We start from the raw sequence: 61,688 nt of genomic DNA, 5'->3' as shown, positions 1-61,688 counted from the left end.
AAGGTCATGCAGTTTTCTTTTCTTGTTGTCCTCGTCTTTTGCGCTATTTTCCTAGTAGTTGGGCTGTTCTTCAATAGGCACACACCTGCTAATCACTGACCTCACCACTGCAACCCGATCTGCATTACTCCAGACCACGCTTCCATTCCTGTCGTCTCCAGAGCGACTGTAATAAAACAGCGGTTCTCTGTTTGCATTGCATCTCGTGCCCACGTGCATTTCTTCCTCCGAGCCAGAACTACCGTATCGGCTCCCGGTTGTTCTCCCTTTTCCTGCGGCTCTCCTGTGTCTCGTCGGTTCGTTCGCCTTCCCCATTCTGACCCGGGGGCCAGCAACTACTGTTTCAGTGTGCTGCAGTTTCAGTTAAGATTTCTCCGGCACAAAATCCCAGCACAGTGGCCGCCACCACGATGCGGATTTCGGAAACCGGATGGTTGCGCACGGGGAAAAAAAACTAACACAGACTAACATAGTACATGACTCTCGCAGGCTTTCCCATCAGTAATGAGCGAAACCGTGCGGAACGTACGACAGTAACGCTACACACGGGTCATTTGCCCTTCCGTGTTTACCCACGAAACGGACGAAGCTGAGTGCAACACATCCATAACATAATTCCCACAGGTTGCGCGCAAAAGCACCGGTATTTTATCGAAGCTACATTCCTCGGTTCGTTCTTGCTATTCAAGGTTCACGAGGATTACATGGATAACCTGCCTATGTTGAGTGCATAACTTACGCTTTTAACGACTCGGGCGGCTTCGCTGGAGCGCAAGCGTAAACGAAAAATGTGAAGTGAGCGAAAACCGGGCGCGCATCGCCGGAGGAATCGTACTCCATCGTTCGTGCAGTGCCGACACTTGGCGGTGCAGTACTCTCTGCATGCGCTCAACCGGTGGCAGCGATGCTCTTCGAGCGGACGACTCTGCATGCAGGGCGTGGAAGCACAACGTTCAATATTGCTCACAATTTCCCGTCGCAGCAATCAAAATGAAATCACTATCCTCGTAGAGAAAAAGTCCAGTACTTGCCTTCAAACTTGCTGGGCACCTATCAGCATCATCACCAGCGCGACTATGCAGCCGCAGTGCCTCAGTTGTAATGGCGCTCGACTGCTGACCCGAAAGACGCTGGTTCGATCCTGGCCACGGTGGTCGAATTTCGATGGAGGCGGAATTCTAGATGTGAGACAGCTACTGCGTCATTTCCTTTCCCCAAAAACAAATTTTCCAAATTCTAGAGGCCCGTGTACTGTGAGATGTCAGCGCACGTTAAAGAACCCCAGGTATTCGAAATTTCCGGAGCCCTTCACTACGGTGCCCCTCATAGCCTGAGTCACATTAAAACGTTAACCCCCATAAACCAACCTGAATATATGTACGCCCACTGGAGGAGAGAGGCCTCTCCCGTGTCTCTCCAATTAACCCTGTCCTTTGCAAGCTGCGCCCACCGTATGCCCGCAAACTTCTTAATCTCGTCCGCCCACCAATCTTTCTGCCGCCCCCTCCTACGCTTTCCTTCTCTTGGAATCGACTCCGTTATTTTTTAAAGACCATTCCGCTTCATTACCCATTCATACCAACCAGGCCTAGTGTAGTCGGCTAATAGAAGGCAGTCCGAAATCCGGTTAACGCTTTCGCTGGCTATTAAAGTTAAGAGATGGATGATAAGATTACATTTCCTCCGGTATATAGACTCCCCACCAGCTATATCACTGCCGATATCGCAAGCTTTGAAATGACGGTTCTGTCTCGTCCAGGGACGTCTACTATTCACGCCGATATTTTCTTGTTCTACGCGCAAATAATTCCGCTCGCCGAGTGGTCCGTGTGCTTAAAGAACTCGGCTTTATCGAAATTCAGACTGCACCCGCCATTTTTGTGATGCGTTGCAGTGAAGCACTCTAGACCTGTGCCAATTGAGCTAACTGCGAACGGCATCCCTCTTCGCATTATTGCATTCGTACTAAATGTTTTTCGGCCAAGTCCCCCCTCCCACTGCTGTTACAGCCACGTGGAAAGAGTCTGGCTGAACTGATGCAAACGAGAGCGTAATATGCCGGCCACAGAAATCAGATTGCAGTTATTCGGTAAAATATACTCGATAAAAATTCCATAAAGGGCTCACTTTCTGTGTATTTGGAGCACATTGTTAATTCTGTAGCGGAGTGCGCCGAGGTCTTGGGTAATCAGTGGAATCATATGATCCGAGAAGTGGTCGAGGTTTTGTGCAGAAAGTCTCCACGAGACTGAGCTGTCATTGATGCAAGCGCGCGACACGGGCAGGGACATGGCTTGTTTTACGACCTCGTTTTTGTAGCGATAGGAACATTACGGTGGCATTTCGAGCCTTCAGCGTCACGTGGGTGCTCACGTGGTTCGGAGCAGCTGCTGGCGGCGCCGCGCGTGGCTGATCACGTGGTTCGTTACGTGTTGGTCACGTGACCAAGTTCCACTCGGCCAGCTGTAGCTATCGCGTCCCTCCAGGTTTAACCAGAGCTAAACCACCGCCATTTTTTTTTTATTTCCCCAGCTTTCGTCAACGCGCGCGTATACTCATGTTGCTTTTTTTTTTACGCTTCGCATGTTGCCTTCATTGCACTTCAACGGCAAGTCAGTTTTCTCAGATTAGTTTTCTACGACGAAGCCTAACAGATGCACGCAGAAGACGGCTTATGTTGAAAACGGGTTATTTGCGCCGCTATGAAAACACTCTCGAAAAGAGGTTCTGTTGTGAAAACGTTGGCTAGCGGACTGAGGCTTCCGCTCAACCCTTGTTTATTTTGTGTGTATTGCCAGATGTGGTCTTAGAATCTGTCGTTAAACGCATTTCTGTCGTCTCTATTTTCCTCTGCTGTTCAGGGTAACAAAGTCACATTGGTAACAATGCGTGAACATTTTCTCGTTATAATAGTAAGAAATTCGCAGTAAGCGTTGACTTCACTTCTGTTACGATCCGCGGGGATTACAAGTAACAATTTCTCAATTCATTTGTAATACGCTAACTCTTGCCATGAAAAGACAAATATTTTTTTCGTTTTCTTTTCCGAATTTGTACTCTAACCTGTGGCATTTATGTTCTAGGCATTTACACGTCTAGATCCAGTATAGCATTGTCTACTTAACTCTGCCAATTTTGTGCAGTATGTTTTATAGATCTTCCGTTTTTACTAACTGTAGGAGGTCCCAATTCCAAACTACGGGAACCCTAATTGAATAATCTTGTAAATTTTAAATGCGTTCTGAAATAAACGTTCTGGAGAAAGCATATGGAACCTGTTGCGGTGGCTCAGTGGTTAGGGCGCTCGACTACTGATCCGGAGTTCCCGGGCTCGAACCCGACCGCGGCGGCTGCGTTTTTATGGAGGAAAAACGCTAAGGCGCCCGTGTGCTTTGCATTGTCAGTGCACGTTGAATATCCCCAGGTGCTCGAAATTATTCCGGAGCCCTCCACTACGGCACCTCTACCTTCCTTTCTTTTCTCACTGCCTCCTTTATCCCTTCCCTCACGGCGCGGATCCGGTGTCCAACGATATATGAGACAGACACTGCGCGATTTCCTCCCCTCCCCCCCCCCCCAAAAAAAAAAACAATATGGAAAAGGAAAGGTTCTGTTTCATGGCTCGGCTATTGATTTTCACTCTATCGGGCTTCGGTATCGGCGGAGTGCGGTTTCTTTGGCACTAGCGCCTTGTATGAAAGCTCGGAAACCTTGCATCCTGGTGGCACCTTTTTTCGATGCTTCCCAACGCCGCGACCCGCTGCGGTGGCTCAGTAGCTTTGGCGTTCAGCTGCTGACCAAAACTGTCGGGATTGCATCCAGTTCAGTGAAAAATAAAACACGTGCACGCAAAACAGGAAACGTCCACAGGATTTCACTTGTTTTGAGTTTCTCCATATTTTTTTTTTGGTCTTCCCTCAAATCTTGTAACATCCCAGTTGGACACTTTGTGTACTATCACTCTCAACTGCTAAATATGCTGCCAATGCTGTCTGTCCGCTTAATTTTTTTTAACGTGGCCTAAATGCATCAGTTCATTTTTTGTTGTGATTTGTGCCCAACTGCATGCTACCATAAATTTCAAATCTGGCTTCGAACCAAGACGCGAAATATTTTCCTTTTGTTTCTGCCCATTTTTTATTTTGAGCACTCTTAGTTGTCTCCGCACGCTTCTTGGCTTGTGCTGTGCCCCCTTCGACCAGTGGCAACAAAGGACAGGTTCGCGTTTGTGCGTATATGTGTGACTTCTGGCTGATTACAGAAGTGGCAGTTCTCAAACCTTAGCACAAACGCCCCTCTAGTGCTTGGTAATTCTTTGAAAGCTGTCCGCGCACCATTCACCTTTCACGAGCATCGGTCGCCACCGCACGTTCGATCGTCGGCTGACAAATTATCTTACGCCCAGAATAAAGCGTTGCGGTGGCATAGTCACTATGGCGCTGTTCTGCTGAAAAATGAGTATACACATGTGTTTCTCGGCCAGGGTGACCGAATTTCCATGGAGGTGAAACGTGAAGAAGTTCGTCTCATGCTGGCATTCTCGTGCAAGTTTCAGGAAACAAGACGAAAGAAAGGAATCCGAAGTCCTGCGCTCCACGGTGAGTCGCATGTCCCAGGCTTAGCTTTAGCCCGTTAAAAATCTATGTAAGCAAAGTGCACAAGGACAAACCAAAGTGAAGAAAAGATGAAGCGAAATTTTCAACACCGCAACATTGGAGTGCACCCAGCACGGCCCCATTACAACGTTTCGAGACGTGATCTGAAGGAAAATGGAATGTTTTTTTTTTTCCTCTGCCGTGCTTGTTTCGTATAGGCGCCGCCTCGGTTTCCATATAAGCGCGGCAGAGCGCTGATAGCGTACGGAGCGAACGAAGCAACAGCAAACACTGTGCGGAAGGCAGCCTTACCAGGGTTTCTTGACAAGAGTTCGCTAAAGCCAGTTATGTATATTTGTATATATGTATATATGTATATAGTTTTTTTTTAAAGCTCCATGCGTCGACAGTAGCTTTCAGAAACATTACCGCGCACTAGAGGGGCGTTTGTGCTAAGGTTTGAGAACTACCACTCTTGTAATCAGCCAGAAGTCATTGATCATTCCTTCGCCTTGGGTCGTAATGCCGTTACCTGCTAGGAAACCTTCAAGCCGACTCTAAGAAAGCACACCGAGATCACGCCATCCAGCGTCCGATTTATGGCTTCACAGAAAAACGCTAGAGCAACTTGCAACCTTTTGGTGTTCAAATACTGTTCAGCCTCTGGAAGAGCCGCGGGATAGGCTGCCATGCGTAGTTACCATGTCCGACAGTCTCTTTTCCAACAGCGCAGTGCAACTGTCCATGTCATTCCTGGCTCTACGCGTGTGCGCGCCTTCCTAAGTTTCGATGCGCATGCTATAGGGGCGACGTGAAAATGTTCATGGAGGGATCGCAATAATGCGACCTGATTATGCAAGGCATAAGCGGTTCCAGGTGTAAAATTAAGTATCCGTCCAATGAAAGAAAGAAAAGGTGCGGTGGAAAATTTTTGAAGATGGCATCTTGAACTTTGATGTGAGAGTGCTCCGTCTTTCACACGTTGCGTGTTGCACTCTGGGCAACCTATTAGATAGGCCCTGCTTGATGAAAGCCGCCCCGCGGCTACCATGGGAATATTGGACCTCTATTGTACTAGTGCCTTGGTCAGAAGTAAAAGTGAAATTATACCAGAGTTCGAAAAAATATTGCCCGTCTCTGTTTACCGCCACCATCGACATCCCTGACACCGAGGAGGTAGGCCGCTTCGTGTACCTGTTGAGCCCTTTCCAGGGGATAAGTACACGGCAATAAGTGGGTATTTAACTTAGCAGAACTGGAAGGTGCCATTGATCAAGTGCGGCCTTCAAAGACACCTGGACCTGACGGACTTTCAGGTAAAATTTACGGGGCATTGAAGTCTATCTCATATCTTGTTCAACGTAGCGTTCTCACCAGTAGCCTTATTATTGAAATTCTCTGAGTCTTCCACAAGAATTCACCTGAAGGGAAAAGAAGTGCTCCTTATGACATACATGACGGGAGCCAACAGCCGCCGAAACCAAGAAGCATAGGGGATGTTTTTGTATTCCAATTTTTTCGTTAATTGAAGATTAATAGTGTAAATATTCAATCACTTAAAGATAATTGATAAGAAAGCAGAAGGAAAACAACCACATGCCGCCCGTGTGATCCGAACCCACGTCCTCCGAATTTCGCGTCCGGTGCTCTACCAAGTTCCAAATGAGCTACGGCGACGGCTGTATAATCTTCTGCTTTCGGGGCTGTTTGTGTGTAGAGTAACCGAACCTTCAGAGTAGCTCAGTTGGTAGCTCAGTTGGTAAAGCACCGGACGCGAAATTCGGATGTCGTAGGTTCGGATTCCACCGGCGGCATGTGTTTGTTTTTTCTTCTACTTTTATCAATTATTGACCAATTATCGATTGAATGTTTACACTATTAATCTGCAATTATTTATGCGACAAATAAAAGAAAACATCCTCCATGCTTTGATTTTCGGCGGCTGTTGGCTCCCGTCATGCATGTCATAACGAGCACCTCTTTTCCCTTCAGTTGTATGCTTAATTGTTCATCGAGGGCCTCGAATCTGGCAGTCTTGAAGCCGTAGGTAGCATAAGAGGGTTCTCGCACAGCTTCCGCCCTCACCGTTTGAACCCCTTCCTACGTGGCAGTAGCGCTGGTATAGGACGTACTACGTCCGCTGCTATGGACGAGGATGGAGCTGATGAACGCTCTCAAGGTTCGGTTACACTACATATAAATCCCCTCGAAAGCAGAAGATTGAACAGCTGTCGCCGTAGCTCAGTTGGCAAAGCACCGGGCGCGAAAGTCGGATGTCGTGGGTTCGTATCCCACAGGCGGCATGGTTGTTTTTTCTTCTAGTTTTTAGCAATTATCGATTAATTAGTGATTGAGTATTTACACTATGAATCTCTAATTTTTTACGACACAAATAAAAAAAAACATCCCCACGCTCCTTGTTTTCGCCGGCTGTTAGCTCCCGTCATGCACAACTCGGAATTCATGTTATTCATTTCAAAAATCGACGATAAAGGTTGTTTTATAGGCGGCTAAGGCCATCATGCGCCAAACGCAGAGGATGATAAAAGAAAATTGGGAATTATAGCGGGCTACAGACAGATTGCGCTATGTAATGTAGACCGCATGATTTTCGGAGAAGTGCTGTCGATTCGGCTACATTTTACAATACCAACTACTACTGTACCTCAGTCGTTGTGCGGTTTGAGAGGCCGTTCATCACTAACATACATGGTGCCCATAGTGCGGTTCAGCGGCAACCCTCGCTGACACCTGGAAAGGCTTCAAATTGACCCCGAGAAAGCATGTGAAGCTGGCATCAGACCAAGCGCAGCCAATGAGTAATTATTAGTCCCTTATTACAAATTTACTCCACCTTTGAGGATTCCCCAAAAACATTTGACCAACACTGTCTCCACTTCGAGTTGCTGATCAATCCGCTCTCGCCCGGTTAGCTGAATTGGTAGAGCGACTTCTCCGGTGAAGCGGTGGGACGTCCCCGGTTCGAACCCCGGACCAGGTCGAATTTTTCTTTAATTGCGAAGTTTCTGAGAAAGCTCTATAACTTTCCTTTGTAGCCGTATGGCTGCGCTTGGGTGGATGCCAATGAGTAATTACTCTCTTATTATTAATAACTGCTGTACGTGATTGATTGTAAACAGTTATTGTTAAGAACCAGTGTCCACCCTTTTACTATGAAAAATCGCTATTATTTGTTGCTTACTTGGAACGGCTGTTTACAAGCAATCTGCAAAGTGGCGACATTCCTGGTTTTTCTGTCTTGGGTAGTGTACTTAATTAGCACCTCATGCAGTTGTTCTCGCGTTTTGCTGTGGAGCCAGATCCAGCACCAATAAAGCTGTTCATTTGGCAGAACAATTTGGTTGGGTTGTTCGTGCTCTGTTCCAAGAGTTGTGGTCTATGGTGTGAATTAAAGGGGGTCTACGCCAGCTGATTACGCTGGTGTTGTATGGTGTTCGTGTGTGCCGCCAAGCTATACCTTGGCGCCCCATTAAACGCGTACAAGCTTAGCGCATACTGCTGAAAGTACCGCATATTGACCCCTTAGCTCTATAGGTTCAGACTCTTGTCCTCCCACAGGGTGTATAAATATTTGGAAAGATACCACCTGTGTTATGTTTTCGGAAACCAAAATTCATTATATTGAGAAAATTATTCGTGGTGGCAGACTTTGCAGCTACTGCTTTCACAGATTATTTGCGACTTTTGTGTAAGGCTCGTCATTTGAGCCTGTAAGAGCGTGATTATCTTTTCAGGCATTTCAGCGCTGGGGAGCTTGGTTAAGAGCCCATCTTTATGTGCGACAGAATGTTTGTGCGTTTCATGTTTTTCAGACACACCTCGCACCCGATAGTCCATGTGTTCACGGAGCTCAATCTAGTTGTCGCTTGTGAGACCCTGACTGCGTCTTCTATGTTCTGGCACCTTCCTCGTTTATGGGGGCTTGTGCTTGAGGTGCATTTTTTCTGTTTCTTTTCTGGCGGTGCATTTCTTTTCACGAAATTTTCGTTTTCAGTGTTACGAACATGGCTGCACGAAAATTTCATTTTGATGCTTTGCACGTCGGCTTCGGAAAAGGGGTATTCTTGTGCGCCTGCAAAGTGTCGCCTCTGTTATCTTCCGCTAAACAAAAAAAAAGCCCTGTCTTTAGCAGTTTTATAGATGCTATTTTGTCCTGGGATGCTTTCCAGGAGACTTTCAAGAAGTGCATTAATTTCAATTCCGTGCGACACAGCATACACCGCGTGCTGCGCTGCTTTGGCAGACTTCTTGTTATGACCTCCCTTATTGGACTGCACAACCTATAAAAAGCTCTTACTAAGGGCCACAACTATGAGTATGCTGCTTTATAGAAGTCGTAACTTAACCAAACGATTGTTTACGTTAGCGAAATGTATGACGAAATTGCCTGGAAACCGAGCTGGTACTTGCCTATCACTTGCTTAACCTTGCCTTTACATTAGTTTGCTGTTAGCAGCGTGTTTTGCGTGGCAGACTGGTTTGTTGGCGCTTCCTGGCTACAATGTAACTTACTTCCTGTGAACAAAATATATCTTCGCTGTAATAAATACCGCGCTGGTAAAAAAAGAGCGTACGTTGGATCAGTGGGTTAGCAATGCGAGTTGGACGTGGGATATGTGAGTTCGGAGCCTCTCACTGCTGTTAACTTTCTGAATTTCGTTGTCTTACACTCAAACCTAGCAGCTTCCTACTTGCCTACAGTGTCCTCTGGGTTTGTGGTACTCTTGAGGTCAGAATATAAGATTTCGACCCCACATCGCCATTCAGCGAGCGGTGAGGCGATCGAGTTGGCTGTACTGGTCCTATTTGACGAATATAGACGTAGCCGGAAACCGCGGGCCTGCGCCTTTGAATAGACGGAATCCCGTGTCTGCGACCGCCGCTGGCTCTTCCTGCCGTGCAACGGCGTAACATGTTCCGCGTGAATTCTCAGGTGCGCTACGTTTTGTATGGGGCGCCACACTTCAATTTTTTCTCGTATTATCTCGCATTCAGTGCTGAAATGTGTAGCGGTGAACGCGTCAAACGGAAGAGGTGGGTCAGAAAAAAAAAAAAAGAGCGACGATTCAGCGTGCTTAGGTCAAATGCGAATTAAGGCACGAGCACTTCGGTTTCCACTTCGGTTTCGGCTTCAGTCCCAAGCCCGGTTCCCAAGGCCAAGTAGGCTTCACACGAAGATCTGCGAAACCACTGAGTGGGGGCTTAGTGCTGGCGTAATAAAACTGGGGGGGGAGGGGGGGGGGGGCACTTAAGCTCCACCTTAAGGGTAACACGCGATAGCGTTAATAGATTAATGTCCACATTTGTGGAATTGGTCATTCTCTACATTCATAGACCGCTGGTAGTCCTGCATCTCTCTCATGGTGCAGTGGTGCAGCGGTTAAGCGATGCAACACTGCCCCACGATGGCAGGTGCTGCCACCAGTGGAAGTTGTGAGACCCAGGTTGCTTTTCCCGAGCAAGTTCTCGCGGTAAATCCCTAATTAAACTTACGGTGGGCAGTTAGCTCACAATCCGGTCGACAGACTGTGATGACGTGACAAGGTCGCGTGACCTAGGTGGCCCACTAGGTCAAGATTTGCCAGACAGACAGTTGCGAAATCGGTGAGTGGGGGGTGTTGGTGCTGGCGCAATAAAAAAGTGCATAGTCTAACGCATCTGAGCACACGCAGTCGAACGAGGCACCCAAGCACGAACCAGCCACGAAGCTTCAATGACTATGTGCCTTCCTTCTTTGCTTCTCCTCGCTCTCGTTTAGAGTGTGTTCAAGCTGGTTTCTCAAGGCAATGTTAGCGAACTGCACTATTGAAAGCAATGCAGCCGCACTTGGGCTCGAAAGCTGTTAACTTTGTCCATCCTCTGGGTGAAAATTAACCACATTTTCGATATGCAACACGGGACGCATTCGCCTTTTCTGTCCAATGGTACACATATATGCAGCACAAAAGGCCTGAAAATCACCCCTCAGCTCAACGCGCAACCTTAACGGAACTACCACTGCTGCATAGCTACCAAAGGCACGAAGCACGCGCAAGGTTTGAGGCTAAGCATGACAGTGATCAAGCTCTGCCGGTGATTTGCACCACCGATTATTTATAGAATTCTGAGCGTGCTGCGTGGCGCCACGTTAAGAAAGCCTTTTTTTTTTTCAGCCGAATATCCAGGAGCCGCACGTGAGCTGTCGTACAGCCTAGTGGACGGCTGCGGATCAAATTCGACACCCCGGTGTTCTTTAGCGTGCTCTGACATTGCGGTGTACACAAGCGTTTCTGCATTTGGCCTCCATCTAAATGCGGCCGCCACGGCTGATACTCGATCCCACGACCGTTGCTCGGCATCCGAACGCCCAACCACTGAGCCACCGCGGCAATGTTTTTTTTTTGTTTCTTCTTTTTTTATGGCAGGTCACCTTCAAAAGAGAAAAATGTAAAACGCTAACTTCTAGACTAAAATGTGCCTCCAAAATAAAGTCACTTTTCGTCGGTATGTAGATGAGCATAGTATGTAATCTCGCAGCGTCACGAGGGAGCTGCGGGGGGGGGTGCGGTCCGCAACGGGTGCAAAGCTCAACGGGGTGCAGCTCCAACAGAGGAGGAGGGGGATAGGGGGAGGAGATGGGGGAGGGAGGAGCGGGCACTCTGGCCTTGCCGAAGGGCTTTACTGAGCTCGGAGTGAACTCAAGGCTTAAATTCCGAAAATCGACGCAGCGTTCTGTGGCTAACGACGGAGAAGGCCCTTTCCGTCAAAATAACTTGGCTGCAGAGACAAAGGTTGCAGTGTTTCGCATTGGAATTCTTCACCTTCGTAACTCATGGGGATTTTATTCTCTCGCACAACCTTTCCACTAGAGCTGCAAATATTTCTGCGGATGTCCCTCTCTTTGGCATCATTAGAGGAGGGGGGAAGGGGATGGTGTACTTTGGAAAATATGAATACCTACTTGACATTGAAATGCATCAGCGTTGAAAAAACAATCTGCACCGTTGCAGCCTGCGCTGTTATTGTGAATTATACGGCCTAACGTCCCGAAGCTACACAAGGGCTACCCAGGGCACTAACATCGCACACCGCACGCGTTTTTGTACGTACTTCGCCTTCATCGAAATGCGGCCGCCGCGCCCGAGATCGAACCTGCGACCTTGAGATCAGCAGCCGAGCGCCAAAGCCAGTGAGCCACCGTGGCGGGGTGCTTTCACATTTAGAAAAGAAATTTTTTGGCGACAGACCAGCGTAACTGAATGCGTTCACCAAGTTCCTCCACAATTTGTACCTACGTTCGTTTCTGATCAGGTTAATACGAGCCGTGTTCAGTTAAATTTTCTACCTGAATATGAACTCAAAATTTTCGGAGATAATTGTAGCTGACTGCTTATCAATGTAATCCTCTTGACATCAACCCATTAATTACACTTTGCCATTGAGGTTGCCATCACAACCGAAGGAGACTTTTCATCGCCGCAGGATGCCTGTTACCAATCCCTTGACGGCAATATCATCAGGAAATCGTTGCCCGCTGCGAACTTTCTTCTGGTTATGAAAGAGATGATCCCTGGGACCCATGTCTGAACTGCAGGGCGAATGATAAACCTCCATGTAGTGCTTTCCTAAATATCAACTTGTGATTTCCGAGACATGCGATTTGGCGCATTGTCGTGAAGCAGAAGCACAGTTGCCCCCCGGCGTTTCGCTTTAATTTGTCGCGTAATCCCTCCATTTATCCTTTCTACAGTCATCGTCTTGTGTGACAAATTTTAGTAACAAAACGCCTTCTGTATCCTATAGCTATCGGTTGCTCTAATCTTTCCAGCTGACATTTTGCGCTTTTATTGCGTAGACGCATGTTTGCACACTGGATCGTTGACATGGGCACATCTTTAATCACTCCTAACATTTCGACAATAGAAGCTTCCTGGATTTTTTCTAAACACGTCTAAATTCCCATGGCTATATATTGCTGGCAGCGTGCTTTCTGCTCAGATGTCAGCATTCGTGGCATCCATCAGAAACAATCTTTCGAAATCATCAAAACAGCATGAACGGTATATTGCAAACCGTGCCTGAAAAGCTAATAAATACCGACAATCTTCCAAAATTATGATCTCCACATTACGACATATTTCGTGTGAAGACGTTTTGACAAGTCTCCCTGAGCGGGGGTCATCTCACTGATGCCCTACAGATTTTGAACCGCGCTTGACCCTAAACCCCTATTCAGATCGGCTTAACGGGAAGCTGAAGCACTTTTCGAAAAAAAAAATGAATTCCCTACGGCATTTTATAGTTTTCAGTCCACTGAAAAAGAATAGAGAGTTATAGCATATCGTTACCGTGTTTACGTTACCATTTACCGTGTTATCGGACGTCGGATTTTCCGGTTAGCGCGGCGTACGCCAGAAGACGTTTTAGCGTACCGTCTCTCCCGTAACAAGTTACCGTAGGGCTAAACCGAGTGATGATGGCAAATGCCCAGCTTTTAAAGATAAAAAAAACGGATGCATAGCAATCATTTCTATGAAGTGAAATGCTACACTTTAATAATCTTTTTCTCTGCATATAAAGGCGTACCGACTACACTTCAGCTAACAGCCGGCTCAGCGGCTTTTCAAATGTGCCCGTGAAGCTAGACACCTTTGCCTGCCCTGACACCTTCACTACGTAGACCTCAGTAAGCTTGCATACACAGCGCACCTTGCGTTGCGAGCGCTGCAAAAAAAAGCATAACTACGACACCTGTTTGCCGTGCCGCATCGTCGCTTCTTTGTGTGTTTGGATGTGAACACTGTGGCGCCATCTAGTGGCAGTAAGTTAAAGCGTGCCAACTCCGGGCCGGAGAAACTTTATTTTCTGCAATTACTGATGAATATACCAAGAGAATTACCAGTCTTTTTTTTCGTGAAAAAAAATCATGAAAATATAGAAAAATGTTAAATCGGGCACGAAACTGAAGAGCTGCAGCGTAGTCGTTGCTATTTGGCTATGAACACGACATATAGTCAGGCTTAACTGCTCAAAAATCGGCAAATAATCTCATAAGCATGACCTCGTTGTTACTCAAACCTCAACGTGCGAGTGAGAGTTTGCAAATTAAAAGCGAATGCCTTCATGTATAGCGAGAAATGGCGCCGAAGAACGCGGCGGTGCTGTACTTGGTCCGAAGCGGCAGTGCAGGGCGCCGCCATGTTTGTTTACAAGCGAACGCTAACTCTCCGCAGCGCTAAAAGGGATTCAGTAAAGTGTTTGCGGACCGGTAAGTGGCGGCGCATGCGCAGACGTGGCTTGCAGGGCCCGGTAAACGGTAACGTAAACACGGTAACGATATGGTATAACTCTCTAATACCTCATTCAAAAAGAGTGGAAATAAACGCAAAAAGCTGTTTTTTTAGAAGAAAACGCGCCCCATCGCCTCAGGGCGCCGAGCGAACGCTGCTGTTGCCCGCGATTATTGGCCGGGTCCGTCGTGACGTCATCCACGGGGATCTCAGGATAAAATCGAGACCCTCCTCACCCAGCTGATGGGTGCGGTTAATCAGCTACAAGCCCAAATGCAAATACAATAGAACGCCTTGTCCGAAAGGATAACAAGATTGGAAGACGCAATGCCTAAACATCATGGGTATACGCGTTCAAAAGAAACATTCAACAGTGTGGCAATAGAACTGCCGCGGCTTCCAACGCAAACGAGCGCTCGTGCAACAGCACCTAAAGCAGAGTAATGAAAAACCTCTAGCCCTCCGAGAAACGGGAAAGGGCATGATTAAAGTGACGGGATATCAGGGATTTCACAGTGACCGTGGAGAAAAATCTCGAGTTACTACACTAATTAAAAGAAACATTGCGGCAATCGAACACGAAATAAATTGCCGCGATATCGAGGCCGTTTTAGTCAGAATACTCACCGGTCGCAAAGAAGAACCCAGTATTTTCCTCCTAAATTTATACAGCACCCCCCAGCAGAAAAAGGTCCGTTTTGACGCACTCTTCCGCAAAGCCATAAAGGCAGCAGGGACTAGCCCCCTGGTGGTAGTTGGAGATTTTAATGCAGCCCACCAAGAACGGGGCCACCGCGGACAAGATCCAAAGGGAAGGCGATTATGGGAGGACCATACAGGAACTAAGGGAATTTTCCAAATCCAGTCTGGTTGTTCCTCACGCGAATAGAAGATAGATGCCTGGGAGGCCTTGCTGCGAAGCGAGTCCCCCTCCTAACAGCAACAAGTCATCCGCCTGCCGACGGAAGCCTTGAAGAATACCTGTAGACAGTTTTAGTTTCACGTACGTAGAAGCTTCACGTACGTAGAGCTCTTACGGGTGACCAGTGCGCATGCGCAGAACGCAAAGGGTCTGCGTGAGTCTCACGGACGTACGTGAGATTCGGATCCTTACGTTGCGGTCTTTGCGTTGCTTGCGTACGTCGCGTTGACAAGCATGGCGGCGCCCTGCCCTCCCGCTTCACAGCGATAACAGCTTCGTCGCTAATACCTCGACACGATATGATGTTCTAAACTATCGTGTTCGCCTTCAATTTACCCATTCTTACCCTCGCAAAAAGCTTCAAGCGGGAAATGGCTTTTGTTTTTCAGATGTAAAGGCGATTTCCCAGCTGTTAAGCCTAACGAAGCAGCGCTCCGACGCAGTTCGACTGGCTTGGCTTTGACTCGTCTGTACGTACGTAAACTGCCTTGTAACTTCGCCTGTCTTTAGTCTCGGCCCCCGCCCCTTCAATCTGCGTGACAGCGGCCGGGAGTAGGGGACCTCCTACATCGGTGGAAAATAAATTCTTCTTCCGCACTCTAAGAAAAAAGGGTGTGAGAAAGGGGTAAAAAGGTCTTTTACCCCCTTTAGAGGGCCCTAGGAATAACTTTGCACCCGTTAAAAGCACGCTACTGATCACTTACCCCCTTTTAGGAAACTTACACCCTACTTACGCTCTCTAATAGTGTTGATAACTACGCGTCCTTTCTTGCCCCCAAAACAGCGGGGTGATTATACTTTGCTCGCATGCCGCGATGGGGCGCTCGTGGAGAATTTTGTGTGAAGTGCCTCGACGCGCGTGCCGACTTCATAGAGGAGCGGGAAAGAATTTCTGTAAAGGTCGATTTCTCTTCTGTGGCAAATACACCAAGTAAAAAGATTAAGCTTAGCAGTCTACGCTCAAAACGGAATTCAAATGCTTACATCTTTTTTCCATATAGACTGTTTCTAGTACCACTAAAAACATTCCATGCTTTAATTTGACATGATGCGGCGATCAGCTCCAACGCTCACGTTCTATGCGCATTTAATCTGTGTCCGTTTCAAGCAGTGCATATTTCCTCCTCGCGCTCAGCTGCACGTAATGGCAAGATCGGCGGGCCCTGATTTAGTGTCATGATTACACTTGCACCATAAGCCCACGCTCGTCTGTAGGACATTCGTGGTTTACATAATACTTCATTTTATGTTACGAGTAATAATGCAAATGCAATTTGCCCTTGACAGCCTTGCCGTTAACAGGGCTGGGGGTGAGCCCAAGGTAATCTTTTACAAAGGAGCAGAAAGAAATAGGGAAATGCTGAGTGGCGCATAGGCAGGTGAACCTACTGATTTGTGGGAAGGAGTCTTGGGTCCTCTGACGCTTTCTCCTCCTCCCTGACAATTTAATTTTTTGTTTATTTCTCCATTACATTTGAAAATTAATTTGAATGCTATATGCCAAGAGAAAAACAGAAAGCAGAAAACGTGCTTGTCATAAATAATTATGGTGTAATCAATAAAAGAGGGCTCAAACTTTGTTATAGCTCACATTTCTCATGGCACACTCGCAAATTCCTGTAGCAAGGTCTGGGCAGGAAAGGGAAGAAAGAAGGCGCCTTTGGCCACGTGTCACTGCAGCAGTTAGTCCAAAAAGTTTTTTGTCGCGAGTCCACTTCTCCAGATTTTTAATCCGCTTTGTGCTGCTTCATTCTTTCGGCGAAGCTCCTCGTCTCGCCGATGTACGACGCGGAGCGCTATTGTGCTCCTGCGCAAAAAGCTCTTACTTGAATCATGATTCTGACGCGGGGCAATGAAAACACTCCCTAGCAATACTTGTCCCCTCTTACATCCAGGGTCTACGTTCAGTGACCCGGCGGATGACTAACTGAAGGCGGGATAGAGCAGCGGATGCGCAGCTCGGAAGCCACGCTAACCCCTCGCCGTGCTGTCCTTGCTGTCTATGCACAGCGCTGACTTCCTGCTCACAGGAGTACACTCAAGGGTTTGAAGTGATCCCGCATTAGAAGCTTTTCGACTGATTTGCTAATGCGAGCGCAAGTGAGCGTGAATCCTAGACACACGTGTGAACACTGCCAGAGCGTTGTGAAACTTTTCTTTAAGTATGCTTTTTCTCTGAGCAAATTTCACTACGTTCAGGTCAGAGCACAAATCTGTGTCCCACCTCTTGTGGACCATCTCTACATGCACATTATATCGATTATATATGTGTGTGTTTGCCTAAGGCTTCGTAAATATGAGTAAACTAGTACCTGTATTTTTAGTATACATTGGCTTGATTTGCTCTCCTGTGACAACTACAAGCAGACATTTGCTTGATTTTGATATCTAGCACCAGAGTTGTACGTAGCGCATTACACGTGATTGATTACTTGTAATCAGCTGCACTTTCTTGCAATTTTGTGATTAATTTATTACTTTTTTTTCAAACGGCAAAGTTCCAGGCAATTCAATTACTTTTTCTGTAGTTGATTACAGGTAATCAGTTCCTTTTTTCAAAAAAAAAAAAGCTGGAACCAAAGGTACAGCTTTCCTGACGACAAGCAGTTTTCTTTGTGACCGAGCGACAACAGACCGGTTGCCGAGAAGCATCGCGCACGATCATGTCCGCACCACAACCGGGTCAACGCCGTCTTCTATGGGAGTTCTCCCGAGAGGTATCACGTAACCGCTCTGTAGCCCCCCCCCCCCCCCCCCCCTCCCCCTGTCTTGTCAGATGGCGCCGCAGCGTACCTCTCATTACTCCCAAAATCGACTCAAGGTGTTCTAAAAGTGATCAGTGCAGCCGCTGATCGCTTCGCGAGTAAACGTAGGAGCGTTTTTGACCGCAGCTTCGAAAAAGAATTGCCCTCGGAAATTAACAGCGTAGAACAAATCATTGAAAACTAAACATTTTGACAGAGTTGCCTGTCTGGTTGGGTTTGAAGACTTGTAATAAACTGCACATCTCCAAAAAAATTTTAATTTTTGGTTGGAACATTCCGAGGACTCCGACCATAGAATCAACTTCGAAGAAACCGCATCCTGGGAACCGAAACAAATTACCACAAAAGGCTCTTTCTGGAATCCTGGCACATTCAGACCACCACGAACAACATCAACCGCACAAAAGCAAACCTGCCCCCAGTATATGCCCAGGGACTTCGCTCTTCAACTCAAAAAAAAATGTCGCCATTGACCGCCTCCCCACAGTGCGACAACGTGACTAACAGCCTTAACACCCTCTCTCCCTCCACCATGCCTTTCGCATCACAGCTGTCATTCCTTTGACCCCCTCCTCCCCTCCATACTTAAAAGACGCTAGCTACCGCCCTCAGTCACCCCTGATGAAGGAGCCGAGTCAGCCTGGAAACGTTGGGTTAAACTTAAAATTTTTGGTTGGAGATGGGCAGTTTATTAAAAGAACAAATCATCAAGCAAGCTGCTGCAGTTCACTGCAGTCTGAGTAAATTTGTGTCATGGAACTATACATGTTGGGAGGAAAGTAACGGAAGAGTAACAGCCTAGTTTTCTGTAATTGTTACGTTACTTTCCTGAGGCTGTAATTCACCCCGGTATTCATATACATTTCTGAGGGAGTCATTTCAATTGTACTCGGTTACTTATTTTCCGTAAGGTGTTGAAGAATGATATATAACGGAGCTTTGTCAACTTTTAATTTTCTTTCTAGCAATAGTAGTAGCAATTTGTCGCACATGTAAGAATTAGCAGGAACAGAATCCGAAAACAGGGTTTTTCCGCACAAGTACGTGCACTTGCTCATTTTCTAACTTATACGCAATATTTCAAATAACTTATATTAAAGCACGCTTGCACCACCTTCATAGTGGCTGCCATTTTAGAGGCGAGAAGCGCAGAGCATATGTACATTCCGCATATTTCCTACCGCACACTTTTTTCAGTATTGAGCGGTCAAGAAAACAGGCGACTTTTTATGCCGACAGTTAACAAAGGAATTTTTTACATATGCGCAGAAGCAAGCACCCGGCCGGGAAGGGCCACCGCACGTGCACAACAGGCGTACCTAAAACAGGTATTATGTCTCCGGTATGCTAAATCCCTCCACCAAGAAAGCGCACGCGGGGGACACGCGGAATCCGCTGCGGGGAACGAAAAGAGGAAAAGAAAAAATCTGCCGGCAAAAGGAGGAAAGGGTGAAGGGCGGGAAAGAAAGGGTGCAGAGGACGGGTGGGTTCGCTCATTCGTCCTTCCGCGAATACAGCGCTACCTGTCGTGGCACTGCCTAGTACTGGAAGCTGCCGCAGGGCGCAGTTTGCACTTCGCGTCTCTGGACAGTGCCTGTCTAGCTATCTGTACCTGTGGTGTGCAGTCGCCGAGCGAATAACGCGTTTAGATAGCCTGCCAACAGGCTAACTTTGCGATGACGCCATATCAGTCCTGGTAAGTACGGTCTAATGTTTATCTGCTTGTATTTTGTAGAGGGCTGGTGGTGGTGGGCAATTACTTACGCTCACGTTCACTTTTAGTAAAACAACCAAATTTCGCCCTCGCCAGTTCATGGATCTTAGAATAGATATTAATTGTCATGGTCCAAATTGTGCAATGCACCCTTGTATCTCCAGTATTAAGTTTTAGATACGAAGCAATTGGCTGTTTTCGACACAGTCGCCTTTCTTGAACTCTTGGCGGCGGGTGTACGTTGCAAAATGCATGCAACATCAAGCATGAGTGCAGCTAATGTGGTCTTTGAGCTTCAGAGGGTGAGTCCTACTTTCTTTCGTAACCTAGATGATTGCTCTGAGTGGTTGAAGTTTAAAGATTGATTAAACTGGAGTACAAACCTTTCTTTATGATGAGGCCCAAAACCATATGGCATCTTTTTCCAGACGCAGCTGAGTGGCGCGGTATGGATTTTCTCTTCCTTTTAATGCAGAAAAAGGGCTTGTTTTTTTTTCCCCGAACTCGAGCATTAGCTCCATGCTGCTATGGCCCTGCTTAACCTTCACCCGTAAACGTTTTTCTATCGCTTTTTCAAGTCACTTAATCCTCACGAGAGTTGACAACTTGCAAAATAGACCATTTGCAGAAATGTGTAAGTCAGCTTCTCCGCAAGGCTTGTTTTCCAACCAGAAGGTCTCGTTCCCGGACGACACTCGCATTTTTTGTGGAAACGAAAAGAGTGAAGTTCCCTCTTCTGAGTAAACTCAGGAATGTCGCCAGTTTACTTCAAAGTGGCCTGGAGAGAGCCATCAAGAGTACAATTGTATTCATGAAGTCAACCTTCGGTAGCACTGCAGTAGAGGCTAGGCAGGAAATAGAAGGGAATGGGCCTTTGCTCCTGTGCGCCGGAAGTAGTGAGCTACCTCACGCTAAACTTTCTAAAACTTTTTTACTAAACAACACCGTCGCGCTAACTTCCTTCCCTTCCCCCACGCACTCCTAGCCAGAACAAGGAACAACCCACTCCCCACTGCTGTGTGACGAAGGACGGTATCCCTCCTTTTTCTGCCTACACTCTGCTGCAGGCAGTGGGCGGCCATCCGGAGTTTTCATTCGCTCGAAGAATGTGAATGTGTCCTCTGGGTTCGAGACATTTAACACAGTATTCGTTATCACTTCCTATTCTTGCCACGAAAGGGGAGATGGTTTAGTCGGTCCCGAAATATATTAAGGGGAATCCAACCTTTTTCTGAAAATGCGAGACTGCTGTCTGTAAACGAGTACTTTTGGTCGGAAGACATCCTTTTGAAGATGCTGACTTATATAATATTGCAAGTTGTTGCAGAAAGAAACGCACTATCTCAGTGCACATACGCTTTTGTTGCGCGCAGGCGGCAAAAATTCAGCCACAATTTTGCTATCGCCAAAAGCATAACTGGACAACAGCTGAACAAGAGCTCACTTCAGGTCATTTTTGTTTGTAAAAAAATGTTCCATGGTCATACACTGACTCTTAACTAAATGGTAGCACCACTGCATGCACGATAGCAACGGGGTGAATGAAGACGCCCTGCTTATAATTTTACAAGCGTCAAATATACTGCGGTACGGTTTCTTATGTCTTGCAGATTTCAGCTGCAGAATCGGGCCCCTTTCAATCAACGCCGAAAGAACGCTGTAATTAAAAAAAAAACTAGGCCATTTACGGAAGTGGGAGCTGCGCTCCATACTTCCACTGCATGTGAGATATGTGTACTGCACACCAAATGTAGGAGCCTTCTAGTTCGGTCTAGCTAGTGGGGCATGCATGTTCTTCCATCAGTATCATGATTTGGTATCCAGCTCTCGGGTTGTTCATTCTTTTACTTATTTCTTGGCCTGTACAGCATGCTCGCTTGGAAAACACCACACATACGCCTTCGCGCTTCAGAGCAAATTGTCGCAGATTAAATTTTGATCTCATAATTACAATTTATGCGTTAAATGTGTGTACTGCCCGTCATGTTTCAAGGATTTCTTTTTGTTACACAGGTTCGCTTGGAGAATGGATGCCATCATGACGTTGACAGAAGACTGCTGAGTTATGCTGCCATTTTAAATTCAATAAGAAATAAACCCTTTCGTGCATACTGGTGTGCAATCACTGGAGTCCTAAACTGCACTCTGAAGTGCAGCACGGCACGCCACAAACTTATCACACTAACACGAACATAACCAGGAATGTGGAAGAGAAAAACATCTGTGAACTTGATGGCAGTGAGGTGCTTATCATGCCTTTTCAGCAAGCAGCTTTGTTCTTTAGGTGTATTGTAATGCTGCGTTTGGTTTCGATGTTTGTAATACATTGAAGTAGATGCACCATTACCAACACCTACAAAGTGAAGTGGTTTTCTTTACAAGCCCAAAAACGATCTTACTTTAATTACAATGGATGCCTAGTATCACAGCAAACGTGCCTGTGCCTTACATTCGAGAAGTTGTAACAATACACTGTAATCTGGGATACATTCCTCTGGACGGTAACGTTACCCGTCCAAAAGAGACGTAAGGATGCACCTAAAAGAGCAAAACATACACACTTTCAGAGCAATGTTATGCCCACTGACGTGGTGCAATGTTGCACCATGGAAGCGTTGTAAAAAACTCATTAGGTAACTATAGCCCCTGCGAGGGTAAGCTTACGCTTACGTTACCCTTCCTAACATGGGGTAAAGGTGCACCTAAAAGAGGAGCCCATATGCTCTTGCAGAGCAATGTTACGCCCATTGATAAGGTGCAAAGTTGCTCTTTAGGAGGGTTGTAGTAAGCTCAATAGACAGGATTAACTGTAGTCCTTGCGAGTATAAGTTTGCGCCCTGGGATTGAGCATAAGCTTATTCCGAGTGGGCGCAAACATGCACCAGAAAGTGAAGCATATGTTTACGCTTTCATGGCCTAAGCGTTAGTCTTTCTGAGGAGGGGTAACATTAGTCATCAAAGGGTTATACTTACACTTGGCCAGACGGAATAACATTACCCCGATAACAGCCTAAACATTACACTGTGCGCACTTAGTCCCCCGACGAAGGTGTAACGTTACACCAAAAGGGGGTCGCCACAGCGTCAGTGGATTTACCCTCTCAAAGGACTAAGACCACTCCTTTTTTTCTTAGAGTGCGGCCAGCACCGACGGCGTTGCTGCGTAGCGCGTTGCTTCGGCTGGCTTGAGAACTACATTTTGGAAATTATGGATAATTCAAGCAGTGTATAACAGTTTGGACTCTCACCATACATGTTCGAGCCATCGATCAGCAGCTTCAGAAAACGACGCAGCGGACGACGCCGCGGAGTGCGCCGGCAGCGAAAGTCAAGTCGCGACATTTCGCGTGCTGGAAATCTCGACTGATATATATGTATGTTTTGCGTAGATGCATGCGCGTGCATATTTTTTGCGTAGGTGCATGTACAAGTGGCAATAAAAAAAAGGAAATCGCGTCGAAACGTTGTTGTGTACGCGCTGCTGCATGAAAGCCGGACAACCAACTTTTTGTAACGTCTGTAAACATGATCGAATACAAACCGGCGGCATGCATGCTTACACAAGTCGCGCGAGGTAAAGTATTTTTTATTCACTTATTTATAGTGACGTGCCTAATTACACCCGAAGGCCTTTCAGAACTACAAAAGAATGCCAGACTGGATGAGTTGGAGTGGGTTCACTGCTGTACTGTAGCGCGAAGAGACGAGACGACGGAGAAAGCTCTCGTGTGCTCTATTCCTTCTGTCGCATGCTCGAGGCTAAGGTTCAACCATGAAGCTTCTATACTTACCCACGTAGGTTTTTTTTTTTGTATGCTGATCCCGCTTTTGAACAATAATTGTGGCTGCGTTTCGTAGCTCGCAGTGCTGCTCATCAAAACTAGTGTGCTGAGGATATAGTTGCTGCTGTTGCGTATCGAGATAACCAGCAGAATTACTTGTGGCAGATATATGCGCACCGCGGCTCGACGACTTTGCCGTTCTGACTGAAGGACAAATTTGCATGATTTCTGACGCCATTAATTGTCGATCGTCAGCCATGGCCAGGCGTTCGTGAATGAAAATGCTTGCATTGCTCAAGTATAATAGGTTGATATAATCTGTTTTTTGTTCAATTAGGCACAGCTGCATGTGCTGCGCGCTGATGAAATTTGAAGAGAATTGCTTGTGCTGCCAGGAGGTGCAATAAATTAGGAAAAAGCAAAAAGGCGCACACTGCGTAACGAGCTCAAAAGAGTCGAATGCTGTGTGCCTCAGTAAGGCAGCGCTGGAAGTGGCTTTAGCTCAGCACGGATGTGAACCAGCTGGAAAAGGCAAAAAGTTTACAAACAGGTAAGAAAGTAATATAACGAAAAGAGAAACATTGATGCAATAAACATACCGTGTGCAGGCAGTTTCGGTATGTTGTGTACTACCAGCTTGCCTGGTTAACGTGGAAGAGGCTGGGGGAGAACAACCGACGGATTCTACCAAGCTGTGCGCTGAGCGCTGTTCGAAAGAAGTACCATTCAAAAACTGGTTTATATGTATACAGTCTTCAAGCATTACACAGAACGCCCGAATGAAAACTTCACGAAGGACGCAGAACGGAAAGACGACACGCTGAGCTAACAACTGATAGTCTTCCCTTTCTGCGTCCTTCGTGAAGTTTGCACTGTTTTTATTGGGATGAATAACGAACTAGCTCATGATGTGTTCTGCGGGTTTGCGCGCGAGCTATAGAATACAAACGCTCGTCCATCGCTTTGGCAAGTGTGGTCAACTTTTTCTTGGCGCAAGGAAGCATATGAAAAAAGGATAGCATGCATGTGTTGTCTTCGTTATCTTCATTATAAAGATAGGGCCTCAAGAGTATAGCAGTTGAGCTAAATAAGGATCACTTCCCTCAGCACAGATTTGTTTTCTTACACTGGAGGAAACAAAGAAACGGTACACGAGGTTGTCGCTTATTCAGTCGTCCGCGATCGGCTATATTTTGCGAACATGTAAGAAGAAAAGGGCAACAGGGTGGAGTCGATTAAAAAAAAAACTTTCAAAGGCACTTTTTATGCAAGTTTAAACTTTAATGCCGGGTAAAGCTCCCGCTCACGCTGATGATATCGGCCACGCGCCGAGGAAGGACTCGTATAAAGAGTTGACGTATCCGGGTTGCTCTCGGAGGTTGTCCCACTCCGTCTTGACTGCCTCCCAGAGGTCATCTGGACGCGTGCTGTGATTCATACGCGACAGACTACTTTTCAAAGTTCCCCAAATGTTCTCAATGATGTTCATATCGGCGCCTTTTGGAGTCCATTCCAATAGCCGCACAGCCCGTTCCTCAAGCAAGGCCTTCACAACTCGCGCAGTGTGGACGGGGCTGCAGTCTTGCTGCAGGAGGAATATTCCATCTTTAAATGGCCCGTCCAACGCGTACGGGATGAGATGGTGGTCCAGGACGTCGCAGTAGCTGGCTCCGTTAAACTTTGATGGCAGTCTAATAAGGGGGCCGAGGCCTTCTGCACTGACAGATCCCCAGACGTTCACGGCACAACGACCACTGCTCACTACTTGCGTCGTGAAGTCGGGTAGGTGCCTATGTGCGAAAAAATATTGCGTTGATCAGCTCCTACGCTATGCTATGCTATGCCGAAATAAGCGCTCTCCTAGCTCAAAAAGTCTATTTTTAAAAACTGTAAAAAGTCTTAGGTAAACACCCTGCTTACCGAGATGGCCGCGGAGGACGACCACCAGTTGTGAGCAGTGCATGGTTATTTTCTTTTCATTTATTGTATTTCATCACATACCAGGGCAAACAGCACTTGAACAACCTTGCCTTTGCGACCAAGCCCGCAGCTTGGTCAGATGTATCAGTCGTTTTCGCATGTTTTATGGATGTATACGTGCTTCACGAAAGTAATAAAGTTGGAAAGGCTCTCCGCTAATTGTCAGTGTGCGCCACTAAAAGCAAAGAACACAGTGATGGCCATTGCGCGAGCGCATGTCACCACTCGCTCGACACACACACTCCTGACAAAGAAAAACAAAAAAAAGGACCAAGGGTCGCATACCACACTTCCGACTTTTCCCCAAGAGCTGGGGACGTCCAACTTACGTCTTCGGCCCTCCCAAGCACAGCTCCAGGGCAATTTCAGCAAACAGCGCTTTCGAAAACAAGGACGCGATGGTGGCCACCCACTCATGCATATCTGCGATGTACCAACTCTTCGCTATTTATGCCTGCACGAGTTGACACACCTCGACGTGAGCGTTGCGAGACAGAATGTGGGCGACAAATGTTGATTCTGACTGCGAAATTCATTCATGCGTCACTCTTCTTCCGTTTTCACTCAAATTCCCTTTTTCGCTCTTCTCGGCGGCTTTCCTGCCGATGTAGGTGAACAGTCCGCGCACTGCCGTCCGTGCGAGTCATCCTCCCCCTCCATGCTCTACCTCGGCGACGATTGCCAGCCTGCGGACCGCGCGCCGGCAAGGTGTCGCAAGCGCGTCGGTGACGCGGTTGGCGGGCGGCTTTTTGTCGTGAGTCACACTCCGGCAGTGCGTGAGACCGCGGAGTGTGGGGCCACCTGTCAACGGCGCCGCGAGGCTTTGCCCGGTTTTTTTTTCAATGCGGTTGCGTGGGCGGCAGGGAAAAGGCGGTAGCTGACTCAGCCCACAGAGGGCGCATGCGCTCGCACGATCGCCAAGCAGCGCGCAACGGTCAGAAAGCAGCAGAAAAAAAAGTGGGGGGAAAAAAAAAGGAGCGTACCGGGGGCGCTCGGAAGCGCGCATAGACAGACAAACAAACGGGAAGCGTTGCGCCAGTGAACGAGCAAGGGAAACCAGTCGCCGGCCGGCGGAGCTTTCGGAGCGGGTCTAAATCGAGGAGCCGGGGGGTTTGAACCGACGTGAATCTCGGTCGCACCTTATTTTACTTGAACAGCAGGAGACGCTGGTCCGTCCCAGGATCTTCTATTTTCCCCCCCTTAGGTAGCGCCGTCGCTTCTTCCACTTCTCGGACAAGATGTCGCACACCGTGACGGTGACGAGAATGACGACCACAACTGGCTCACCACTGCTGATCAACACGGGATATGCCTGTAATATCCAAGGGGCCCTCAAGATCCTCGAAACAGTGAGTCCTTGCTGGACACCGTTTATGTGTATCTTATGGCCATTAGCGTGGAACTGTCGACGTACTGAGGCGTTCCCTGAACGAGATTCCTGAACCGAAAGAGAAACTCAGCTGGAGCAGCAGTCGTTCAAACAGCGCATTAAAAAAAATGAATTTCGCTTATTAGCCGCTAGGGCACCTTAAAAAAAAAACGTTATTTTTCATCTTTCAACGCGACAAGCAGAGGAAATGCAATACCTTGCTCGGGAGCAACATGGTCACGTGTTGAGGCGTGGTTCTCGAGGGTGTAGTCGTCTGCTTGTCAAAGCGGGCTCTGACTCTTATTCAACGCGCTGGCGCGCTTGTAAAGCCGCTGCGCATTACGGACGGAGCCAGATAGCCGCGCTTTGGAATTTGCGCGGTGCAAGCCGTGCGGGGTGTGGCATATGCTGGGCGCAAAAGGTCAAGTGAAGTGTCGGACGCAGCGGAACGGCTGCTTCCATTTTTAGCAGACGAAAAGTGGAGCACATCGTCTGCGCGCGCGCGCGCTCTGAAATTGATTCGCGACGCGTCGGAGCCCCAGAGCAGGCACCACTTCGGGAGGCTGGCCCTCCCCGGCTGCCAGTTCGCGCTCATTTTGAAGAACTTTGCGGTTAGCGCGGACAAGTGCGAAATTTGCGTTACTAAGGCTACGCGCGGGCTTGTTTTCAGAAAATGACTGATAGCAAGAACTTTAATATGACCGGCTTTCTGCGGCAGCGCGCTGTCCTTGTGCTCGACCGGTATTGAGCCAGTCGCCGCCCGGTGCGTTATGGCAAAAGCTCGCTGAGCGTTGCACTGCGGGTGGGTTCTTTGCGCCACCCGAAAAGAAGTTTTGCTTGCGTCGCAGCGCTTAAGGGGCTAGGCCAAGGAAACAGTTGTGTGCTAGCTCAAACAACTGTTTTCTTAATCGTTATGACCGTTGCCGGCCTGGAGTCCTTGCTGTTTGTTCAGTCGTCATGCATAAATGCTCTTTGTTGTGGCGCTGCCCTGTGCAATTTAGACGAACATGCAAATATTTGCGCACACCACTTCGTGATGTGGTAAATTCATAAAAGTAACAAAATCTTGTTCTGTGAAATTTTTTCCGCCTGAAAACCGCCTTGTTTTTTCTCTCTACATTTTGTAGCTCGAATCGTCGTGTGTGGCACCGGCGGCAATCAGTCACACTTTCCTGGGCGATTCGCACGTCGTTTCCGACTTTATCTCGCTTGAAAAAAATACAAAAAAAAGACCGGTTCAGCGCACGGACGTGGCCGTGACTTAGCGATGAGCTGGACAGGAGAGGGGCATTTATCTTAGCCCATTTATCGTGTTCGCGCGACTGTCTGCTTGCGGCAACAGTCGCAGAAAAAGGAAGAAAACAGTCGAACGAAAAACGAGAAAGAGAGATCGAGAACGCAGCGTAAAACGCACCGTAGCCTGGGATGTTCTTAAATGCATGTGAAAAAACAGTGGGAAGGCGCGATTTTAGTGTTTAGGAATCGGAGAGCGGCGGTTATTTGCAACTTGTCCGCCTTTAATGGGGGCGCACACATAAAAAAAGGAAGAGAAATATGTGGAATGGTTTTATATAGTTCTGAGCCTCCCATCACTGTAATAACGTATACTTCGTTTTGGGAATAAAACTGAATAAGTTGTCCCTGCCTCTAGTAATCATTTTCAATCATTGACCGGTGAACAAATCGCCAGAGTGTGTCTAGTCGCAGTGCGCGATTGAAAGAGAGAGAGGAGCTCAGAATAGGAAGCACGCGCACGCGCGAGAGAAAAAAAAAATGACAGAGAGAGCGAGAGCAAGTTAATTGCAGCCATTCTGTGAACTCATTTTTTGGCAGTCATAAAACCTTGCTCAAGGTACGCGGATTTTCGCTGCTTCTGGCGCTCCTTTATGACAATGGGCAAAAAAGGTCCGTTGAAGGTATCGCTACTGTTCCGTAAAGGCGTTGCATGCTGATCTCTACCGCGAAGCCACGAGAAGGGCAGCGGAGGTGGCGGAGAAAATGCCATACTATGGAAGCTGAAGAGTAGTGCGACAAGTTAGTGTCCGTAGATGCTCAAGAAGGGAGACAACGGACGACGCGACGCAAACGAGACCGCGGTGATTACCGCGCGTAGGTGAGGGAATCGGGATGGCCTTACAACGCTGTAGATCAATAGACAAATTGAAGAAACAGCAGGTACGGAGCAGACGTTATATTTCCACTTGGCAGTTGTCGCGATGCAAGGGCGTGAAGCTGGCGAAAGGCAGTGGGAAGAGTGTCAAAGAGAGCCTGCACGCGACCACGCAACCTTTGCGACGTTTCGGGCGACATTGGACTCCATTTGTGTGGCTTTACGCGGAACGTGAGGCACGGTCCGCAGCTCCGTGCTGTGCACTGCACTTTAATGCATATTAATAAAGTATTGGTTTGTTTCGCATGTTTCCGCTCATTCCTTTCTTGCCTAATTTCAAGCGAAAAGTAAAGTCGCTCTTTTGCGTGTGTCTGTGCGCGCTTCGGAACGTCGAAGAAAGAAGAAAAATCTGGATGTCTCTTTGGAGTGTACTAAGGGAGTTGTGAGAGCTCAGCGTTTGTAGGTAGGCTTGCAGGTGCTCAGCGGGCACTGCTAACTGACATTAGCGTCAGCAAGACAAGTATTCGACACGCACCGGCGCGTACTGTACCGCAATATTACCCCCGGAGAGGCAGAGATCATCCCGGCCAATTATTTTTCTTCTTCCAGGCCCACCTGGATAACCTTGTATACTCTATAGCCTCATTTGCTTCACCTTTTGAGCCCCTCTGAAGCACGCTGTATTCTGTAGAGACTACGGAGCAAACCAAGAAAAATTTTCAGCTGGCCGCATGCATGCTTTGCATTTAAAAAGGGGGAATGTCGCGAGGCCGATAGAGGGAGACAGAAGGCACGCTTCCCTGGCTGTGATCGCGAGCTGCAATCGATACAAGCAGACGCTGATGCCCTCCGGAACTGACAGGCCGGGAAGCCGCGTAGTGATTGACGCCCGGAAGAGGCTGGCTGCGCGGGGTGCTGAGCCGCATCTCGTATTATTATCTCGTCCATATACGCGACGACTGCCGACTCTCCGATCACTACGCGGTCGAGGAATATTACCCTAATCATTGCGTTTGTTCACATTGTTATTGCTGTTCGGCCACGCTCTCGCTGGATCGCGTTCTCGCTCTCGCTGGCGACCGACTCCCGAGTATCGCGGAGTAGGGGCGCTGCCGTCACCGCCCGCGCATCCCACGGGCTCCGACTACGCGCGCGCGCGCGTGGGTGATGCCGAGCGTCCCGCGCGCAACTTCGGGCGCGGCTCCGGTGCGTCTGCCGGTCCTGGAGGGCCGAAACTTGGCGGCATATGTTGAGCATCCCGCAGGCAGACACACGCCGAGGCCCTCACCTCGCGCTTAATAAGTTGCTGTTCCTTAGTAACCCCTTGGGCGCCTCAATCGAAAATGATGAGGAACAGCTGACTGGTTCCGGTGCACGGATTAAATTGCAAAACAAACCGATCAGCGCCGCCCTTCTTCGGCACCCTGCAGCAACTTCCGACTGCGCATTTTTGCGACAGAGTACCGCCAGTTTGTGATCTTTTTTGACGGCTAACGCATTCGGTCGATGGCGCGCTGTAGGTCGTCCCGTTAATTGCCCGCTGACTGCGCAGGGAAAAGTGGCTCAAGGCTGTTCGGCCCACGACTGCGCGCTGGTTTTCTCCCGCTCACCGTGTGACTCAGAAGCGCCAAGCTGCCCCGGTTACTGCGCGCTTTCTTCCTCAACCTTATCACGCGAGCAGCGGCCGCGCAATTAGAGCGACACAGATTGGTCTTCCGCTCATTGCAATCGCTCTTGACTCCACCTCTGCCACCAAAATCATCTCCGACTCAAAATCCGCCCGATCCAATTTCGCCAAAGGCCTGATATCCCGCACCGCGGCTCGGCTTCTACGCTTCTGTCACCCCGCCCACCCCGTAACCCTTATCTGGACCCCCGCACACGAAGGCCTCCCGGGTAACGAGGAGGTCGCCCGAGGTCTCGCTTTCCGGGCCGGAGTTGGGCCTCCTCCGCCATCCCGAGAGCGTCTGCTTACGTTCAAAGATATTCTTGCCTACTACCGAGATACCCGGCGCGTTTACGCACCGCCGGCTCCCTCCCTAACCTTAACCCAGGCCTCCCATGGCGCCGACTCCATACCCGAACTGCTCCCTGCCCTATTCTCCTTCAAGCCCGCTACACCGATCAAGGCCTCTCTTCCTTTGCTCTGCGGGAAACCGGAAGACTTTCTTCACGTCCTCCTCACATATCCTACCTTCCCACACCCTGCATCCCCTACCACGGCGGAGTCATACTGGGAGTCTCTCCTGGCCAGCTCCGCTGCTGCTGACCAGCGCCGGATAATTACCGACGCCCTGAACCGGTTAGCCCAAGGGCTGTCCTTTGCCCTGTAGGGACAGCCCCCTAGGGGTTGCCTCGTGCCATGTTGGGGGGTTTGCCCCCCCTCTGTATTTGGCAATAAATGCTTCCACCACCACAACCGATGTAATACCATGATGGTTACTGCATGACGGAGGAGGCACGTGTGCGGCGTCGTCGTCGTGTAGTTTGTGAATGGAACTGATTAAGAGTCCACGTGTTCGTAACAAAGAACAGCAATAATAAAAAAACGTAGTACGTATTGGCCCTGTTTTGAGAGTGCGCGTTAATCTTGAAAAGGTGGCATGGTAGTATGTAGTTTTAAAAAAAAAGTTTGCAACGCTGATGTTGCTAAAGCCAGCTGCCACTGACATAGCTAGCTGGCATTTGCCTTTCTTTCCACTTTTTTTTTCTTTTAACGCTTGGCGTAGCTACGTACACCGCATCCCTGATCTCGCGCGGAATGGAGAACGCCACTGGAGCTCGCACGACGTACGCATACAGTGTCCGTGCACTCGAGCGATCCTGGAAGGTTTGCGCGTCTTTCGAGCAGCATGTGCCGCAAACGGAGGCCTACGCGCCTCGCGGGCCACTCCGCGTCGTATCCCGAAGCGTCGCCGCGGCGATGACGCTTCGCTCTTCGTCATCCATTCGTTACGCGATGGAAGGCGTCAGGGGGGGGACGTGCGTGCTCCACTGTCCTTGAGAGCGGAGCGAAAGGTCAAGGGAGGAGGCGCGACCCGCAACGCGGAACAGCAGCGGGAACCGAGGCGCAAGCGGCAGAGAAGAACAAATGCACAAAGAAGCTCGCACGCCGTTCCGGAACGGGCTGACAGCAGCAGGTGTGGCCGCGCAGGCAGCATCGCGATGGCCGCGCCCTCCCGGCGAATCTGTGCGGGGCACGGCCGCCCGCCGACGCCCAGCAGGCATGGCGCGCGCGTCCCGTTTGGGGAGAGCGCACTGCACGCGCTGTGCCCGCCGGTCGATACGGCTGCGGCCCCGATTGTTGCCATGGGGTCTTGGCGAACTCCGACGCGGGTCGTTGGGAAACTTCTCTAGGGGCGAACGGCACCGACGGGGCAAATGCTCCTACTTCTCTGCGTTTCTCTTTTTTTTTTTTTTCGCTTCGTGGAAGGGGCGCTCCTGTTTTGGAAGGACAAGAGATCACGCGTCGAAATGAGACTGAGCGTGCCACAGTGGCTACGTGGGACTTCGACGCGTAAATTTCGAGCATGGAACAGAGCCGCATTCTTTTTTCGCAAAACGAAAGCGAGGTAGATGAGAGCTTGGAATCTCCAGTGAACAAAAGAATAAGGTCCAAGGTGAAAAGAAAGTATGTCAGAAGGGAAAGACAAAGTAAGGAAGGCGGGCACGAAGGTATACCGTATGTGTCATCACATACTCATGCATTTGCATGCCATTGGAAGTGGGAAAGAAATTATCGTTTTGTGAGCAGCGACAAGTTGATTCTAAACACCACATGACGAGCAAAGCAGCTACTGCGTGGTGCAAGTACAGATCTGCAATAAGGAACCGCAAGGCAAGCCTCGAAAATAAGGCGAGGACATCGAGTCACCTGAGGTCGAAATATTTGGTTGGGTTGGTGGCTGTTGGTCCTTCGTCGCAGAAAGTGGCGTGATTGAAACGATTGACACCGAAGAGAAAGCGAGACAGCGCTACGCTTGATTTTTTGCCGGGAAGCAAATATGTACTTATGCCCTTTGCTCATGCACAAGCATTACTGGCACAGCGGGAGAAAGCATTATCAACGTTGGCACTTGCACACAGGTCGACGGTGTTTGCCTCAGTTTTTAGCAAACAAAAACAACCTGGATCAGTGACAACAGCATATTCATCCCATCCATTTATTTCATCAAAAAATTTACAAGGAATTACCAATTAAACTTTTCCGACTCCAACCAAGGCCTCTTTTTTTAGCAGTATGGTAAAAGCGCCTTGGTATCTTCAGAATACTTCTGGCATCCTCAGTCTCGACAGTGCAGAGAGGGATAATTTTCACAAATTAGAATGCTCTTAGACGCTTGATAACGAAGATAGCAGGCCAGCAGGCGTAGGAAGTCACCACATTTAAAGACTTCAGATGTGACATGTCACATGCTTTGCTTTATGTGAAATTGAACAAGCTGCCGGTATAGTAATCCCCTTCCATTTGTGCGCTTCTAAACCACTGAACCGTCCCCTGTCCTCCCCTTTCATGCTAATTGCTGGCAGAAAAAAAAACAACCTTAAGCTCACATTTGAATACGCATTCCTTCATTCGGGGAGAGGTACCGCAGACTTGTGGAATAACCTGTCTTCTCTGGGCTTCAAGGAAGCGTGCCGTCCGTCTAACGGCCACCTTTACGAACCGTTCGCATTAATTTGTTCCGAATAGCTGGAGATGTTTAGGGCGTCGTTCCAGCTGATGATGATGATGATGATGATGATCTCAGCTTTCCTGCTGTCGTTCTTTTTTTTTTTCTTTTGCGCGCGTGTGAACGGTTGGTTGTTTGGCCTAGGCGCCGTGGCTGTCAACACCTTTTCTCAGCGCTTCCAGGTACCTATAACGAACCTGACCTGTTGTGTAAGTGGTTCACAGAGAAACCCCGGAGACTCGGCACTCGGCTGCTGTCAACAGGTCGCACACCCGAACATACAAAACGCCAGCCAAAGCAGACGCTGCTCAGTCCCGTCTTCGTGACCAGCGGCGTCTCACTGCAGCTCGCAGCCCTCCAGCTTGGCTGGCGCGGGAACCGTCGCGGAGGCGCAGACAGATGCCGGCCGTCGCACCGCCGTGTGTGTCTCGACGGCGTCGCGCGTGCCCGAGGCCTCCGTGCAAGGTGCGCCGCAGATGTCCGGGCGCTGTCAGGCCCGCGGCCCGTGCAAACGGCGAAAGGCATGGCGCCGACGTGGGGCGCTCTTCTGTGAAGCAGAAACAATAAGCGTAGCTCATTCCGCCCCCTCTGAGCGGGCGAGGAGGCGACATAGCGCCAAGTTTCGCAAGCCGCGTATGCACGAGTCTCCTCCGACGTTTGACCTTCTTGCACCGTATACGGGAGGAAGGAGGCCCCCGGGGTGGGAAAGCAAAAAACGCGCACTCATCCCTTGAATGGCCGCCTCTTGCGAAATGCCCCCGCCGAGGGAGAGGAGGGCGCAAGTATGCGCTCAGCACGCACCGGGCGAGGCGTTGCCGCGTCGCCTCCTCGCGCCTGCCGCTCCATACCGGACCTGCTTGCGGAAGTGGGCGCAGTGTTTTGTTCGTCGCTCGCGAGCGTTTTCGCTCTCGGCATCGGCAGCAACCGACCCAGGTCGCAGACTCCGTACCCAGGACGCCACTGAGAAGCGACCACCAGCCGCCGACATGTCGCACACACGCACCGTGACCAGGATCAGCGTCAAGAATGAGGACTGCTGCAGCATCCCCGGCCTGCTGCGCGTCTCCGAGACCGTGAGCGGCGCTCTTTCCTTTCTGGGGCCCTCCGAGAGGGGCGGGGCGGGCCCCGCTCGGGGCAGCAGCGCCTGTGCAGCGGCGGTGACCGCGAGTCGGCCGGGGACTTTCCCCGCTGGCCGACCCGCGTCCCCCGCCGCTCGTTTTGGCTCACCCGGTCAGGGCTCCAGCAGCCAAGTTGGGTCTACTCTGGGCGCTGCGCGTGAACTGTCAGTGCTTCGGTGCTCCGCGGAGACGCTCGAAGCGGCTTCGTTACGACCAGCCTTATTGGCGCTTTCATTCTTTAATGCCCAGGGAGGTGTCAGGAAAGGACACTTCCCTGTGGCCGAGAGTTCTTTGTTCCATCGTTTGTTTTAAGCGCAGGCGGAAAAAAAGAACAAAGAGGCTGCTGTTTCTGTCATTGGGCTGTTATTTTTTTCTAGTTTTATTCGTTCCCTTCAGAAAAAAAGAGGGGGGGGGGGGGGTTACGTGAAAGAGAACGAAAAGTCGTTTGTATGGATACAGAGTTTCCTTAGGCCTCTGTTTTTTACAGGTTACCCCATAAACACGTCCGAGCTCCATCAAAAGCCCGCGGTTTGCGTTTCGAGGCCAGCTGTGTGTTATTTTTCGCGGCATTACGTGCTCCGGGTGTTCGCAGTGCAGATGGAGCATCCGTTGCGCTCAAAATGTCCAGTGCGCGTACAATTCGCCCTGCCTGTTTATGCTTATAGTTGAAGTTTAGTACAGTGTCGGCTGTTTTTGCTCACACAGTTTAGTCTATACCTCCGTTCAAAGTGCTTGAGCGCGCAGTTCGCAAACATAGCGGTAAAGTCGTTTTGTGTTTATGCATAAGATGGTAGTAGTAGTACTCAAAACATCTTTTATGCATATCATTTCGCTGTCGATGAGCAGTCTTAGTCCTCCTGTAGGCAAGCGCTTAGTCGCCTATGTAAAGCTTTCTTCTGACGCTACACAGAAAATGCTAGATGAGTGAGGGATTAAATTAATTGAACAAGCAACAGGACACTCATGAGTGCCATTTTGTTTGCACACATAATCTGTGCATATTTCTTAATCACTGGTATCTATGAAGACTCTTCAGAAATTTGGACGTTGGGTGGCTTTAATTGCTAATTTTCACCATTATGTCACCATAAAACATCCATGGAAGATACTCTGCCGGTTCAAAAAATAAAGCCTAGCAAATATCGCAGCCCGTCTAATACCCCTGTCACACGGGCACCGCAAAGGCCTTTGAGAATCAGGTCCTTATATCTTTCACTTAAGACTTTACGCAGTTAAAAAAAAAAGACTTTTTGATTTAGATGAGTGCTTTTTTCGGCATAGCATTGTCAGCGGTGTAGTACATCAGAATACAGTTAAGACGTGTTAACCAGCAGGCTGGTTAACTGATACTGAATAGTTAAGGTTTTAACTATTACTGCTAGGCTCCTTAAGTATCAGACGCCTGTAGCCCATCGTAAGTAATATCCATATCAGTTTTTAGAATTTCTAACGTGGGGTTACATTCGGTGCAGTGGGCCAACAATTTTTGGCCATTTCGACGAGTTAGTTGCACTGGAGCTGTTGCTTCGCCTGCAAGCTTCTCGGGAGCGCATGTATTTTGGCGCCATGTAGCCAAAATTTGTTATGCCACAGCGCTGAGGGTAACTGCGTTTTCGAAAATATAAAAACTAATATGGATATTACTTACGGAGGGCTACACGCCTCTGAGTAATTAAGGAGCCTGCAGTAATAGATTATTAGTTAACCAGAGTGCTGGTTAGCACATCATAGCTGTATTCTGATGTACTACACCACTGAAAATGCTATGCCGAAAAAAGCGCTCTTCTAACTCCAAAAGCTTATTCTTAAGAATTCTGTAAAGTCTTGGGTGCAACACCCTGTTGATCACACTTGGGTGTCGTGGATGCAGACGAGGAATTACCTGCATGCCTCCAGAGGTCTTCTAACAAGAGTCCGATACCTTTCGCACGAGCCGGACGGTTGCGGTAGCTTGATATTGTGGAGTTTTCGAATAGGGGCACCCTATCGATTAGGGATACCGATGAATAGTGGGGCGCCAGTGAGCATGCGCAGGACAATGAGCTGAAGAAAGTTATTGTTCTGCGCATGAACTCTGGCGCCCCGTTATTCATCTATCTCCCTGATCGATAGGGTTCCCCTATTCGAAAACACCCTATTCGGGGCGTAAAACACAGCACGCCGCTATGGTTAACACGGAGAGACCGATTTCTAATAACCAGCCTTTTCTTCTATTCTGTGCGCGCAGCGCCACCCGCGACTTTTTTTTTCTTTTTTTATTCTCTATTGCCCGTGTGGCTCATTCATAGTGTGAGAGGGGTGACATCACGGAATTGGCATCCTCGGGCACGTACCAAGATCCAGAGCCGTGACATCGAAGTACAGACGCGGAATACGAAATGCCTCTCGTATAGTGCAGCAATCCACTTTTGCCGCTTTTCACTCAAATAAAAAAAAAACGACATAAAAAGGGAACTCTGAACGCCTTTGCGCCACTTTGGCTAACAGTTATGCGGTGCAAACATATTTTCTTCGACTGGTGCATTTTCGGGGCTCCCAGAAGGAAAGAAAACACGAGGGCCCTGTCAGCGTGTCTATTACTGTTCTGCCCGGCGAGTGCGTCAGCGTGTAAAAGGCTCCCCCCGCCCCTCACGGGCCCTAGCGCAGGCTGCGGCAACGCGTCACCGTGGAGTCGGGTGTCCGGCACGCGGGCAAGCTGAGGGCCTGACGCCGTTACCAAAAGAGAGCGGCGCATCCGGCACGGCTTGTTCTTCTTCCAGAATAAACAGGCCTTGAAGGCTCGCGCAGTCTCCGACGGTACGGCTTCACTGGAAAACATCCGTCGCCGCTTCCATCGTCGCGCCTCTGACCGGGCTCCTCCTCTTCTATATTCAGTGGGCGGGGTCGCTCCGTGCGCAAACAGGCCGCTGTACGACAGCGAACAAAAAATATCGCCGTACTCACCAGTGGGAAAGGGCACACTCCGCACGGCCTCTTGAGTCCCGGCCTTCTTCCCCCCCCCCCCCTCTCTCTCTCTCTCTCTCTTGCTCTGCGAATGAAATAGGCAACGACGCACTCGACATCATTTACACTTCTGTACGTGTGCGTCTTTCACGAAATATCCGAAAAAGAAAAATTTTACTTTTACTATTTGTGCGACGACGCAGAGCCACATATATGTATAGTACTTTCCGCCTCCTTGCTTGAGGGAGAATTGTGAGAACAAAAATTAATGAACAAACTCAGTACTGTCCTCGCACGTGCTGGGCGCTAACGAGTGTATTGCTGTTACAGTATTTTGGGTTCCGCCTTGCAGACGACGCTGCGACGGCGGGGAAAAGAGGAAGGAAAGGCGATTCTTTGCACCGTTTTGCGAACGAGGGTTTGATTTTGCACCATTCGGGACATTTCGTGTACTTGGAGTCGACATTTTCTCTCGTTGTGTGTGACGCTTTCAGGAAAAAAACTGTGCGCGCGCGCGCGAATAACGAAGCTCGTCCTCAAAGCATCCCCTCAGTCAGAATACCTCGAAACCTGTTCTACACATGGAAGCCCCACTAATAGATATATTTTTTTTCTTCAGCAATAATTTTGGTCAGGCCAGCGCATGCCCCCGAGGTATACGAACGCCCGCAAAAAGGGCCCCGTATATGCTCGGAGCGCGTGCCGCGGCACCCGCTCGAACGCCTCGTTGGCTCCGTCACCCGGAAGCTCGACTGCTCTGCCGGCTCAGGTCCCGCAGAATGACTTGTCAGCGGTAATCAATTACTCCGCCGGGAGACGTAAAACGGTTCCATTTTCCGCGTCCGCGTAAGCGATTTGCCTAAAGAGAGGCAGGAGGGAGGGGGGGGGGGGGGGTAATTGACCTCAATGGCCGGCGCTTACGGCCGGCCGTTTCATTCCACCGGGGCTGCCCGGCCTGCGTGGAACGTGGGATGCAGGGAACACGGTCACGTCGCCCGTTATGAAATGTGTCTCTTTGCCGCCCGCCCGCGGGCACGCGGGCAATGTAGGTCTCCGCAACAGGCTGTGAGGCTGACTGCTGAAACCTGCTGTGACGCCGTCAGCGGCACCCGGACCCACGTGTCAGCAACATCTTGCACGCGCTGTTCGCAGTCCCTCCATCTGCAGAGCGGTTTTCTGTCGTTATGCAGAACGCGGTTATATCCGGAATAATTGCCGCACTTAAGAAGGCGCCTTTGTGTTCTGCGCCGGTGTGTGGAGGCTTCTCAGCAGGCCGTGCAGTTGTGGCGTCCAGCCTGACCAGCCGTGGAACACAACTGCAAGGCTAGACGCAGGCAGCGTAGGGCTCATGACGGAGTGGGGTTAACAAGATATGGATTAGGGAATCTAGCGTGTAATTGCGCCGCCTACGCAATCTACTTGCCACCGCAGCCGTAGTTGCAGCGCTGACCACTCTTCACAGTTCTCGTAATGCAGAGCCTTTGTGAAAGAGAATATACAGCGCACCGGGTTTGCCTCTGGGTCATGCGGTGTGTGTTGTTTTGCATTTTCAGCTTTCCAGACGCCTCGGAGGTGAGGGGAGCTGTCGTCGTCGGCGCTTTGGAGCTAAGGAATTCTAAGGGTCGCTGCATGGCTTAGAGGGGAACCTCGCGGGGTGTTATAGGTTTGACAAAGGCTGTACCATTTGGTAGCACCTAGTCGTAACTAAGTCATGACCGAGACAACGTGTTCCATTATCAGTGCCGCAGTATTCAATTTTAAGATGTATTTGGAATGACTGATATATATCGGCCATTGGGATGTGCACATACTGACCTGAGCGCGAAATTAAGAACTAATGTAACAAAGGATGGTTTATGAAAATCCGCTCGCGCAATGCATCTTCAGAACTTTTCGTCGAAAAAAAAAAAAAAACTTCGCACGATGTTAGGACGCTAACGTTGCGTATAGCTGAAGTGAGAGCAACTGTATCAAGCGCGTCCCTCTTTGCCGGTAACGAGGACTCTTTCCCGCGCACGATGTCCAAGAGTGTAAACAGCAAAACGCAGCGGTCTGTTCATCCAACCATGCAGTATACTTAGCTACCAGCTTGGCTACCTGAACGTGTACAATCCTTCGCTTGGAGTCCATTCGGGAGAAGGGCCGAAGCTACCAGTTTTATTTTTTTCCCCGCATCAAGACTTTTCTGGTTTCTGCCAGCAGGTTGTCGATTTTGTAGTCATTGGTCACGGCTTCTCTCTCCCCCCCCCCCCTCCCCCCGCTTGCTTTTTCAGTCGTTGTTTTCAGATGTTTGGGAACAGGACGCGCACGAAACTATTTTCCAATAGATGCCGCTTACCTGTGACCTTGCCTGTGATCTTGCCGTGCCTGTGATCTTGCCGCTTACCTGTGACCAACAGCGAGAAAGCATGCTGAGATCGTTTGCGTCGTGGCAATGCCGAACATGGCAGCTTACTGTACCGCTGAAATGCGCTTGTTATTAGACGTTTAGAATAGGGTGGCGCTATCTGTCGTAGGTATCCGGTGCGACTGTCGTCTTTCGCAGCTCCTAAACCGAGCTGCGGCCAATGTAATCGTGAAGGGCGCACTGAATCGGACGCCCTAACGTTCTTTGTGTCCAGCGGGGGCGGGCTAAGTGTCCCTCAGCGCCGAAAAGAAAGCTCAGGGCATTGCCTTTCAGTGTATATTTATACACTCGGTGCAGCTGAGATCCAGGCCTGTACGACAGAACAATGCATTGCTTCGACTCCGGAGAGCGCCTGTCCAAGCTTCGGCCATCGTCAGTCTCTTGCCCACCGCCTTCTCCGGTGTTCCAGCGCCTTTTCCGCGAGTGACCGACCGTAGAGCACTTACCGCGCGGATGTGCGCATTGTCCGCGAGGCTGTGTTCGTACGGGCAGCTGGCCAGCCACGGCGTCGCGTAAGCGCCATTCATGGGCCTGGTTCGGTCTGGTTCCGCGTCTCTGCGCGTCGTCGCAGTGCGTGCCGGCCGCGTGAGGCGGCCATCGGGGCGCTTCTTTTTTCGCCTCTTTCTCGAAAAGTGTGGTGTGTCCTCTGACCGGGTCAAGGATCGATCCTTCGAGGGGTGCTCGCGCGGTCTCGTTTGTCCCGCCGTGCGCGGGCGCATTAGGCCGGGCTCCGAAGGAACCAGCTCACGAGCGAATGAGCTACCCTCGTCCAATGGGGGAATCCGGAAAATGCGCGCATTTGGCTTGTCGCCCCCGCCGCTTCCGCCATCCCTCTGCTCAAATAGAACACCCGCTCCTTTCGGCCCGCAGAACGATTGACCCCGCAAGTTAGCTGCCCACGAACAAGCTCTTTTTTTACTCGTTGCGTCGTCACGATTGGTTTCAATCGCATATATGTGAGAACGCTCGAAAAGACGCTAAATACATTTAAGGGCCAAGAAATGCACTCTAACCTCGTTATAACGAAACGGTTTATAACTAAATAATGTATATAACGAAGGAATGACAATTCCCCTTGGAAGCTGTTCAACACTGGCTACAACGAAGCTACGGCTATAACGAAGTAATCGCCGGGCCCCTTCAACTTTGTTATAACGAGGTTCAACTGCACTTTGTCCGCTGGCCCTTTGAAATGTTTGCGTCTGCTTCTTCCCGCGTGGCCCGAAAAACGTCCGCTGTGGGCCAAAATGTTACCACGTGTGTGTACTTTTATGTTGTGTTGGAAGTTATCAGGCACCGTCAGTCATTAACAGCCCCTCTTTAAGTATATATGGTGGTTACAATCATAATATTCCGCCTAAATATGCCTTCTCACTGGAGTGTCGCCTACCAGATGCATTCTTTTGCGCGGATGTGGTCCCCTGGGTGTTTTAGTCCGCGGATTAAAATATTAAACAAAAAAAAACGGGATGAGTGCATTAGAGTTTCGTGAAGAAGGATAGGTAAAAGAAGGACGCCAAAGAACGGAAACGAAAATGAATGAGAAAGAAGAAAAACAGCGAATGATATGGTTCTTGTAGGGCTCGCATTGGGAATAGGAAATCATGGAGAAGTATTGGAAACAAAAATACATGTGCATGATGAAATAAATCGGTGCTTGTGACAACTTGACCTGAGTGTGAAAAGAAGTTTGGTGAACCGATATATCTCAACTAGACACATAAAGCTATTGAACTTAAGCATCTGTGCAAAGGCAAAAACTCCTTTATTGCTGTACGTGCATCAACTGGCAGATATGTCGCTCTTATTGGTTACTGTTAATATTTGTGAACCTCGTCTTTGACGTTTCATCGAGAACTCTTTGCTTCTTAATTCCGAACATCCCTTTCGCTGCCGTCATTCCCTTTTGCTTATCAATTCTTTCTCAGTTTTTTTCTTTTCATTCCTTCCTTCCTTTCTTTGTCTCTGTGCTTCAAGGAAGATCCTCCACCAACAAGGCTGTGACTGCGCTTAGGGTCGTTTGGTCGGTGGAGACAGCGAGAGGAAACTTTAAAAAAAATATTTTTGTCATCGAGGGTGGGTCTCTTATTTCAAAAACACAATGTTGGGGGCTATGTTCTGCGCGCGGCGGACCAGCAGAGACTGCTGGCCGGGCTGAGGGCATGGAGAGCCAACGTTCCCACGAGCTCGACTCGAGTTGGGTGGACCGGTGGAACTTGGCTGCAGTTTGCTCAGTGTGGCATTTAGGGCTTCCATCTCCCGTTCCGAGTTTCCTCGTCATGTGACGCTAATTTTTCGTCTTTCTTTTCTGTCTGATTTTTCTTTTACAGCCTTGCCTTCTTCATTTGATGTAGTTGCATGACTGGTTATTCACGATTATTTTTATTAAATCATTCAATCCATCGGCAACCTTGCTGTTCGCGACGGCCCCGACCTTCGGGGGTTCTGTTTAAATGACTGCATCAGTCAAAATCTCCTTCTTATCATTTCTTTTTCGCGGCTGGCCTCCATGGCGTGGCTGTGTGGATCGTGGTGAAATATATCTGGCGTGGAATGCGAAATGGACGCGTTTGTTTCCAAGAGTAACCCGTCATAGAAGCTATCAGAAAGGTGCCATCGTCTGTTGTTTCTGACCTGGTTGTTTGGCTGCTTCGTCCGCGTGCTGTGCAAAGTAAAGCGCTATTTTTCGGGCCCGGTTTATGGTGGTTCTCGTCACGGGACTGCGTTGTCGGTGATGCCCCTCTCACTGGAGGCGATGCTTCCTTTTGCGAAGCTCTTCACCTCAATTATCGAAAGCACTGTTCAGCGCAGTGTTTTGTGAAACTTGTCTCCGAGATCAAATGGCAGGTATCTTCACATTATCATAGAAGGCGTGCCGTTGTCTGGGGTATAAATAGCGGTGAGCTATACCAGAGGGGGAAAAGTGTACAGAGTTACTCATATCGAGCAGTCACTCTCAATATCCGGCCGCCTCCACCGCCGTATAAGGAGCGTGGTGTTTCCGGTGCCGTAATCTTTCAGCTACAGCTACCGGGGCTGATTCCGCTTTTTCTCATTTTGCTTTCCTCGCTGGCACGCGCGTGCCTCGCAATACAGGCGGAGATGGTGCGTCTTCTGAAAGCGGACGGCGGGGAGCGCACGTACCGCCGTTTGCAACACCGCGCAATGCGCTCGCTTTCCGCTCTCTCTGGCTGGCCCTGTTTTCGCTTACACAACGTCGCGACGCCTCCCCCGCCGGCGGCTGTCATTCTCGCCCGCGCTTCCCGGGCCCGGCTTAATCGGCGTCGGAGGCTCGTCATGCATGGCCGCCCGAACCGTTGGTTTTGTCGCCGGGCGCGGGTAGTTGGGGGCGCGCCATGGGGCGCACTACCGCTGTTGCTACGGCAACTTTTAATCGAAAGCGTGGTGGCAACGCGGTTCGTCACGTCTATTGTTAGCACGCGCTGCCTGTGTCGCGGCGGGCTGGTGGTGCGCGCGACCGTGCGCCGCTGGCAACCTTGAACGCTCCAGCTACGGCTGGCTGCGGCTTCTCTGGGCTGCGGGCCCGTCTCGTTGCGCAAGCGCCGCCGCCGGCGACGTCACGCGTGTGAGGTGCGCCACGCGCCGCGTGCCAACCTACGCTTGATCGCAGTCGCGCGTTGAGAACCGCCATCGTGATCAGGCTCAACGGAGAGTGCCTGATTATCGGTATCCAAGCGCATATTAGGCTTCGGGTTACGAGCAAACGCCGGCAGAGTTAACTGTTTATTCCATATCTGCCAAATGCGCCTCGTTGACTACTTTTTCACCCGAAATCAGAGCTGTGAAATGAGTGTCGTTCTAGGCCATTGAATAGGCGTTCCCTCTGATCGCCACTGCATGCATGCATGCACAGGGAGACGAACTTCCTTGCTGCTCATGGGCACTTCTCCTGGTTGACGCTGTCGCCTGCCAGCGTTCGCCCACTGTGCTGTTGTCGGTAGCCGTTACGCATGCGCACCAGGCACCCGGCTGGTTCGGTACATGCGTCTACACCGCATCTCCTCTATGCTGAAGTTCTGTAGTGTTAGCTGTAGTTTTGTTGCTTAAATGACTACGCTGCGGGCTTTAAATAATAATAAAAAAGATTGAAAGCTGCCCGCGCCAAGAAAACTGTTCGCAGCACAGCACACACCCAACTGCTATGCTAGAACGATGACCCGAGCGATGAAGCGGACGCTACCTCCTCCGCGCAGGCAGCCGTGCAAATCCGTGTATCCTGAGAAGGGCCTTAGTGGTACGGGCAGGGACACTTTATTCTTCGTTCTTTTTATCGTGTCCCACAATAATTTTTTGTCCACTCGAAGCTTGATTGCTAGATAAGCTGCTCGAGTAGAAGCCATACCTCCGCACATCGGCAGTGCGGAGTTTTACAGCAGTGGCGGCAACTTTTTTGTTTTCTTAAGGGTGCTTCCTTTTTGCCTGTTTAGTAGATACTATGACAGCGTATGCCCTCTGAAAAATCGCAGGGTAGTGACCCGTGAAACACGTGCGCAAAACGAACGATGGAAAGTGGGCGCACTTAAAATGAAAATAACCGCATATTCGCACATCGGAGCTGTATGCACCTGTGGCGGCGGCATGCTTACGAAGTATCATTTCAAAGAAGTTTGGTGCGAACGAATTGTGAGCGTGCGATGCAGGAATTCTGCTGGGTGAATCACGAGTGGGGATGCTGACGCCTTCGAGAACACAGGCGGTTGTGTCTGCAAGGTGTTTCGCAGCTGTCGTTGCTTACCTGTGCTGTATTCGCGTTACCAGTTCGATACAAAATTTCTGCTCGCTGCAACCTCTTCGATTTCCGGAGCCGCTCTGCGTTTTGAACAAATACTGCGTGCGGAATGCAGCTCGTTGGGAGCGGGCCCTCAGTGGCCGCGAATGGATTTCTTGTTCGGGGCAGAACGCTTTCTCAGTCTTCTGCAGCAGCTCCTGTCCGACCTGAGTGTCTTGACCAATACGCTAAATTCGAAAGCCTCTTTCGAAGGTTTTTCGTGCGCAGTTCGTTGGCGTGTATTTGGGGTACCCCTGACGCTATCTGCTTGCTGAACAAAATAAGGAGTGGACCATTATCGAGTATGCGACACTAGACTTTGCATGCCTAGCGATCTGTAAGTACTATACACGTTTCTGTACGATGTTGTTCTCTCCCGCTTTTGATTTACAACATCCGTAATGATAACAGGTGTAAGAGCGGCGCTTTATCTTTGGGACCAACGTGTAGTTCCCCCCCCCCCCCCCCCTTTTATCAGACACCGCCCAGTGCGGCACGTATCGCGGCAATATCAGGCGCCTGCAATATACAAGGCCAGCGATTGCTCCTGGCGGCGGGTGGATGCTCTTCGCTATCGGTAACTGTGCGCGGTGTCTGTCGCTGGAGGGCGTTTTTGCACTTCTAGGCAGGCTGGGGCTGCCCTTGCAGCGTAATTAAATTTTGGACATTAGTCGCATCCGCTAATGCTATCACTTCAATGGCGTCCGTTCAGGAACCCAGTCGAGGCTGGGTAAACAAGCCAAGGTGTACTGTCAGCCCGAGAATATCCGCCGCAGCTCCAAAAGAGGAGGAGAAGGAGGAGAGAGGAAACACTGCGAGTTTAAGCAGCCGTACGCCCGGCGGTTGGTGACCCCACACACGGGGAAGGGTCACGAAGGGAAATAATCGTGGAAGAAAGGATATAAGAGTCATGCACGTCTATCAGCAGGCAGTCACTCAAAAAAGCCTGTCTCGCTTTCAAATGCCCAAAAAGTGGTTTTCAGTCCTGCTCTATACTTGGGATCTGGGGTTCGATCCCCAGTGCCGCCGGATACCCCCCGGCGATACAATTGAGTACGAGCTTTCCCCTGGCCTGGTGCTCGGCTGTTCTGGGGTGAAGTGCTTGAAAAATGGGCCTATGACACCCTCCTATAGTCGGATGCAACTCAAGAACTAAGCGGCAAATGCCCCTCAAAGGTCCTCTGCTGTATAGCATCGACCGATCCTCATGACGTCGTGGCTAATCCCCTTTGTCCTGCTAGTGTGAAATTGCAGGGGGTGGCAGATGGCTTAATCGGGACCAGCGCTTAATCGGATTAACTGCGGCTTACTGAAAATCGGTTAGCTGGAAGGACTCCTGGAGGAGCATCTGTCATTTCGTTCTTGGGTTGTACGAGTGCGACTGTAGCGTAGACAAAAATTCAGAAAGCACTTAAGTCCGCTTACGTGCTGTGAAGGCGAAAGCGTTAGTGTGTCATCGTGAACGTTCAAACTCGACGCAAGTTGTGTATTTAGATATAAAACGAAGACGCGCCTCCGAATGCTGACTCTACAAACGCTGAATCCTCAAAGGCCCAAGTGAAACACTCGGACATTCGGTTCGAATACCTTTCGTGAGCCAGCCTCCAACCTGACTAAAAGACGCATATTATATGCTACGAGAACTCGTATGACACCACCCGCAACGGTGTGCGACGAACGGTTGCTTCACAATTTCGGTACGAAAATTGATTTTTGAGAAAAGAAATTGGCGCCAACTGTCTCGCATCTCGGTGGATACCTCAACCGCGCCTTAAAAGAAGGGGTAAAGAGTCTGGGAAGGCATACAACTGCAGGTGGATATGTCGTCGGTGCGACTCTCGGTCGCAAGCGAGCCTCCAACTTGAATAGCAGTTGTAAGCTATGCGCAACGAGAAATCGTGTGACACCATCCGTAACGCTGTACGAAAACGGTTGCATCACAGTTTTGGTACAATTGTAGTCTGGTAAATTGACGCCACATTGAGGTCAACCAGTAAGGGGTGTATATATATAGATGAAGTACATATGCATAATTATCTGAAACGGTGGTCTTTGTTTTACGGCAGCCAAGATTCTTGAACCGTAAGTTAAAGTGGCATTGGCGATGAGAAGATTTACTGGCGCAAGGGCAGCTTTGGCCAAACAGCGCCATGGCACAAAGTGTTTTAATGCGAAATCATTACTAGTCCCATTAGGAGAAGACTCAGCGGCGTGTGTTACTGTGCGTACGCGAAGATGGTACAGAAAATCCTAGCGACGTCAAGAAAAATAGGGTGACGCCATCAAGCGGCCGTTAGACGCACATAATAATAATAATAATAATAATAATAATAATAATAATAATAATAATAATAATAATGCTGTGTGCGTCGAGTGCCGAGTGCCAGTCAGTGCAATGCTGCCCATGAAAGACCCCTGACTTCTGACGAAGTGGACAGAGCACGTACAGTACATGGCGGCATCTGTACATTGGCGGCATTCGCACGTGGAGGGGTCAGCAGTCCCAACCCGAAACGAGTACGCATTCGTGAAGGTCACTCCAGCCTCATCTGGCCCAGCAGCGTTTTCTCGCAGCTTGAGCGGTAACTGCAGTGGCAGGGAAAAGTCAGTAATGGGCAAATGACTGCTCGCGAAATCCTCTGCGTGTTGTGGGAAAGCGTGACATCGTGTAAAAGAAAATTAAGCTGCCTTGCAGCGTGCCGTTGTCAATAGAATGCAGATAGTCCACATTCCTGAAGGCAGATCGAGCTGTTGCGTCAACGAGGTCACGGCCACCAACGCCGCGTATCACGTCAATCACTATAAGGTCACGTCACGACCTTTTTAAAAATGACGATATTGTCGAATCTCTGACACCGGCATCTGAAATACTTGTCGCTGGCAAGCATGGAGTATATGCTGAATTTGGTGAAAGGTTGCTGTGGGAAACCGCCCCCTATCGGAAAACGTTCCGGTTATTTACTGAAGACGAACGGGGAAGACTGAACGCAATACGAGACTAAGTAAAGACAAAAAAGCCGCGGAGGGTACCTGAGCATTGATGTTTTTTCAATCCAATTAAAAAAAAAGAAGTGAGGGTATGCCTGTGCTTTGAGCTGAGTTACCCGCAGCGGTGCTCAACTTTCGTGTTGTGTCTCGCCCTTGGGTCTGAAAAAAACGTTTGTATAGGCAGCTTGCACGGGTTTTGCGTTGAATATATACGCTGTACGAAAAGCAAGAGCACTCACTAGAGGGTGTTCTCTCAGAATGCAAACAAGCTGCCTCTCCAGAGTTATTTGCGTTCTGATAGGGCGTAGTGAATCCCGCTAGTGAATCCCACGATGTGAGCGCAGGTCGCGTAGCTGTGTGTACCCAATGTGTACGCTACACCGCGTGTGCTCACCGCAGGTGTTCGGGACCATCTGCCTGGGTCTGATGCTGCACTACACCAAGCACAGCAATGTGGACGTGTTCGGCATGCCGGGACACGAGCTGTACTTCATCCTGACCGCCTTCGGGTGCCTGCTGTGCACGTTCCTGCTGCTGGTCTCATCGTGCTGGTCCTTCACCTCGTCGTCGCTGCTCTCGCGCACCTCCTTCGTGAGTCCCGCAATTGGAAGCAGTGCGTGAAGCGGGGGAAGGACTGGCACCTCCCTTGTTCACTTTTAGACGGCGCCAGGCTGCGCACCCGAAACATGCAGGCTCGATCCCGGCCGCGGCGGTCGCATTTCGATGTATAGAGCATATTTAGACCATCCAACTATCAGAATGCTCGACACTATCATGAGCGCATATAGTGATCTGGTGCATAGGCGTGGATCAAATGCGCGCAAAGTTACAGATCGGAAAGCGTGCGCACTGGCCGCAGCACGTTTTCCTTCTGGCTATCTGAACGTTCCCTGTTTGCAGCCCGCCCCGCAGAACCCTTTGGCGCGCCGTTTAGACCTTGGAGAGCGCCTCAGTCTGAACACCGGCGCCTGTCCCCTACCGCGTAAACGAGCTATAGCTGCTCACGCGCGCACTACGTCCGTCGAATGCCCAAGCGCGCAAGGGCCTAAGGTTTTGGGGATAAAGAGTCTGAGGCTCGCAAAAATATGGTTAGTTGCGAGAGCTTCCGCGAAATATATTAGAGAAATGCTTGGATTTTGTTATTTTACAGTTGTGATGGCGAATATCCCGCAGAGCATAGCGAAATCCAGCAGTACAGTGTTTACTAAATGGATAAGAGCCAGCGGAACCTCTTCTGAGAGCTTTAGTCGTGAGCCAATTTTCATGTTCATTTTTCAGTGTACTAATCAGTGCAGAACTGTCTGTAAAATAAAAGGTATATTTAATTTTTGCCGGTTTAAATGTCGTGCGAACAGTTCTCTTTACCTGATGCAACACCAACTACCTCCAACCTCCAATAAACCAGGCTTGCTTCAAAGCCCGCCGTGGTGGCTCAGTGGTTAGGGCGCTCGACTACTGATCCGGAGTTCCCGGGTTCGAACCCGACCGCGGCGGCTGCGTTTTTATGGAAGAAGGCGCCCGTGTGCTGTGCGATGTCAGTGCACGTTAAAGATCCCCAGGTGGTCGAAATTATTCCGGAGCCCTCCACTACGGCACCTATCTCTTCCTTTCTTCTTTCACTCCCTCCTTTATCCCTTCCCTTACGGCGCGGTTCAGGTGTCCAGCGATATATGAGACAGATACTGCCCCATTTCCTTTCCCCAAAAAACCAATTATTATTATTATTCAAAGCCCGTACCCGTAGTTAGGCCGGTCTTTGTTAGCTGCTAACCTCCCTCTGAACTGAAGTGTGCTGCAGATTTTAGGCCAGACGTGAGCCTGTGCGTATATTTTGCCGTATTCGAGGCGATGTGCACAGGACGAGAGACCACAGCATTATCGATATTTCGAGCATTTGAACTGTATACATAATCCACACTAGTTGCCTGGCAGCTCTGCATGCAGTGCATGAAAGTATATCTTCAAATATAGCGAGATGCGGTGGAACGCGGCTTGCCGACTGTGCAACTTCTGAGCGCGCGCTTCGCGTCTGTGTGCGGCCAATGTTAGGGAACTCATATAGTGACTTGGTATAGCTGCCTCGAAATTTGATTGATTGATTGATTGATTGATTGATTGATTGATTGATTGATTGATTGATTGATTGATTTTGCGAATTCGCAGGAGATTCTGTTCCACCTGGTGGCTTGCGCCCTGTACCTGGCGGCGGGCATCACACTGCTGACCAAAACACTCGACTACGACCGCCGCTTCCGAGGGGAGGGGTACGACGCTCGCATAGCGGCAGCTGTAAGTATGCCACCGCCCAGGACACATAGCGGTGAACTCAGAGACTGCACGCCCAGAGTTACTATCCCCGCTAACTTACACGCGGTTAAACTTTCTCTCTTCGTGTTTCCTGCTTCGGCGCTCTTCAGAGCCTTGGCTCGAAGTAGTGCGTCCTTCGAAATTGCGTTGCCTGTCGCTGGCGCCAATGCCGAGTCCGTCATATGTTGTTGTGTTTCGTTGCATTTATTTAGGGTTACAAACGCTCCCTTGAATTTTTTGTATGGTTTCGCCGCCAGGGAATTTGAGGAGTAAAATTGGGCGAAAATGGAATTTTCGGATTTTCAGTGAATTTTAAGAACCGAAATTGTTCCACTTTTTTTAACGCCAGAACTTTCAGGCTGCTGCAGGGTAAAATATCCAAAGATATGGATTTTTGGGTGTAACTGAGGGATGTTTGGAAGATCACTGTTTTTCCAGCCAGTTACCTAACGCAGGAAAAAAAAAACAGGAACGCGATCGAGCAAAAGGGAGACGCATGGAACTCCCTTTACACGTGGTATACAATCCCCGTCGGCGCATGAGGCAGAAGCAGACTGTTTCGCGCTCCTCTGTCACTGACGGTGCATGCGCCTCCGCCTCGCAGGTGTTCGGCATCATGAACGGGGCCCTGTACCTGCTCGGCGCCATCCTGTCCTTCCGGATCTTCCGGCAGGGCTGACCGCGCTCGGCGTGGCTGGGCCTGGCCCGACTACCACGAGCTTCTGTTGGCTTTGACGTTAAACGCACTAGCCGTTCTCTGTTCACTCATACTCATCTCGGCATCACTGTTGCTCTGTGCCCGCGAGCGTGGTGGAGTCCTCTCGTTGAATGCTTCATGTAACGTTTGTGCTTAGAGGTCATTATTTGTGCACAAGTTTGTGACGGCACTGTGTAGACTGTGTAGCGGGACATCCGGTATCCTTCTTTCCCTTCTTTTTTTTTTTCTTCGTCGCGCTTAATGGGGAAGGTTCTTCGGGCTTGCCTCGACGTGCTGTGTCGCGCACATCATACCGTGTTTTGGTAATCACTGCCAGATTCAAGATGCTAGCTTTGGTACAAAGAATAATCGACAAGTCATTTTCAAGGTAGCTGGGTAAAGTTACGGTTTAAAACTACCGATCTTATGGTGGTACCACAGTCCAAAGCGACAGAAACTTCTGTTTTGTTTTTGTTTTTTCGAGAACCTGCATCGTGCCAAATTTGTATCCGCCTTTCTCTAGGCTAAACACTGAATCAGTAGACGTTGTTGTAGGTTCAGGCGGTCAGTGACATTCTATATATGCATTTCAGGAGGCCGAAGGTAGGAGGGCCATGGCAAGGAAAGGAAACCCTAGAAAGGAAACCCTAGAAACGCATTGGTTCCCTACATGATGATGCGCGAAGAGGCAGTCGATTCGAGTCGGTTTCGAGAAGCACTGAAGGGTCAAATTTGAGTCGCGTGCGGAGGCTGTGCGCGCGGTCCCCACCGGTGGCTTTTATTCTTCTCTTGTTCGTTTGTCTTTGAATTTATATCACGTGTGAATGTCACTCACACCCATCAGTTAAAAGAAACCGTAGTACCGGTTGTGATTTGTTTGGTGCCACGACTTTTTTTTTTTGTTTGCTCTGTTCTTCTGAGCCCATTGTTATTTAGCGTACGTAATAACGGCGCCTTCGAAATCCCAGGGCCTCGTTTGGCATTTTCGCCAGGGTACCGCGTTTATTTTTTCTTTGTTTTTTTTCCTCGCCGAAGTTGCGACTGCACTGTCCTTCACCGGCACTCGCGGGATGCCGCACGTCGGAGGTGAACGGAACGCTTTTCAGACCTTTGGTTTGTTGGGCGAGCCGCGCTGTTGCGGGAGTACAGCTGCAATCGCGCGGAAACAATGGCGACGCGACCATTCGCCGGGGAACGACGAGAGAGTCGCTACGGTCTGGAATAATTGGCCGGAAATTCCAGACGATAACGACTGACATCTAGGCAGGGAAAAACAACTCTGACGGCAGCGCCCAAACGTATGAAACCTATCCCGGCCGGCTGGCACGTGTGTGTGTCAAACGCTGCAAGAGCAGCAGGCAGGGGAGTCGCACGTTTTCTTCACTTTTGTTTTCTGTTTTTTTTTTTCTGCGAAAGAAATATCTGTCTATGCCTAAAAACGGGGTCCACTTGTTGACGCTGTTCACGTGACCAAATGTCGTGCCTTTTGCCAAACGAGGTTCTGGAGAAGAAAAAAGCTGCTATGCAGAACGCGCTTCGGAGGCGACTGTACAGCATTTTTATATTGGCTGTATTTCAACCGTGAGAATTTTTTTTATTGTCCACATTTCCTCTTTTTTTTAAGTGAACGATGAAACAGGCATGCGTGGCCGCGGACCAGACTTTCAAAATCCGTCCACGTTTTAAGCTAGCACTGCCTTGTCGGTGGCGGCTTTCGATAAGCCAGTTGTTTTGTATATCGGACACAGTCAGTGTAAATCATTCTGTTTCTGTGTTGGCTGTTGTTTATGTTACGCAATGTTTTGTGACACGCAAACCAATGGGCTCAAATTTGATGGGTCTTGATAAGACTCAAGTGACCACAGGTATAAATGGAATCAACCTTTCACATTAGGCTCTTGTGGAGTTCAAAATGGGTTAAATTATCATCTCCAAGGTATATTTCTTTTTGTTTTTCGAGTTTAATACGTCTTCATTTTGTTTGTCATGGTGACTATGCTGATTATTTTTTCATCTTAGAAACGCGTACTTAAGCCGAATACATCACTACTCGATTATTATATTAGAGCGGGCCTTTTACGAAAAATTGGTGCACAAGCGACTGTATTCATGATGGCGTTATAAAATTACGTTTTGGGAATTTATTACCATGAAAAGAACGAAACGTCTAAATACTGCCGCCGAAGTCTACAGCGCACACTTCGCTTGACACCTGTCGGCCTTAGAGAGTATGGGGTTTTCGAGGGGATTTTTATGGTATCGCACAACAGAAAGAAAAGCTATTTGATGGATTGCAACTATTAAGTAAGATATAGAACGAAAAAATCGTTCGTGCATTGACCATTAAAAACAAAAACACCGATGCAGGCATTTTGCGTAGACACTGAACACGTATACACGAAGACGAACTTCATGCTTTTAATACGATTTCTTCGAAATAAAAATTAACGTAGCCAACTCGAAAGCGGAACAATGAATGTGGGCGACAAAGTTGTCCTGCTCTGCCCAGAGGACGAGCACAAAGCTGCTATTCTCCGCTGAACTCCACAATGGTGACATCGGCCCTTTCTTTCCCGGCTGTCTTTCAGAAGCCCAGTATACACTTCGGCGGCAGTTCTTTAGCGCGTGATTGATTGGGGTGACCTTAATGTGCCGCGCAATAAGCCTTGCTGTACGTTCCGGTTTTTTTTTTTTTTTTTTGGAAGCCGCTGTGTTGTGAGCCGCCGTTCTTCCCCTCTTCCTCCGTGTCCCTGTGCCCTCCCTTTCCACCACCACCGCCACAGCAAGAAGCGCGTTGGCTACGTGTATATTTTTAGTTGTGCAGCGAACAAGTAATCGACGCATTCAGGACTAGCGCCCGCAGTGTAGGGTGCGAACATTGTACAAGCTTTCGTCAACCTTTCATGTATCGCCGATGTGCCTAATAAACTATGACGTGTTATCTGCCAACGTGCCTTCTGTTTATTAACTGTGCATGTGTACACTCGGAACGCACACCCCAAGGTACGTGGTTTTTCCGCTCTGTTGTCAGAAATAGGTCGGATAGCCGCAGCTATATAGCGGCTATCCGAACCAATCCGCTATAGCTGCAGCTATAGCAGGCACAGGGTCAGCCATCGCATGCCCTTGGCTGACAGTTGCTCTGCGTGTCAGATCGCAATATATTACAGCCGCCGCTCGCCTTCTCTTCCTCTCTCATCTTTATTTATTTACGAGCACAGGCGATGTGTCAGTCACTGCCGAAGCGCGAAGGGAAAAAGCGCCCCGTCGGCCACCGGGTAAAATTTCGCGCCAAATAGAGCCCGCGTATTTCCTGCGAGCCCCCCCCCCACCCACCCCCCCCCCCCCCCCCCCTGGCTTCTCGCGCGCAGCAGTGGAGGCCGCCCATAGTCGCCTCTCGCTCCCCCCGCTGCCTCGTTTTATTTCAACAACGCGGCTAAAGAGAAGAAGCAAAGCTGTCGGAGCTTTGCTAATGCGGCAGACAAAGACCCGCCTTGTTTCGGGACTACGCGGAAAAACGACACATCCAGCGTATATAAGGCCGCCTCTTTGTATGTATACGCATATCCGCGAAAACTCGTTTCGGTTCCTAGAAATAGCACCCCCGCTTCTGCTGGCGAGACTCGGCGGAGCTTTTAGCCAGTACTGAACGGCGCTGGACTATGGCGAAAGAGATGAGCGTCGCTTACGCCACTAGATACACGTCGCCAGCTTGGCGAAACATGCCTATCCTTTATTTATTTATTTTTTACGCGAGCTTACGGGATGCGTGTAACATATGCTCTCCCGACAGGAGCGCAAACACCCCGGTATGTGCAGCTAGCCTCGGCTGAGGCTGTCCAGAATTATTGAACGCGAGCCGCATGAGATAAAGCACACCTTGTCTGTCCTATCACAAGCGTTACCGGCCACAAAAAAAGAAAATACTGGAACTTAGTGGGCACTCGGAAAGTTATTGAACTGATAGATACAAGCACGTGTTTCAGCGAAGATTAATTACCCATTGCTGCATGAGTCAGCTCGGGTATTCACAACCTGCTTCATGCTAGCTCCTGCACTTGGCAGCATAACTGCTCTTACTGCTGTGGATTTTGGATGGGCCGGATCAAGTGCTATATAGGTGCGGGGAGAAACTGAGTAATAGTTTTGAGGCGCTTTAGATGGTCGTAACTTCAAACTGGAGTATATATAGCGTGAATGAAAAACAGTTGTTCACTTAATCTGTAATAGTGCGGCACATTACAATGGCGGGTGGGGGACAATGAGTCTGCAGAAGGAATGGGACCTATTCTGATGAGGAAGAACACTTGCTCATGCGCGCAGCCTCGGGACGGACCATCCGCAAACGAAGCCTGTTTCAAGAGCGCGCGCGCGTTTTCCAGGTTTAGCTGAAGCGGATGAGTCGTTTTGTCCAGCTGAAGCCAAAGGTGAGGCCAAAGGACAACGAGGGTGGGCACCGCAGAAACGACAACGTGGACCATGGCGAGGATTACGTATCACTTTTTATTTTGAATAAAACTTCATAACCAACATAGCCGCTTGTGCTTGACTATACCTGGGTGCAAGTCCGCGACAGCCGGTGATACTGTCGATGCGCTCACCTCCTGCGACGGGGTGCGTGCGTGCGTGCGTGTGTGTGTGTGTGTGTGTGTGTGTGTGTGTGTGTGTGTGTGTGTGTGTGTGTGTGTGCGCGTGCGTGCGTGTGTGTGTGTGTGTGTGTGTGTGTGTGTGTGTGTGTGTGTGTGTGTGTGTGTGTGTGTGTGTGTGTGTGTGTGTGTGTGTGTGTGTGTGTGTGTGTGTGTGTGTGTGTGTGTGTGTGTGTGTGTGTGTGTGTGTGTGTGTGTGTGTGTGTGTGTGTGTGTGTGTGTCAGCTAACTTCATCCAAGGTTTAAATATATGCAGCGGCACTCCGAGACGACGCGACCAAATGTATGTTGCCGGCTATTGATTGAAGCAACTCGTACAATTTTTGTATTGTACATAACTTCACAATTAGTCGAGGTTAATTAACCAACTTTGCAAGCAACGAAGATACACGAAAAAATTCGATGAGAAAGTTGTAGAACGCCCCGAGAAACGTCCGAATGAACAGTTTCCAATCTTCCATCCATTACCTATTAACCTTTTTTCGCTCACTGCCGATGCCCGCGAAATACAAAAAATACCACGTGACATGCCCGCTTGCTCGCCGCGATTGCAGTGCTCTCAAACGTTCTCGGACGTTCTCAAACGTGCTCTGTATATACTGTCCTCTAGCATGAGTTCTCTCCTTGTTATATAAAAATGATGAACAACAGTGGCGACAATGCGCACCTTAGATCCCTTAGTTTGTTCCCCTCCTTCGTACTATTTAGCCCTTCCCAGTTTATTTGCACTTTAATATCGTTGTATATCGACCTTCATTTAGTCGACCTGCTTCCGTTAAAAAGTCCCATTAGTAATTCCCGGCTTACACTGCACATTTTATGTCAGGAAACGCCAGTCATAGCGTCTCATATTGCGTCATAGCTATTTACGACGAACAGATTGTTCTCCAAACCTCTGCCCTGTCTGAAACCATTCTGCAGTACTCCTAGTATTCTTGTTTTCTTTATCCATGTTTGAAGTTCTCTTTTGATAGCCTGCATTGCAAGCCTGTATAATAATCGAAGTTGCCGCGATCTATCTAAATTTTGGCTTTGTTTCCTTTACTGAGCTTTCTACAGTGCAGCCAATCACCAGGCATCAGTGTACTGTTGAACACATGCTCTATGCCTTTAAGGAGTGCCTTCTCACCTTGTGGCGCCAGCTTAGCGATCAACCTCATCGAAATTTCATCAGGTCCAGTTGCTGTATTCTTAGGAATCCTTTCCAGCGCTTCCTTCTAGTTCAGGTTCGCCTAGCTTAAGTTATCGTTTACTATCTACAACATAGCTTAGAAACCGCCCTTCCATTTGCTTTAAATTTCTCCCTAATTACCACATCGATACAGTGCAACGTAGTGTTCCCCTTTAGAATGTTAAGTCCCTTGTCCACAGCATAATAGTGTATGCTTTCAGTCTTCCTACATAAGCGATTCATATGGTCCCAAAATTTCATCGGGCCGTCCCTAACCTTCTTGTTAACCTCCTTCATCAAGCCATAGCTTTCCGCTTTAATTTTCGCGTTTACGAGTTCCTGGACATGCAACTTTCATTGTCAGTACATGTCCTATTGTCTGTCCGCCTTTTCTTGTCCCGGCCCGGCCCTTTTGGCCGCTCTGTGCTCCCTCAGTGCACGTCTTCTAAGTTCAATTGACTCTTTAATCTGCGCATTCCACCAGCTCCGCTGTTTTGTTCTGCCTTTCTAGTGGCTCTTTTGTTATACCTTTCCTAATCATTTCCTGATCAAGCCAATGAATTCATCATAGCGCCAGTATTTCGCCGGGGATTCTGTTACTTTATCCACTCTTTTTCCAATGTCCGCCGCTTTTCTGCTTGTAAAAAAAAAGTTGTCATCAAGCTGGTCTAACTCTGTCGTTCTCTTGCGTTACCCCAGTAGATGTTAATCTGTTTGTGATCACTCCCTAAGCTGCACAAACCATCTTTACCTATATTTCATTTTCTTCATATTTTCATAAATATCTTCGTCTACAATGCTTAATCGATACATTAGGTTTTCTGGTTCCCTCGTTACTTGCCTATCACATCTGCTTTCTCTATTAGCTACATATACGACGAGCTCATGCTGCTCACATAGTTCTAGCAACATTGCGCCATTGTGGTCTGTGTGCCCGTCGAGTCAATCAATGTGGGCGTTCATATCCCCGATTATTTTTAAACTCCTCTGTGTAACAGTTGACGAATTCTTCCTCTCAGTGTCTGCACTTCCCACCTGTTCACAGGTTATCTGCTCCTATCCACAAGCCGTTTTCCGCAACTGTGCCATGTATACATAAATGTTATTTGCATCTTTCTATTACCCACACCAATTTGCGCCTTTTTTAACAAGGGCGCTTATTCCTACCTTCCTTTCTTGATTATGAACTTCTGTTGCACCCTTCCCGGACGTAATGTTCTATTATTGTCGGTTCCTCCATATCTCAGAGATGTATTTCCGTAAGATCTCAAATACCAATTTCCTCTCTGTTCATCTGCTCTTTGATCTCTGTGAACTTAGAATGGCTTCTATCCCCCTGCATATTTACATAGCTAAGGGCGAAGTCGGGACTTTTTCTTTTTTTGTGTCTTTTCTGTGCTCGTGTAAGGTTCTTTAGCGGTCTAGATATATACTGTCCCGCTTCGTTACCATCACTACCTATTCCGCCTTTCTCAACCTCTGGTGCCCAACTAAAGTTGCCACCGCTATTCTCGTGAGTTCCACCGGCTGCCCAAGCTCACAATGGGCGCTCGGATTTCCCAGTTATCTGCAATCACATCCCTTTCCAGTCGTTGCCCTTGACCTACCACTGTAAACACAGCCGCGTGACATCCGTTGGAGTTGCTGGGTGTGCACCGGACCGTTCTTCTTAACAACGGCAGCAGGAAACCAGACCGCAAAATGCACCGAAACCATCAAGGCCAGCGGCAAAAATCGAAGAAGCCGCCGTTTCCAAGGGCTGCCATCTGAGCTAGGAGCCGGAGTGCATCCGACAGCCGAAAGATGCTTCGCCGTCTGCAATGAGAAATAATAGACGGCCTAAAGTGCTGCAAAGGCGCTGGAGTGGATTTACTACGACCCAAATCTACGAATTTCAGGCGGTGGTTTAAATAACTAAGGTTGAAATAATTTTAAAGCGTTTCGTCGGATAGCATAGTGACTAAGCTTCTCGAACAAGATGCACTTAATCGAATGGAACGCCTTTCTTTTATGTCTAAATTATTCCAACTCTGATCAGCTTGCTTTTAATGTTCTTAGTTATTTTCCATTTAATCTAAGTAGGGCTCTTCCTGCGTTTTTTTCTTTGCCTCATTTATTGATCCGCCATGGGCATACTACTCCCTAGCAAATCATTAAGGGTGCCTGTCTTTAACCTTTAAAAGGTACGGTAGCTATGCATCGACTGTCTGTGGTCTGAATAGTATCCAGTGAAATGGCGCCATGTCATGTAGCGCATAATAGGGAGCGGGTGGCATATGGAAGCTTACTTGCAAAGCATACGTTACTGATAGTTTTTTTTTATGCAGGATTGCATTTAACAGGTGCGCTTTGACCACTCCTTGACCGCAGATTTTTGTCTGTCCGTCCGTCCATACCACGAAAAAAACTCGAGAAAATAAAACATACGCGGAAAGGCATACGTTTCGGTGGAACTCGAACCCACGCCTCATAGGTGCCAATCAGCGCCGGTAACCACTCGGCTATCCCCACTTCGTTTTCCTTATCGACTCGGCTATCTCCACAAGGCTGCCTGCGATATTTCTGCTTATGTAAAGCATTTGCGGTTCAGTGGGCATTGTGCATATAATTTTGAAGTGTTTCCTATATTTCGTCCTCCTGCAATGCATCTTTACGTGCAAGAAATGACGCCTTTCGCATGGCCGTGTTGATGCGGTCTGCGTATCTAATATTAGATGGCACCAGAGTGTTCTGCTTTTTTCACTTCAGCAGTGAACACCTCTCATCTACGACTACGAGGTGCAGCTAATAAATAACGAGATTGGAATCAAAACTGTCGTCACAGCAACCTTCCTAACTGCGGTCACCTTCAACATACTTCTCCCCTTCGTCTATGCACTGTTGCATACGAATTTTGCACCGTTGGCAACAGTGATTCAGGTCCTCACGTGTCAGCTTCTGAAGCAGCGCCTTCAGCGATAGGCAAAAAAAAAAGGAGAAAAAAAACAGGGACAGGCAAGAAATTTTCCTACGGAGAAGTAAATATGACAGCCTAAGATTTGATTTCATTAAGGAGATAGCTGTATACGATGATAGTTGGAGGTAATGAAACGAGTGGATCGATCGATGTACAGACTCAATGAGATCAGTTACGGCATGTTGAGATGGATCTCATATTGCCGATGCATATTCCAGCTTAGGCGTTACTAGAGTGATACAGTATTAGTTTGCGATATAAAGGTGCTTGAGCGAAGTTGCGACGCAAATAGCCGAGAGCAAGGTTTGCGTTGGCAGTAATGAAGTCGATATGCATGATCCACGAGAACTTATTGGAACAGCATGGCATTTGTGTGAAAGGACTTGCTTCAGTTTGTCATTGTTAATAATGTAGTCTGAACAATCAGGGGGATTGTCATGACACGAGATTATCATGTTCTTACATTTGTTAGTTCTTAGAGTCATTAATCATTTATCGCACCAATTGGAGACATTGTTAAGGTCAGATTGAAGGAGAAAGCAATCATTTGAGCTTGATATTTCTCGATATAGAACACAATCGTCTAAATTTAAGGGGGGAGTTAATACATCAGAAAAATGATTTATATATATAAGAAACAATAAAGGACCTAAAACAGAACTTTGAGGGTACGCGGATGTCGCACTACAAGGAGGTGAAGTGCAATAATTAGCGAAGACAAACTGGGCGCGGTTAGTTAGGAAGCATTCGATACACCTAAAGATGTTACGCTCTATATTTAAAGTGCTAATTTGAAGAAGCACAGTTGATGAGGAACTTTATCGAAGGCTTTAGCGAAATCCAAGAAGACACAGTAAATAAATGATCCGCTGTCTAAGCCAGAGACAATTAGAGGCAAACCGCTACAACAGACGTAGCGAACGAAGCCTCTTCCTCACAGACAACAGGGACCACATTCCTTGTTCTGGACAAAATGTGTAAGGCGTTTCTCGTCATTCGTAACCAGTGTAACATAACTAAGTCGACAACGACGATTATGGTCGTCGACGATTATACTGGGCCGGGCTACGCAGAACGGCAGTATCAACTTTTCTTTATGTTCACCCTCTGCCAGTAAAAAAAAAAAAAATCGTGAGAAATTCTGTCGCAGAACTCCGCTTGTTCCATCGGTGTGGCGTCGTGAGCCAGTCTGATACTGAACAGCGATATGTGCTTGGAGTGGAAAGCGACGCGTTGCGCCTCCAAGTGCGATTCGACGTAAACGCGCATGGCAGGTAGTTTGAAGAAGTGTCTTTCATTTCACTTCTTCAGATTGCCTGCTATCCTTTATTTCCGCTGCCCCAGCTCAGGTGCCGCCGCAACAGTGATGGCAGATGCCGGGATTAGCAAAAATCTTTTACCTTCCTTTAGTTATTATTTTTTAATTAAACGCTTACTACTACTACTGTTGGAATCAGTAATGGGCTTCTTTCTGCAAACACCATCGAATCAGTATTTACTGACTTTCACTACAGGCTGCATATAAAAGCTGCTGACAATATACACTCAGTCTCAAGTAAGTTTCCGCAAGAACATCAATATTCACTCAATCGTTCAGCTTTGTAGCACCCGCTATTCGTTCATTTGTTCGCTCAATGGTCACTCTCGCACGGCACGGCTCGCCTGCAGAGGTCGCGCGTGCGCGCTTATTCCGGCGCGCCACAGCCGGAAAGGTGTTTTCCGCGTGCTCCCGCATTCATGAGCTGTCACGCGGTGCTTACGCCTCACGTTCGCTCGAACGCGTCTTTTCTCTTTTTATTTCCATTTTTCTTCGCTTATTTGTTCTTTACGCCTGCTTTCGGAGCGGGGCCCTCAATTTTCTGGGGCAATCTCGGAGCTACGGGCGCTGGAGTCGATAAATCGTTCTCCACACATGAGCCCGTTCATCGCCATAGACGCAGCGCGTAAATATATTCAAAGACACCAGCTCTCGCGAAAGGTTCGCTCGCGTCTGACGACTCGCGCGTCAAATTCGCTCAAGTCGCTCCGCGTCGTGTGACGCGCTTCGTTGTACCCCCGGTTCATGCGAAATGACAGTGCCCCCGCGCGTGCGCCGGAATACATCCGCGCGGGCTCACCGGGAAAATAATAAGGGGCCTTACGGGAAGGTCCGCGAACTTGTTCCGGAAGCGGAGAGAGTCAATCACGCGCCGAGCGGCTTCGAAGAAGGAGCACCGTTTATCGCTCCTTCTTCCGATGGCGGCTCTTTTTCATCCGCGCTATCGCGTGGTTCGGGAGCGTGCATGGCCGGGCCCGGTGAGCGTGGCGGCCTGCTTTGCCGAGTTGCGCGTGGCTCTATGGTCAGCTGCATGGCCCCGGGGCGCCGGTAGCGTTCGATTTCCTGGCCGCGGCCGACCACCAGGAAACGGGCAATCACGCCGGCCGCGCGCCAGACTTGATGAGCGTCGCCGAGTCGCGACCTTTTAC

The 61,688-nt window shown here is 49.0% G+C and overlaps 1 protein-coding gene across 2 annotated transcripts; it reads left to right on the top strand.

Moving 5' to 3' along the window:
* Positions 1 to 25,832: 25,832 nt before the first annotated feature.
* LOC144114056 (uncharacterized) lies at positions 25,833 to 53,398 on the top strand. Of its 2 annotated transcripts, none has more exons than XM_077647514.1 (4): positions 25,833 to 26,397; positions 47,845 to 48,036; positions 49,609 to 49,734; positions 50,357 to 53,398. In XM_077647514.1, the coding sequence occupies exons 1-4, from the start codon at positions 26,287 to 26,289 to the stop codon at positions 50,429 to 50,431; spliced, it is 504 nt and encodes a 167-aa protein (XP_077503640.1). In that variant the 5' UTR covers positions 25,833 to 26,286; the 3' UTR covers positions 50,432 to 53,398. The 2 variants fall into 2 exon arrangements, with proteins under 2 accessions (XP_077503640.1, XP_077503639.1); XM_077647513.1 differs by lacking the exon at positions 25,833 to 26,397 and adding an exon at positions 34,001 to 34,273.
* Positions 53,399 to 61,688: the final 8,290 nt, after the last annotated feature.

This window comes from Amblyomma americanum, chromosome 1, assembly GCF_052857255.1.
Source record: "Amblyomma americanum isolate KBUSLIRL-KWMA chromosome 1, ASM5285725v1, whole genome shotgun sequence".
Taxonomy (NCBI): Eukaryota; Metazoa; Arthropoda; class Arachnida; order Ixodida; family Ixodidae; genus Amblyomma; species Amblyomma americanum.
This window is presented reverse-complemented; position numbering and strand designations above follow the sequence as displayed.

Excerpts from the sequence above, each read along its gene's own strand:
- LOC144114056 (XM_077647514.1), top strand. The coding sequence starts at position 26,287 with ATGTCGCACACCGTGACGGTGACGAGAATGACGACCACAACTGGCTCA. Across the intron at positions 26,398-47,844 it reads CCCTCAAGATCCTCGAAACA|GTGTTCGGGACCATCTGCCT; the intron begins GTGAGTCCTTGC and ends TGCTCACCGCAG. Across the intron at positions 48,037-49,608 it reads TGCTCTCGCGCACCTCCTTC|GAGATTCTGTTCCACCTGGT; the intron begins GTGAGTCCCGCA and ends GCGAATTCGCAG.